This window comes from Thermobia domestica, chromosome 9, assembly GCF_964235325.1.
Source record: "Thermobia domestica chromosome 9, izTheDome1.hap1.1, whole genome shotgun sequence".
Classification (NCBI taxonomy): Eukaryota; Metazoa; Arthropoda; class Insecta; order Zygentoma; family Lepismatidae; genus Thermobia; species Thermobia domestica.
The window spans coordinates 18,019,577-18,091,665 of NC_137462.1; the positions used below are offsets into that span (position 1 = coordinate 18,019,577).

At 37.0% G+C, this 72,089-nt stretch overlaps 1 long non-coding RNA gene and 1 pseudogene across 2 annotated transcripts in view; one reads left to right on the plus strand and one right to left on the minus strand.

Annotated features, from left to right (window-relative positions):
- Positions 1-20,096: 20,096 nt before the first annotated feature.
- LOC145693921 (cyclin-dependent kinase 9 pseudogene) lies at positions 20,097-32,969 on the minus strand (annotated as a pseudogene). The gene is made up of 2 exons (XR_014132853.1): positions 31,887-32,969; positions 20,097-20,514 (listed from the first exon to the last, which is right to left on the minus strand). The product of XR_014132853.1 is annotated as a cyclin-dependent kinase 9 pseudogene (transcript).
- A 30,375-nt stretch (positions 32,970-63,344) lies between these two features.
- The window catches only part of LOC145693922 (uncharacterized), a 17,767-nt gene continuing 9,022 nt past the window's right edge, over positions 63,345-72,089 (plus strand). The window contains exon 1 of the long non-coding RNA XR_014132854.1: positions 63,345-63,700. This is a non-coding gene — a long non-coding RNA (uncharacterized LOC145693922). The remainder of the gene's footprint in view (positions 63,701-72,089) is intronic.

The window sequence follows — 72,089 nt, forward strand, 5'->3', positions numbered from 1 at the left end:
CGTTTGACCCGACCCCTGTTTGAACTCGTAGAGCATACACGCCCTTATAACGCTCTGTGGAGGTCGGCTGAACTGCCACAATCAGGGAGTATGTTGAATATATTAGCACCAACAACTGACCTTCGCCTTATCTCCATTCGCACTCAACTCACGGTGTGAGGGCCACTTGAACACAGACCTCCAGAAAAAGGGACAAAATTTTCTTGGTTACCTTGATAATAACTTCGAAATTTCAATTTTTCTTTCCGCTTAACATCCCACAATTATGTCCATTAGACTAACAAAGACGAACAATTAAAGCAAGAGAATGACGCTGGAATAATTGATGGAATGATAAAATGGGAGAAAACGGAACTACCCCGAGAAAACCGACGAACACGATATTGTGCAGCACAAACTTACTTGGCCAGAGGTCGAACAAGAGAGTCCATGGATCTAGAGGAGGATCGCAATTCAAATATACGGTGCAAATAATCCAAGATATAGGGAAGAAAAGCAACAAAGAAATGAAAAGTCTGGCCCGGGATTGGGAAGAATGGAAAGCTGTCTGAAACAATAATACAAGATGTAGGAAAGAGAAAGTACATGGAAATGAAAAGTTTGGCTCAGGATACGGAAAAATGGAAAACTGTGTCAAACAATAATACAACATGTATGGGAGAAAAAGTACGTGGGTATGAAAAGTCTGGCCCAGGATGCGGAAAAATGGAAAGCTGTGTCAAACAATAATACAAGATGTATGGGAGAAAAAAGTACGTGGGTATGAAAAGTCTGGCCCAGGATGCGGAAAAATGGAAAACTGTGTCAAACAATAATACAAGATGTATGGGAGAAAAGTACGTGGGTATGAAAAGTCTGGCCCAGGATACGGAAAAATGGAAAGCTGTGTCAAACAATAATACAAGATATATGGGAGAAAAAAGTACGTGGGTATGAAAAGTCTGGCCCAGGATACGGAAAAATGGAAAACTGTGTCAAACAATAATACAAGATATATGGGAGAAAAAAGTACGTGGGTATGAAAAGTCTGGCCCAGGATACGGAAAAATGGAAAACTGTGTCAAACAATAATACACGATGTAGGGAAGAAAAAAGTACGTGGGTATGAAAAGTCTGGCCCAGGATACGGAAAAATGGAAAACTGTGTCAAACAATAATACACGATGTAGGGAAGAAAAAAGTACGTGGGTATGAAAAGTCTGGCCCAGGATACGGAAAAATGGAAAACTGTGTCAAACAATAATACAAGATGTATGGGAGAAAAGTACGTGGGTATGAAAAGTCTGGCCCAGGATACGGAAAAATGGAAAGCTGTGTCAAACAATAATACAAGATGTAAGGAAGAAAAAAAGTACGTGGGTATGAAAAGTCTGGCCCAGGATGCGGAAAAATGGAAAGCTGTGTCAAACAATAATACAAGATGTATAGGAGAAAAAAGTACGTGGGTATGAAAAGTCTGGCCCAGGATACGGAAAAATGGAAAACTGTGTCAAACAATAATACAAGACGTAGGGAAGAAAAAAGTACGTGGGTATGAAAAGTCTGGCCCAGGATACGGAAAAATGGAAAACTGTGTTAAACAATAATACAAGATGTAAGGAAGAAAAAAGCACGTGGGTATGAAAAGTCTGACCCAGGATACGGAAAAATGTAAAACTGTGCCAAACAATAATACAGGATGTAAGGAAGAAAAAAGTACGTAGGTATGAAAAGTCTGGCCCAGGATACGTTAAAATGGAAAACTGTGTCAAAGAATAATACAAGATGTAGGGAAGAGTAAGTACATGGAAATGAAAAGTCTGACTCAGGATAGGGAAAAATGAAAAGATGTGTCAAACAATAATACAAGATGTAGGGAAGATAAAGTGGAAAGCTGCTTGAGAATCAAAAGTCTGGCTCATAAGGAAGCATGGAAAGTTGCCTCAAACCAATCGAGAGGTTGCTCATCTGAGATAATGATGAATTAAGAAATAAATAAATAAATAAATAAATGGTTTGTTGCCCCCTCAGTATTAATTTTTCTCTCCCCCAAGAAACTGGGCTGGCTACGAACCTGTTTCAAATTAATATATTAAATGAGGTTATGGAAATTGTAGTCCAAACCATAACAGATTATCCTCACAGGAAATCTCAGATTACTTGCTGTTGGATTCAAGGACATCCGTCTCAAGTAGCACAGGAAACCAGACTCATCTCGAGAAACTTGAGATCTTCTTAACGCAGCAGAAAACCAATGTTCATTTTCCTTTTGCTTTTGCTGTTTCAAGTGTCCATTCTGTATTATTTCAGTCAATGTTCAAATAGTTGTACACGAGTCACAAACGTAGAAACCGGTTTATATTTCATATCTTAGTTCGACAGGCTATCTTAATAGGTTCCAAGATTTGTATATTTTCATTGTAAAATTTAGTGTACTTTAAAAATGGTTTCCACTAAGCTTTAACAATTTTCACATATACAATACGTGCAGAATATTTTGCGACAAAATCATCAAATTTCACACGTATTACCGTATCAGCTCTAAAGTTTATTTCGCTCTTAGGCGCATAATGATACAGAACCTGTTTCTTATTCATAAATAGAATATGTCAATGTTCTAACATCAACATACGAATTCGACAATTAATTTGAACTTCAGTGTTCGGGCTGTATATTGCAATCCGTTAAGAGTCTATGATCAGCAAACCATTATGTGACTATCTATTTTAAATAAAAAGTGTATTAAAAACCCAGTGTATTAATATGTTAAGAACGAACCAATAAATTATATCTCTACCAGTGAATCAAGGAAAGCCAGTCTATGTTCAGTTATAAGGAGTTACATACACATTAACAATATTGTACGCATATATTAAAAGTTATGTTAATTACAAGTGTATCCACCTGATGGGAGCTCATGTGGTCGGGTTTCCTAGATTCAGGTCTCATATAGCCTCATTGCTGAAAGGGACGCTAAAATCAAATCAAACAAGTGCATCTTGGGGGCGGGGGGGGGGCTTACGTATTCATCAGTGCAGTTCATATGAAGAAAAGTGTGAAAAGTGTGTTCTACTTCTTAAAAGTTGGTGCTGAGGTTATGTGAAGTGTGTGTGTTTGTGTTTGTGTGTTTTAAGTGATTTCTCTACAGAATGAAATTATCAAATTCATTTCAGCCATTCATTTAAAATCTTTCCTTCGGGACAAACCTGATGTTTTACATTGTTCCAGAATTGGTAAGTACCAGATTTATAGTCTAATTTCATTCTAAATGAATATTGCTAATTTCGTGACTTTTGGATATTTGCATAAACTTCGTGATATTTGGATATTATTTCGTGATATATCGCTTATTTCGTGATATTTGGATAAACTTCGTAAAGCAACGACGTTAGTATGGGTTGTCGACTTTAAATTTTCTCCCTTTGTTTTTGATTGGCTGCTTGATTGATGTTTATTGTCCCTTTCGAGCATGAATGATATACGAGACGTGACCTGCTTCGTTGCTTAACCCTGGAACTCCAGACAAATTTTTATATCTTTGTGTACCAGTCGGGTCCAATGGACCCACAGTAATATATTGAGACCCTCTAGCCATATAATTAAATTTTTGGGAGAAAATGAACAACGAAATACTATACAATATCATTTTTGCAATGTATTTATGACGAATTAATAAAATACACATCGTAGTTATCGTAGTTATACCGTACACTAGAAATATGGTAACTTACCAGTATTACTATTTCTTTATATGAGCTCAAATAGAAGTTCTAATTATTAGGCATAATGAAATAGTCATCCTTTTACATACACGTAATAACAACATTAGATTACAAGTAGCAAATATTTGCTTTCCAAAAACTGAAAATTATGATCCCTTTGCCTTTTCTTTTGCATTTGTTAAAGCTAGTGTACGAGACATTTTTCACAAACAACTCTGCTGTGCCCAGAACACACAATTGTCTTGCATTTGGTGTAGAAGGCTCTTGTCTTGCGATCCCATTTTGATGGGCAGATCCCGCATCGAGCTTTCTTTTTGGATGACTCTCTTTCCGTGAGCTGATCAGTTTCTATGTGGATTCTCTTCTGTGGAAAGTCTTTTCCAATATGGGCCAATTGTTTGCAGAGAGAAATCAGGAAGTTACAGTGTTTCAATCTGTGCCTCTTGTCTTTCTTCTGTAGTGGCAAGAATATAATATAAGCGTTGAGTGCGCTTATATCAATCATGTTGAAGAATATTACCAGAAGCAATATTCTTGTCATTCGCTTTGTGCTGTAATAGCGGGTCATCTGGTTTATAGTGTCCACGCCAGACTTTGTTTTGTTATAGTAGAAAATTACTTCTGGCTTTTTCTCTGCTGTAGAAGTGTCAACTTCTGGGGGGTTATGCACTGTACTCCGAAGAGTAACTGTTTTGTACTTCTCTGGACAATACGAAACTATCATGGCATCCTGTTGGAATCCAAACAAGCTGCTTCCTACAGCCCTACTTTTATCCGCTTTGGTAGATGAAGTTGGGAGTTCTGGCTTACTCTTCCGTACAGTTTCGACGTAGGTGAGTTTTGTTCCTTCAATTTACGTGCAAGAGAAAGACTTGTAAATAAGTTATTCCCAGTAATATTTCTACCACTTCCAGCAAATTCTTCTGTCAGTTGAATAACGACTCTTTCCCCTTGATTGACTTCTCTTCCCTGTTCTGGACTTTTTCCGCTATATATTTGCATCTTCCACACATATCTTGTGGTGCTATCACAAATAACCCAGAGCTTTATTCCATATTTACCCGGTTCACTTGGTATGTATTGCCGAAAGGGACAACGTCCACGAAAAGTCACAAGCTGTTCGTCCACCGTCATGTTATCTCTGGGAATATAAGTATCCTGTAGAGTTTTAACGCAGTCTTCAAACACTACAGGAATTGGAGATAGTTTATCATCAGGTCTTCTTCTGGCGCCTGAGCTCTGCGTCATCAAAACGTAGAGCGGAATTGATTTGTTGAAAACGATTACTGCTCATAATGGAATTGAAGATAAGTCGACCGTTTTAATTACTCCAGAGTTGCCAAGTTTCTTCATTCTTTGATTTGTATACCCCAATAAGTATTAGCACGCCGATGTATTTCTGAAGTTTCTCAACACTAACAGGTTTTCACTCACGAGGAAATTTTATCCTACCTTCCTTGTTAGTCCACTTGCGAATTGTTTCCAGAATGTTCCTACGAAAAATAGACAAAAAGCAGATTTCTCATCATCAACTTCCCTGTTAGCATACCGAGTAGGACCACGGTCCTTTCTAGTTACATTGGCAGCACCAACACGCCCGTGACTGGTAGTGAAGGGTACTAAATTGCAATGTTCTAGGCCACTTCTAGAGCGGAAAATTGCTTCATCTTGCACGTCGCTGTCACTAACATCAGAAAAATCACTCTCACTTGCAGATAACTCTAATAATTCACAGTTCACTTCTCCATCATCTGTCGAATCTCCAAAAAAGTTCTCCTCTTCTGCCAACAGACATTGGCGTATGTCATTATCGGAAAGTCGGCCACGCGCCATTATCCTCAGACACTAAATCCAATGACTAAAAGAAATGTGCACTGGCTGGTTTAGAATATATTATAGGTAGAATTTTATAATATACCCCTGAAAAATAGTGTCAGGGAGAAACACCATAAACCAGTAGACATTACGTACAAAAAGAATAATTAGTTAGGAAAACTTAGTAAAACTGCATTAAATTACTTTATAATTAAAACATTTTTAACCATAATACTGATAACAAAGAATAAAGAACACGCTGACGTTAATTCTGTCATCTATGATCCACAATGTAAATCAAAACCAAAGTTGAACCAGTATTCCTACTTAAAGTATACAGTGGGTCCACTAGACCCACCTGGTACACAATGCTATAATTTTTATATATACTACCTGACTTAAAGTAACAAAGTATTTCTGAAATAATATGGGGGAGGAGCACCATAAAGAAAAAGTCACGGGATATTAGCGACCACTCACGAAAACTTTCTCTGTAATTAATAAACGAAAAGTCACATGGGTCCAATGGACCCGTTTGGGATTCCCAGGGTTAAGTACTTAAGATGCGAACCCTTGGTCAGGCCTGTCTTCTTTAGACTCGGAGCATAATCGTGGGACGTTAAACAATAATTTCATATCATTTTTAATTTCACTACTTGAGTATATATATATATATATATATCCGAGGCATGCTTCCTTCCCAGGAATCGAACCAGGATCCACACATATGAGAAGGACACTTGGTCATGAAGGAGTACTGTGTTTTCTTTATGCTGCATCAATAGCTCTACAAGCGTGGATAAAAATCTAAGGGTTTCATTGGTTAAATTGACTGACTGGCTTGTATCTATGTCATTTGAAATGAAAATAACTTAAGAGTCTTCATCCCGGCGAAATTAAAATACCGCTAATTTTACAGTAATTGTGTGATATCTTCAAATAGATAAAAGATAATTGAAATATGGAACAAGAGCGCCCTAAACAATATTATTTTGCGTGAGGTACTGTTATCACAAGTCACCTAGTGGCTTTCCGTTTTCAGTTGTTTAGAAACGCAAAAATAAATGCCGATTTTCAAAATGGCTCGAAATCGAAAGCAGATAAGTGAGTCGTGATAACGGTTTCTCATGTAAAATAATATTGTCTAGGGCGCTCTTGTTCCACATTTCGATTATCTTTTATCTATTTGAAGATAACACATAATTACTGTAAAATTAGCGGTATTTTAATTTCGCCGGGATGAAGACTCTTAAAACGAAATTTTTCAGTTTAACGTCTCATAACTATGTCCTTTAGGCTAAGGGAGACGGATGATTAAGGCAAGGAAATGATTGATGGAAGAATTGGTGGAATGCTACTGTGTGAGGAAACGGGAGTACCCCAAGGAAACCCACAGACACAATGTTGTTCTTGGCTATATATACAGAACGAGAACAACGGTTTGAAGTGGCATCTAAACCAGTATTGTCCTCTCGATGCTCTCCCATCGGGAATTGAACCCAGGACCTCGTGCATCAAAGATCAGCTCCTAGAGGAGAGATGAGGACTTCAATAGCTGGAGAGCTATCAAATACTTATTACATTTCGAAACAGATGACTAAATATGTAAAAAATAAAACTCGTAGTTCTGTCTTCTTTAGCTTAGCGGGCATACTCGGTAAAAAAAATGTAATGAATTCTTTCAGTTTAACGTCACGCGATTATGCCCTTTCGGCTAAGGGAGACTAATGATTGAGGCAAGTGAATGATGATGGTAGAATTGGTGAAATGAAAATGTGGGGGGAAAACGGGAGAACCCCGAGAAAACCCGACACGATGACCACACTTGTTCGGGGATCGAACCAGGGAGTCCACGTACCAGAGATAAGCGAGCACTCTACCACTGAGCCACCGTGCCCATACCCGAGGGACGTTAAACTAAAGAAAAAATACAACTCGTAGTTGTTCTGAAAGAAATATATTTCCCCCCTCTATTATCATCAACGTGGGGCCGCGGTGGCTCAGTGGTAGAGCGTTCACCTCTGGTGCTTGGCGTCCCTGGTTCGATCCCAACCCCCTCCAAGTGAACTTTGTGGTGGACAAACACCGTGTGCGTGGGTTTTCTCGGGGTTCTCCCACTTTCTTCATTCCACCATTTCATTCATTACTCATCATCACCGTCTCCTTTAGCCTAACCGGCATAAGCGTGGGACGTAAAACTCAAAGATTTCATTTCATTTTTCTATTATCATCAAATGCTTAGTACTCTCAGAACTCTCAGAACAAAGAAAGTAATATATGACCGTCGGTTCATACTGTACATAATCTTCGTTGTTTTTCAACTACTGCTCACTGGAAAATTTAGAGTAATTGGTACTATTACATGCGGCAACGTAAACAAGATAAACTAATGTTTACTATATTTCGCACTTTAATGAACAATACGTGAAGCTTGTACGTAAAGCATTACTTCTGAAGATATCTCCATTTAAACAAAGATTCTTTATCCAAATGAGTACAACAGGTTTTCATTTTTGTCTCTTTCAACATCACAAGTATCAAGCTTTGCAATTATAATTTAGACAGTGGCTACGTGAACGGTATTTGTTCCTGCTTTCCGCAACCGATAAGGAAATATGACGTAATTGCTTATCTTTTACTACGTCAGTCATTAGTCTAATGACGTCCATACAATACATTTTACCTGTAACCGAATGCGTGAACGGTAGCCGGTATCGTGCAGATTACTAATTTCCCAATCATCATGTTATGGTTACGAATGCAGAGCATTCTGGAACAAACATCCTAATGGTTTCAAAGCTTATATTCAGTAATTACGTTTACAGTTTATCCACCATTACTGCATACTTTGACAATAGATCTGTATAATGCTATATATTACGGCTACAAATATAGCGGCTGCTCAGCAATAATATGAAATCAAGGAACTGGTAGGAAACTGACAGCAGAATTTTTTTGTGGGTTAATTTTGATTTAATTTTAATTTTCAGCGAGGCTATATGAAAGTGGACGTTCAGCTTAATGTAGGATCCGAATCACATGAGTTCCCGTTGGCAATCGAACTCAGGCCTCCCGATCCGACCCGACCCGTGACCCGAATTGACTGACCCGACCCGACCCGACCCGAGTGACCCGACCCGTGATCCGATCCATTTGACCTGACCCGACAACCCGACCCGAGCTGACCTGATTGACCCAATCCGAATAACCGGACCCGACAATCCGACCCGAGCTGACCCGACTGACCCGGCCCGAGCTGACCCGAAGACCCAACCCGAGTATCTTGACCCGACAACCCGACCCGACAACACGACCCAAGTTGACCCGAGTTGACCCGACCCGTAACCCGACTCGAGTTGACCCGACCCGTAACCCGACTCGAGTTAACCCGATCCGTTTGAGAGCACTAGCCACAAGGGAGCTCTATACTGAATTAATGATATCCATTACTCGGACTTGAATATTTATTTGTTTTATTCTCAATCAAGGTACCATCACTGGACTATTTCAAATAAAATTTCATACTTATTCACCCTCCCATAGAAAAATAATGCGGTAATTTAGAACACAGACTATACAAAAAAAAATGATTTAACTCACTACTGTTTGCTCTCACTGACACTGGCGTTGTAGTTATCTTTCAGTGCAATGTTTCTTCAGACAGACGTACACAAGAGAGAGAGAGAGACAGTCGTGCTTATATGAATTATATTGGTAGCTTGATTTATGAATCGTGTATGTGTTTGTTTCGTCGTCTCTGGCTCTGTTTGGGCCACTCCTAGATCACCGGACCTGACTGCTTCCAGACCATGTGAGTCACGAAGGACCTGATCTGTTCCATAACTATAGAAATTTCGAGTATTGTGAGCATCATTAGGTCACCTAAGTCTTAGATCTCAGAAAGCTCCCTTATGGCTGTGTGGGTAGCGCAAGAGTCATAGGAATAGGAGAACCGGGTTCGATTCCTGTTCAGTGGTTCGGAGCTTATATTAACTTGTAGATCTATAATAATACAATCCATGGCTTTGGATTGGATATTGAAACAAAACAAATACTGGGCAAAGCTTCAACGCCCACTGTATATTAAACTATAATGTGTTGCAGTTTCGGATATCTACCATATCCTTCCCCCATCAGGAAGTCACGGTCGGAAAGAAGGATTGCCGCCCTCGACGGTGGCGGGCCGCCGGAGGCAACCGGCACCCGTCCGCGGCGGCACGACGACCTACTTGTTCAAATTAGCCGACCTTTTGCCGAGGCGGCAAACGGTCGAAAATCGTAAAATAAAATGCCCTTTGCCGACTCTTTGCCGACTGTTACCGACTATCAGAGTCGGCAAAACACTCGGAAAGGCCTCTTTCCGACCCTCTGCCGACTCCTTATGCCGGCCTCTTTTCGACGGCGGCGCTGACGCATTTAATGCTTATTTCCGGCTGTTTGCCGACTACTCGGCAAGGCAACTGTTCGTCGCGGTCGAAAATTGCGCGGAAAGGCGCCGGTGTCCGGCGCCAGCAATCCGACTGCGGCATCTGGCCGGCATGGACAAATTGTCCGACTGTAGGCGGCAGGATCCTGATGGGGTCATCAGACACTATAAAGATACTATAGAACATAATTGAAAATACAGACATATTTATAGTAATTCTAATGAAAAATCTCTAAATTCTGTTGGGTGAAGCCTTCAACTAATCTCGTAGGTCCTCGTATCCAATTTCCAACCAATCACGTGCCACCATTTTTGGTCCTTATAAGGACCTTTATCAATTTCATCTTCCTGTCTATGTTATCCAAAATTCTCTGCCATAATTCATTAATAGGTAAGCCCCCTGTCCAGTTCATAAGCTTATCTCTTTCCACCTTCTTTATCCGATCTCCTTCTATGCACTTTCTTATTAACATTTTCTTCCCATCTCCAATACTTCCGTCTTATCCCAATTAATTCCGTGATTAGTCTCCTTAACATGTTTGTATATGGCATTGGTATCTTTGCTCCTCCTCACATCATCTTTATGTTGTTCTATCCTTTCTTTCATTCTTTTCCCAGTCTTTTCTACATATCGCAATCCCCATACCATACCCTGTAGATTACTCCATGTTTCTCTTCGTTAATCTTCTAGGTGTCTTTTCTATTTTTCTTCTTTATTGATTTCAATAAGTTTTCTCGACTCCTTCTATAAGCCCTGATCCCTCATTTCTTAAGTAACTTCTTCAGTTTCTCCGTTCCTTCTCCCATACTTTCTTCCCCCACTCTCATCCTCTTGCTTCTTCTTTCTCCCCCTCTTCCTCCTCCTGCGTTCTTCTTCCCTCTCTAACTTCTTCCAACCGTTCATCTCTAACTGTCTGTAGAATTTCTCTATGCTCTCCTTCTTTCCTCCAGCATTTCTATTAGATCCGTACGATTTCAGCCGAACTCATACGATCTTTCCCGAAGTTCGTACGGTGATAGACCTTGACCTGCTTTTTTAAGTGTATGAAATATATTGTGTAGGCCTATGGCTCCTGAGTTACGGACGGTCGAATTCTGTGTTGTATTTTCGAAAGCAAAAATTCATACAACGAACTCATCTGTTTAAGATCAAATTTGGCATGGTTTTAGACCTTCACCTGCTTTATAAGAGTATTAAATATGATGCAGTGAGAGTGAGGTTTAAAAAAAATGATTCAATGTTTCAAGAATAGGATTCATCGGTGACGATTTCAGGTAATGGACCGGCGAGAGGTAATTTACCCCTCTCCGGAGTTACGAAATCCCCTGGGGCCATACTTTCTACCGTGCCCAAACTAAATTCACAGTATTCTTGCAGTACTATATTTCACTCCTAGTGTATTGAAATAAACCCTGGGGGAAACTTTCTGAAATCATCATTGCGTTTCATCTTCGCCTTTACAAATTATTGAAACCGGAAGTGGGGGTCGCGGTGGCTCAGTGATACAGCGTTCATCTCCGGTGCTTGGGGTCCCTGGTTCGATCCCAGCTCGCGCCGTGTGGACTTTGTGGTGGACAAACATCGTGCTCGTGGGTTTTCTAGGAGTTCTCCCGTTTCCTCCCACTTTCTTCATTCCACCATTTCACTCATCTCTCATCATCACCGTCTCCTTTAGCCTAACTGGTATAACCGTGGGACGTAAAACTTAAAGATTTCATTTCATTTCAAACCGGAAGTGGTAGCTATATCTATTCAGTGGTGTACGCAGAGTTCCAATAACGTTCATCCAATCAAACTTACTTTCTTTCAGGATAAGCGTGGTTTACACATTATGTATGAATCTATAGACAGACAAAAGCCATTGTGATTGGAACAAAGCGGTCGGTGTCAACTATAGAAGTAGGAGGGGAGAAAATAGAACAGATGACTAGTTTTCAATATCTGAGTAGTATTATTAGTGATGATATGAAGTGTGAAAGTGAAATAAAAGCTAGGATATTAATGGCGAAAGAAGCCTTTAGGAGGAAGAAAAGTCTTTTTTTGTGTGACCTTCAATAAAGAGTGGAGAAAAAGACTTATAAAATTCTTCGTGTGGAGTGTTGTACGGTATGGGCCAGAAATATGACCATTACACAAAAATGATGTAAAACGATTGGAAGCCTTCGAAATGTGGTTATGGAGAAGAATGGAAAGAATTAGTTGGGTCGAACGGAAAACGAATGAGAGGGTGTTAGAAATGGTGGGGGAGAAAAGAACACTTTTAGATATTATTAAGAAGAGGAAGAGAAACTGGTTGGGACATTTGCTAAGAAGGAATTGTATCATGAGGGATATGCTAGAGAATATAGTGGCAGGAAAAAGAAGAAGGGGCTACAATCAATTTCATGCTATCAAAACAGAAAAATCGTACGTTAAGGCGAATAGGTTAGCGGAAGATCATGGAACATAAAAGCTTCTCAGTTGCGGCAAGTGACATGATGTTATGAATGTTTATTTTTTCATAATTATCTTGAACAAGGCGGTTAAACCTCAACCCCCTCCCCTTTGTGTACGCCACTGCATCCATCACTCCCGTTTTAATATAAGACTGATACAGGTTTGATGTCTACTGTAGTATTATAATATTGTGAAATGTAACTTATTAGTTTCTTTTTCAATTCCTTTTCCTCCCCCAATGAACCAAACGAAGTTCACTCCTTGACTACTAGATGGCAGCACTTCTAATGTAAAAGTATAATTTAAAGCTTTTATCTCACTATATTTATGCAACGCATTTTCTCCCGATAATTATGTTGCTGCTGAGTTGTTTGAGCTGTTACATTCCATTACAAATATTTCTGCTTAAATCAGTCATTTTTTTTTATTCTATAGAAATCAGTGCTTAAGAATTTCATGTTGTATCTTGGAAACAGCTTCAGTTGTTTTCGACATCATGCGTTGTGATTTTTTTTATTTATTTATTTATTTATTTATTTATTTATTTATTATTATTATTATTATTTATTTATTTATTTTTTTTATTTTTTTTGTTAATTTGGATTACGCTGTGAGCGACAACTCTTAAAAACTGAAAATAAATTAGAAATGTTTGTATTCCTATTTCACTTTGTTCTAGACGAAATTCAAAATGTTAAACATGAAATTTGCCCTCACAGTTATCCTAGTAGCTAGCGGTTGTACACTCATGTCCAAAATTATTGTCGCATGTCTATAAATATGTTGTTGTAGAAATATAATTTGATAACGAATTCGCCCGGTATTTCTTAAACTCTTAGTATCTGTATAATCGACAAAGACAAGTATATGATGAATTTCTTGTCAAAAGAGCAGTAAATAAGAAGAATCAAACGAAAATAAAACTTTCTTGTCCATTTAGCAACACTTTGTTTTACTCATTCTAATTTTCGTATTTATAATTCTTTTCCAGTGAAATTTACCACAAATATACATTTCCCGATTATACACATAGTATCAGTATTAAAAGTAACCTGCAAAATCATTATCAAATTATATTCTTACAAGAAGACAGTTATAGATATGCGATAATCATTTTGGACATGAGTGTACCTCTGGTGGGACCCAGGTTTGATTCCCAGTGAGAGAGCATTGATGTTTGAACGTATTTTAATGATTCGAATTCCACATTAAAGTGTAGTTCCATGTCTCATATAGCCACGATACTGAAAAGAGGCACTAAATTCCAATCAACCAACTGTAAGTAATCTTTGCGTCCATACAGTGTTGCCAATAGGTGCCTTGGGAAATTAGCAAAACGACGTACATATTTTGATTTAAAATGGCTAAACTTTGGCTAAAAATTTACCTAAGGGAATTTAACAATAAAAAAAAGGAAATATGTTTCCTAACTCTTATATGTACTCACTTAAAACTCACTGTAACATTTTCCTTAACATTCCGAAACTAAGTATTTAGTAACCAAGTAGAACTTCAAAAACAATGAAAGATATGTTTTACTTCCCACGATTATGCATAGTGAAGGAGACGGGTGTTTATTAAAAGTGATTGTTTGTAAAATTAAATTTTTGTGCTCTTTCTCCGGGAATCGAGTTGAGTTGAGTTGATTTTGAGTTTAACGTCCCGTTTCAGCAGCAAGGCTATATGAGACGTGGACCTACTGATTAACGTGGAATCCGAACCACATGAGCTCCCGCCGGGAATCGAACCCGGGTCTCCCGCGCCAAATCTCCGGGAATCGAACCGGAACCACTCTAGCCATTGGATTAACGGGAAGAGCTTGGAAAAGACAATAGATCCCCATCAGGATGCTGCCGCCTACAGTCGGACAATTTGTCCATGCCGACCAGATGCCGCGGTCAGATTGCCGGCGCCGGATACCGACCTCGAGCAGTCGGCAAACAGCCGGAAATGAGCATTAAATGCGCCGACGCCGCCGTCGGAAAGTTGCCTTGCCGAGCAGTCGGCAAACTGTCGTAAAGGCGCAGTAAATGCGCCATCCCCGCCGTGAAAAACAGGCCGGCATAAGAAGTCGGCAGAGGGTTGGAAAGAGGCCGTTCCGACTGTCTTGCTGACGGTGACGATCGGCAACAGTCGGCAAAGGACATTTTATTTTACAATTTTCGACCGCTTGCCGCCTCGGCAAAAAGTCGGCAACTTTGAACAAGTAGATTGTCGTGCCGCCGGGGACGGGTGCCGGCTGCCTCCTGCAGCCCGCCACGGTCGACGGCGGCAATCCCTCTTTCCGACCGCGACTTCCTGATGGTGATCACAATGCTAATTTTAGACCCTTCTAACTCCCTTTGATATAGCGCTCAGATTTTTTTATTTTTACTAATCTCGGTTAGTATTTTACGAATATATAAGATATACCATGTCTAAATCCCCTATTGTTGGGTGAGAACGTTTACTTCTGAGGCTTGTATTATTTCATACACAGAAATTACCATGCTCCTTAAACATTTTTTTCGACAGATTGCAGCATCTGTTTGAATATTTATAACAAATAAATATCCCTAAAAGATATAATGGTAAATTTCCAATTTTCATTCATGAGATACGTATACGAGAACACGATTCATCAAGTAGCATTCTTTGTGAGTAAACAGTTAATTTTGTGGCTTCATAACCGAGAGATTCCTAGTTCGAAAAATTGGCTGCTTTAAAATTTATCGTATATTTTCAGTATTAAGTTTGTATTGAACGTGGACCTAAGGCTTAGACCACCAGCCGCACATTGAGAAAAAGGACAACCAAGTTGAGACAGAGGGACGCAGGAGAGGATGCGGAGAGGACTTTGTCTAGCACATGCTAGACTCAATACGCGGTACGGTGCTTTGCTGCATTACGCACGGTACTGTACCTCGGCTACGCAGTTCTGTTTGCTGATCAATGTATGACCAACCTTCACATGGAATCCGAACAATCTCCTCCTAACTGAGTGACTTACTTGCCAGTTAGTCCTGGGTTTGACTTCTTGTTGGATTGATTCAGATGCAAATTCAAGTTCCCCTTCTTTAAAGAGTAGGTTGGGGTTCCACTTTAAGCAGTAGAAGTCATCTTATAGAGCCTCGGTGCTGAACTCGTTAATCTCAAATCAATGCAATCCAACCGAACCACATGAGCTACCATCTGGAATCGAGCACGGGTCACCTGTGAGGAATCTCTGTATTTGTATCTCTGGTAAATATGTTTAAGTGTTTAGTGCATATTTTAATATCTTACACACGGTCTATATTCATAAACAGAAACAGGTCCTTTTTATTTATAAGCAAAGGACAAAAGTCCTCATTATCATGAGGCCATATCACAAAAGAAAGACACTAGCGCCATCTCTGTTTAAAAGAAAAAGTGTATAAGGGTTGTTAAGGGGTCCAACATCAGTCTCGGCTAGTCAAATCTCCTCTCTTAGCTTGCATAGAGTTCTGAAAGAAATCTAACCTAACCCAAGATTCTTTAGCTTGCTAGCGATCTGAAGTTTCCTGCCCACTTAGCTTGCCTAGAGCTCTGTGGGAAGTCAAATCCTCTTTTAGCTTCCTTAAAGCTGTAAAGTTATGGCTATACAAGGATGCGTTTCTGATGCGTTACCACCCTCAGCGACCGCGATCTAGGTGGCTACTCGGTAATTTTACTTTCACCAGAGTTATAAATCATACTGTGAGCCAGTTAGGATTTCCAGGTCATACTGCCATACCCTTATTCTCATTCATGCGAATCAGGAGAAATAACCCTATTGTGTTACATAGATTTTTCGGTGATTAGCTAATTTTTCGGAATTTCCTTGTATTTTTGTGAATTTTCTTTTCTTATAGGTGCACGTACTTCTTAATAGCAGAGTTCCAATACTCTACACAACGCATCCTCCAAGCAGTTGTTTCTTGCTTTAAAAAAATCACCATGCTTGGAACAAGTCTTTCCTTTTTTTCCCCCTTCCTTTAGACATCTTTTACTGATTCCGAAACAGCAGATGGTCTATTGTTACGAAACGCACCAAATACGCTCGAGCCGACGTATTCTGCACGTTTTTTATTGCTTTCGCGTTTCTAGCGCATTGTGATTAGTCATCCACACTTAAATACATGGTCAGCGTTTCCCAAGCGTACGCATGAGGCATAAAAACGCATTGCGAACGCATTGAGTAGCCGTGCACTAAAATATTCTAACCCTAACCACTTAACTTGCCTAGAGCTCTGTGGTTTTCTTGCCCACTTAGCTTGCCTAAAAGCTCTGCAAAACATCAACCTTTGCTTGCCTAAAGCACTAAAATTATCTAAAACACTTCCACTTAACAGTTAGCTTGACTGGAGCTTTGAGAAATATTTCATTAGCTACTTGGACCTTGGGACATCTATTTACATAAATGACATTTAAAAAACTTTGCATTGGTCCTTGGACCACAATTAAAGTCATTTTATGATATAATTGTATATAACAAGATTTTTATAATAAAAGGGTTAATGAAGAAACAGCAAATCCCATACTTATTAGGGATGGCCACAAAGTTTCGGTTCCGGGGAACCGGTTCCACGAGGAACCCGTTCTCGGAGATACGGTTTTCAGTACCGGATCTGGAACCGGTTCCGGACTTGGATCCGAAAACTCGGTTCCAGAACCGGATCTTAGGAACCGGTTCCAGACCTGGATCCGAAACCCCGGTTCCAGAACCGGATCTTGGGAACCGGTTCCAGACCTGGATCCGAAGAACCGGTTCCAAACCTGGATCCGAAAAACCGGTTCTGGAACCGGATCTTCTAGAACCGGATTCGTTCAGACCCGAAAGCCGGTTCCACCAGGAACCGGTTCTGGTCATCTCTAATACTTATTACTTTATTAAGGTAATTTTACAATATGATTCGGTTCCTGTGTCACATTGTAGATCACATCTTTATCTAACTCGATACTGAAACGGGTTCTTAAAACTACCCGCTAGTCTAGTGGCTAGTGTGTGCGCCTTCCATACACGGAATCCCGGGTTCGATTTCCGCTGGTTTGAAAACTACCTCACACTGCAGGACGACGTCTCATATAGCTTCATTGCTAAAATGGGATGCTAGAATACAAAATAAGAACTACAACAATATATAGCCTCTATAGCGAGAAGTGGCGTCAAACTTTCAATACCTATCATTATTGTTAAAATTTGTCTGCCTAAACTATAATGAAAAATATGTGTGCTGAACATATTTCTGAAAGGAGGGCTATAACGTTCATAGGATATATATATATATATTGTAAATTAACGACCAGGTTATCAGTGGCAGATCTAGAAGGTAAAAACCGGGGGGGGGGGGCGCCAGGATCCAGACTATGATAGATACATCATGCGTTTAATATAAACTTTCAAATATATGTAAATAATAGCTTCAATTATTTTTATCACTCAAAAAACTGCCAGCCCTGGGCTAGATCCGCCACTGCAGGTTATAGAGTCTGGCCAATATACAGGGTGTCCATAAAATACTGTCATACTTTTGAGTGGTATTATGTCGCTTTGGATAATCGTATTTAAATGAAATTGGTCACATTTGAAAGAAAAACTCATTTTTTTTTACTATACCTCATAGACATTGAATGTGGGCCCCACGAGTAGTGATGCAGACATCAAGACGATATTTACATTCACGCCACACACTCTCCAACGTATCTGATGAAATGGACTGGATGACAGCACTGATACGAACTTGCATTTCTTGTAGGTTTTGACGCAATGGGGTACAGACACAATCCTCTACGTAACCCCATAAAAAGAAGTCAGCGACTGACAGGTCAGGCAACTTAGGCGGTCACTTGCAGAAGATATTATCATAATTCCTTGTGGGGTCGCCATAACTTCTTAAAACGTATTCTTTAATAAGAGCATGTAACGTATATAGGAACCATCATCTAAAATGTAACTTATTATTCTTATATTTTACATTTAGCTCACAGTTCGTATAATTTTAAAATATATCAACACGATCAAATTACATGAAGTCAAACACGTCACCTTGCAACAACATTACCTTTTTATTATTCTTTTCACAACTCCGTTAATAATAATAATTTCTCCTTATGGTTGTCATAGCAACCTTAAGATAAACAACTATCTGCTGTTATGGTAACTAGTAGTACAGTTTATACATATAAAATCAACATAGATTTTCAGGTGCTACGATTGAATCTTATTTCCTTTTATTTTGAATCAGTAATATGTTCTCTTTTCTCCTCCTTCTTCTACTCAATAGATTGTGTACTTTTACGCACCGTTGTCCAAAATCAAGATACGAAGATGGAAGTAATTTATCGCATATATATACAATATCGTTGTAAGCAAAACGAAAGGAAATAAATTTACGTTAGCACACAGGGTGTCTATCGGTCACAAAAGTCACGAATGTCACGAAAAAGTCACGAAATCAGAAAACGGTCATGAAAGTCACAAAAAAGTCACGAAATTTAGCTTTTGGGTCACGATTTTTTTTTAAATTGTACAAATGTAATAACAGATTGGAAAATTTCGTTCTATAAAACGTCGAAATTCACCACCAAAAATGTCAGTAGTCGGCTTTAGACGCTACCAAATCGCAAGCAAAGAACGTTTCCATCGCATGGATGAAAATTCGGCCTAATTCGCACCCAAATTTGCTCTTGATAATGTTAGAAAATTTTATGATTTGGTGAAGAAAAGGTCACGAAATTTCATTTTGGAATTTTAGTAGACACCCTGGCACATTACGGCATAACAGTACAGAAACATAAAAAGCTTCCCAATTGACCAACAGAAGCAGCAACTGCCTGCTAAATATCCAACAATGAACCCATATCAACTAATCACAAAGTAAACGTAAGTGAATATACTTTTTCTGTGTTTATCCCATCAATTATTGACATTATTGTCCGTTGTTGTCATACACAACAATTTTTGAGTTTTTCTTTCAAGTGAGACTAATTTAATTTAAATACGGTTATCCAAAGCAACCACTTTAAAGTATCATAGTATTTTTATGGACATACTGTATTGTACGCATATTAGGCAATAAAAGAGAATAAATAAGCAGATTAGGAAAGAAATAGCATGTATCAACCAAGGGCGCCGATCCTGGGAGGGACAAGGACCCCCCAAAGCTCATGTGGGCCCCCCTATTGTATTTGTGAATATATAATATTTGGCATAATTTGAGTGCAATTTGTCTTAAAATCTTCATATATATATATATATACATTCTGCATCTGAATCTCTCCCCCCCTAAAAATTTACAAAGAAATCGGCGCCCTTGTATCAACCAATAATACTTGATTGGCGTTTTAAGAAAGATGTTACCCCGATACTAATTAGTAATTACATTACGAAAAATCATCTAATCTTATTTATTTCAGCATATAATTTAGCTTAACAATGCTTTCTCAACAATGAAATAGAAGCAAAGAAAGAAATTAAGAAAGATAAAATTGTTCTTTTCTAGATTTTACACAACAATGGCGAAATTATAATAATTCGTTCAAAATTGATACATTGAAAAAAATATTTCAAATTAAAATAATATCTGTTTTATTTTCAATATTAAATTTTATACAAATAGTAATAGAACGAGTGCGTAAGAGAATTTTTTTGATATATTTGTTTTCTACTATAAACATTCATGAAATTTCGATTATCTAAAAATTTTATTTAAAAAATATTAGAAAACGATAGCTTACATTTTAAATGATAGTGTTTAGCATATCAATTGGTATAAACAGATTGTTATATCCTTTACATTAAAACAATCCAAGCAACACAGAATGTTTGATATTACAAGAAATATAGGTTTGCTATTGAATAGAATACATTTCTAAAATACCTATATATTTGATTGTTAAATGTCACTTTTCACTTGACTGTGGACACGCAGAATATTTTTTTTTTCTTTTAAAGAAACGCAAACTACAACAGAATGTCAATAAGCCTATAAATACAAAATAATATAATGATATTTCAAAATATCATTCCCCATAAATAATGTTTTTTATACATTGCTTCAAAAATTGTGAAAGGGACCATTCTTCTCCCTTACTCCTCCTTCAGAATGACCATGAATACAGCAATAGTTTATCAGCAAATCCAAATTCGGTGTAAACTGTGGGGAAAAAAAAGATAGAAAATCAAATTTCATAAACAACCAGTTAAGAATACCGATACTCCAAAAGCATTGCCAGAACGTACTTAAAAAGAAATATTTTTTCTTATTAACTTCTACAGGTTTTATACCAATTGTTCTATGTACTTTATTATTATACTCATTAAAGAATTCTTGTAATATATCTATCCATTTATAGTACAAAAGCCAGTTGAGAATGCTTTAAGAGCATTGACAGAACGAACTTAAAAAGAATTAATTTTTCTTATTAGCTTCCACAGGTTTTATACCAATTGTTCTATGTACTTTATTATTATACTCATTTAAACAATTCTTGTAATATATCTATCCATTTATAGTATAAAAGCCAGTTGAGAATGCTCCAAGAGCATTGAAAGAAGGAACTTAAAAAGAATTAATTTTTCATATTAACTTCTACAGGCTTTATACCAATTGTTCTATGTACTTTATTATTATTATTATACTCATTAAACAATTCTTGTAATATATCTATCCATTTATAGTATAAAAGCCAGTTGAGAATACTCCAAGAGCATTGCCAGAACGAACTTCAAAAGAATTAATTTTTCTTATTAACTTCTACTGGCTTTATACCAATTGTTCTATATGCTTTATTATTATACACATTAAACAATTCTTGTAGTATATCTATCCATCTTATTATTTCATTGAGTACGTAATTTTTTCCACATGTTTTGTTTAAGGATTCTGCTAAAACGTTCTACGATATGTTGTTTTACGAAGACATGCTCTAAATGGAGGGCTCAAAATTAAAAAAAAAAAAAAATGCAAAATATAATGTCTCTATGACTTACGATTCCGGAGATATGCCTCCTTAAATCTCCCGAAATCGACACTTTTTTGGCCGATATCTCGGGAGTGGTGGCCACCGGTTACTATGTAGTACCGAAATGTTCACCATTCTCTTAGGTATTGATCAACACCAATATCATCCCTCTATGACTTACGGTTCCTGAAATATGGCTCCTTAAATCTCCCGAAATCGGAGCTTTTTTTTTTTTTTTTTTTTTGGCCAATATCGCGGGAACGGTAAGAGTGACGCGAAAAATTCCATCACTTCTTTCAAATAGTTTTTGATGCCCTACCGAATGGAGGGCTCAAAATTGAAAAATTGTAAAATAACACACACACACACACACACACACACAGGGAGAGAGAGAGAGAGAGAGACAGACAGACAGACAGACATAGAGAATTCAATAACGAACTTTTTAAGTTCGTTGAAATGTAAATACAAAATTACATATTAGAAATGGAGTATATAATTTTTTTTAAAAAGTTATGTTTTATTCCTAGGATTCCATTATATGTTTATGTAATACCATGCACAAGTTACCCATTTCATGTGCTTTAGTGGGCACAGTGGCTCAGAGGTAAAGCACTTACCTGTGATGCGTGGTTTCCCTCGTTTTATCCCTCGTCAAGTATGTGGTGGAACAACATCGTGTTCGTGGGTTTTCTCGGGATACTTCCGTTCCCTCCCAGACTCTCATTCCACCGGTCCTTCCATCATCATTCACCTGCCCTAATCACTCGTCTCCCTTAGCCTAAAAGGTATAATCATGGGACGTTAAACTGACAGATTTCATTTTCATGTCCCGTTTTATGGACATCCCTTCGTTGTCTACCATTCGCATACGTATGGATCACTAGGAAAGATTGTTCATTGAACGCATAGTCAACGACAAAAAAGTTCTTTCCGTTCGGTAAAATTTATTTTGGGAATAGCTGTGGTATGGCTGGTATTTTGGCAATAATTGTGGTGGTAACATACAGAGAAATTACATTCTTTTTAACTTACTGAAAACTGTACTGAAATTGTCTTTCCGTTCTAAAATTATTGACGAAATCAATTTCATCTAACGAAAAAGAAAACTTTTGTTGCTGACTGTACAAACCATGCATTTTTAATACGCGTTTTGAAGATAGAAAGACAAGTGATTAGAAAAATGGATGTTTCATTAAATAGTGTTTCGTAGCTAACGTAAATGTTCAAAGAGCTAACTTCCTTGACCCGGAAAAAGCTCTTAAACTGATTTTTTTTTTTTTTTTTTTTTTTTTACGATGCAAATATCTACAGGTGGAAATCGCTTGACGTACTCTAAACTGCCAGCAGATATAACAGTGTTGTCCATTCAACAAAAAAAGTTGTAGTCTATATGTTTTCAAATAGCACTGCGTCAAGTTACGACGTATTTCAAATCTATATGTTTAAACGAAAACTTACAGTACTACATTAATTATTCAGTATTAAGAGTCTTCATCTCGGCGAAATTAAAATACCGCTAATTTTACAGTAATTATGTGATATCTTCGAATAGATAAAAGATAATCGAAATGTGGAACAAGAGCGCCCTAGACAATATTATTTTACATGAGAAACCGTTCATCACGACTCACTTATCTGCTTTCGATTTCGAACCATTTTGAAAATCGGCATTTATTTTCGCGTTTCTAAACAGCTGAAAACGGAAAACCACTAGGTGACTTGTGATAACGGTACCTCACGCAAAATAATATTGTCTAGGGCGCTCTTGTTCCATATTTCAATTATCTTTTATCTATTTGAAGATATCACATAATTACTGTAAAATTAGCGGTATTTTAATTTGGCCGGGGTGAAGACTCTTAACAAACTATGGACACTAATGTACAGGATCTGAGACTACGGTTACAAGGCCTATATTTATGGAGTTTCGTCTGTTATAGAGGAATGAGGTGTATGCGGTAATTTTAACAAGTAGAGTTGGCAACTGTGAAGAGTTTCGGCCACTCGCCACCTGCGGCGCTAGTAGTAAGTAAATTGAAATGGCGACTCGTTTGGAAAACTGGTCTCCCGAAGAAGTCTGCTTAGTTATTCGATTTCTGTGGGTGAAACATATAACTTGGGCTGAAATTCACCAGCAGCCGGTAGCGGTTTACGAAGAAACTGTAATAGTCTCGTCATCATGTCGCAGAATGGTGTCGAAAGTTTGCGCACGACAACGCGCGCCCACATACAGCTCAGAAGACACCACACTGTTGAAGTAGTTTCGCTGGGGCATGATCGATCACTCTCTCTACAGCCCGTAACTCGCTCTAAGCGACTGTTACCTGTTCCCGCACTTGAAGGAACACCTAGGAAGCCGTTGCTTTGCTTCAGACGAGGAGATGAAACACTTCGTTATAACGTGGCTGAGCACGCGAGGGCAAGATTTTTACAAGGATGAAATCTTCAAATTCATACCACGATGCGACAAGTGCCTCAACCGACATGGAGACTAGGTCGAAATATAACCTAATAATATATGTATCATATGTTGGCCGTATTGGTTGTATGAAATACTATATACACGTTTCACTGCAGGCTTTGTGACCTTACTTTTTGATCATCCCTCGTATTATAAACATTCAAATTTTGGAGGCCCCTACAACAGTAATATTGCAAATAGGATGAGGGGTCAAGGTAGGCCCACATATGGAAATTCGTGTTGGAGGGTGTCCAATACCAATGTCTATATAGTATAGAGCTGATGTTATTCTACTATACGAGAAAAGGATAAGCAATTTTCAGGCCAAAGTTCTCCAAGAAAAATTGATAAAATTAAACTTTTTTTTTTAATGATACAAGAAAAGAAACAGTACAGATGAAATGTAGGATCGAGCTCTTTCGTGGCTAAGGGGTTAGTGTATGAACCTTTGGCGTAGAAGACCCAGATTCGTTTCCCGGCGGGAGCTCATGAAATGAAAACTTTAGTTTTACGTCCCATGGTTATGCCGGTTAGGCTAAAGGAGACGGTGATGATGAGAAATGAATGAAATGGTGGAATGAAGAAAGTGGGATGAAACGGGAGAACCCACGAGAAAACCCCACGAGCACGGTGTTTGTCCACCATAAAGTCCACACGGCGCGAGCTGGGATCGAACCAGGGACCCAAAACACCGGAGGTGAACACTCTACCACTGAGCCACCGCGATCCCGGCGGGAGCTCATGTGGTTTGGATTTCACGTTAATCATTAGATCCCGTCTCATATAGCCTCGCTGCTGAAAGGGACGTTAAAATCAACTCAAATGTAAGATCAACTCTTTACGCCACATCAATCATTTATCTGTTAAACCAAATATAGTTTTATTAAGAAAGTATACAAATGTCTACCCAATTATATATATATATTAAATTGTGCTTTATGCTTTATTTTCTGAACTTACCCTTTATTATGCTTTTAAAATTAGTTTCTTCTGGAACCTTAGACAAGCATAACCATGTTCATGGTACCAACCATATGTGTAAATTGCTATTATGCTTTTTATGCTTTTGGGTTGCTCTAATTATGAATTTCAAGAATTTATAATCAGGATTAGAAAAACATGTAGTAATGTTATATAAGCAAAGTGAAACAACAATCACTTTTTCAAATTTGTTACAAATACGTCATTTTAAGTAGTATTGCAATCCCTTCCCGTTTTCCGTATCTCCGGAATGGTTTGAAATATGATCTCTTCCGTTATATGAAAGGCATCTACATAATTGAATGTGAAACTTATATATATATATTTTTAAAAATAAAGTCTTTCGATAAAAAGAAAATTCTTCATTTCTTTGGATTTTGTTCCTATCTAATCAAAATACATCATATTATTATCATAGTGCCTTGGAGACACATTACCCCATGCATCTCACTTGCATTATTAGTGCTTTATAATAGTGGTCACCAAACTTATAATTAGAGCAACCCACATTGTGATTTATTTTTTGTTTAATTATGCTTTATTTTTTTCAAATTATGCTTTATTATGCTTTATTGTTAATAATCATGTATAATGTATAATATTTACTGTATATTAAATATTCTAAATATCTTGATCTATTTATTAATATTTTATGCAAGCAATTTCTATCATATTTAATGAACTTTCTATTTAATGCACTGTAGAGATATGCTTTACTCGAGTCAGTTTTTTCTAACACTTGTGTGCACCTTAAAGGTGCATATATACAGAGACGGAAAGTAAAAAATGCCACCAAAAAGTACGAGAAAGTGCTGAAGTTCAAGAGGTACACATAACAAAACAGTGTGGAGTTCTTGTGTACTATTCATTGTTGGCGGAAAATTCTTTTTTTTTTCTTTTTTCTTTTCTCTACATCAAAGGATTACACTGAAAAATTTACAGAAATAAAAATAAGCTTTTCATTGTTGCATTGTTATGTTACCAATGATTTTTCGTTGTAAATATTGGTTTAAAAAATATTAATACAGCATGTTAATCTTGCAGTTAAACAGAATTTAACCAAGAATTATGCTATATATTTTAAATTATGCTTTATGCTTTATTTTCTAAAATTATGCTTTTAAAATTAGTTTCTTCTGGACCCTTAGGTAACCACGACCATGTTCAAGGTACCATCCATATGTCTGAATTGCTATTATGCTTTTCATGCTTTTGGGTTGCCCTACTTATGATTATAACGTTTTTGAACTACCATATCGTTTTTAAATCCTATTGTGAGCTACTAACCAAAAGAACTACCAACTTAGAAAACAATAATCTTACATTTATTTATTGCCTATAAACTTACATTCCTAATAAATAGGAAATAAAATTATCCAAGTTAGTAAATGTCTAATATACACACGAAAAACATAACGTTTAGCAAATGTCTAATATACACACGAAAAACATAACGTTTAGCAAATGTCTAATATACACACGAAAAACAACGTTTAGCAAATGTCTAATATACGCACGAAAAACATAACGTTTAGCAAATATCTAATATACACACGAAAAACAACGTTTAGCAAATGTTTAATATACGCACGAAAAACATAACGTTTAGCAAATGTCTAATATACACACGAAAAACATAACGCTTAGCAAATATCTAATATACACACGAAAAACATAACGTTTAGCAAATGTCTAATATACACACGAAAGACATAACGTTTAGCAAATGTCTAATATACACACGAAAAACAACGTTTAGCAAATTTCTAATATACGCACGAAAAACATAACGTTTAGCAAATGTCTAATATACACACGAAAAACATAACGCTTAGCAAATGTCTAATATACACACGAAAAACATAACGTTTAGCAAATGTCTAATATACGCACGAAAAACATAACGTTCTCAACCCTATGCCTATATAATCAATTGTGAGATGTTGCCGACAATACCAGTTGCGCGGAAGAAATAAGCAGTTGTCGTAAAGCGTTAGAATGTCGTTAGAATGAGCTCAGTGGAGGAATCAAGCTTAACCAACCGGAGCGTTAACGCGAGCTACGGAAAATGTCCCCGCGAGCTACTAGTAGCTCGCGATTGACAGTTTGGCGATCATTGCTATAGAAACTTTTAAAAAAAACTTGAATGTTTTTGACACTCTACCGTTCTTATTTTGTAATATTGGATTATTAGTTTGGTACTGTAAGTTTTCTTTTAACAAGTAGGCTCGAAAATGTAATAATCTGGCGTAGTGCTACTTTATGAATAAAAAAGTTCGTGGCGTATCAATGTTGTAAGTATGGTGATATCCCAGAGTACGTCAAGTATTGTGCCCCTGCTTTTTTTTTTTTTTTTTTTGCAACGCACAAAATTTCAGCTCTTTTTCCCCTTTAATTTATCAGTTTAAAGTTACAAGGGCTGTTGCAGAAAAATGAGCCACCTGTACATAAACTGTAGACAAAAAAAAAAAAAAAAACCAGTTTCACATTGCACGAGGTGTGTACCAATGCTAAGGAAAAGCTTTCCGTTCAACATCCCATTATGCTCGTTAGACTAAGGGAGATGAATGATTAAAGCAATTGAATGATCATGGAGAAACCAATGGAATGAGAATGTAAGAGGAAACGAGGAGTACGCCGAAAAATCCCAAGGATGCGATGTTGTCCACCACAAGCTTACTTGGGCGGGAATCGCACCAGAGATAAGCATGGGGATGACCACAAAGTTCTGGTCCCGGCGGAACCGGTTCCCCGAGGTACCGGTTTTAGGAGCCGGTTTTTGGAGATCCGGATTTCAGAACCGGTTCCAGAGACGTGGATCCGAAAAACCGGTTCCGGAAACGGATCTTTTAGGACCGGATCCGTTCAGAGCCGAAAGCCGGTTCCACCAGGAACCGGTTCTGGCCATCCGTACATTCTCCCAGCCCCCTTACCCGAGGCTAAGAAAGACATTGATGATAATGACTGAAATGCTGCAATGAAGAAACTGAGAGAAAACAGGAGAATCACAAGAAATAGCCGTCCCCCCAACACACACACACACACACTGTGTGTGCATCACAAAGCTCATTTGGCGCGAGCAAGAATCACTCGCTTCGTTACAGATTTTAAAAGGGAGCGCAAGGCATCAGTTTCACATTTTTCATTATACTCCGCTTCATCCGAATTGACGTAAGGCATCAGCACTGCGAGCTTATTGGCTGATGCCTCACGCCAATTCGGTGACGCGGGGTATAGTATTTTACTAAACAATTTATTTTTTAAAAAAGAAAACTTGTCTCTCAAACTCGGGGAGGGGTAATTCTTCCCCTCGGCCTCCCTAAATGACACTCCTTGATGGAATCGAATCAGGAATGCCACGTACCGGAACATAAGCGCTCTGCCATTGATTCACCGCGGCTCCTTTGAACATTTTCAAAATGAAATCAAATCAAATAAAAAATTTCAGTTTTAGGTGACACCATTATGCCGATCAGGCTAAAGGAGACAGTGATGATGAGAAATAAATGCAGTGGTGGAATGAAGAAAGTGGGAGGAAACGGGAGAACCCAGAGAAAACCCACGAACACGATGTTTGTCCATCACAAAGCCCACCTGGCACAAGTTGGGATCGAGCCAGAGATCCTACGCACCAGAGATGAACGCTCTACCACTGAGCTACCGCGGTCCCTTGAATATTTTCAAGTCATAAATGATGTCACACACTTACAGATTTACATTATGTATACAGGGCATTCCATCTAACGTTGCGACCTCAAACTTTTTCGAACCTATCAATTAAGGAAAAACTGTCATATTTTCTAGATTTGCTTGTTGTACTTTCATACTACGAGGTTTTGAGATGGATACTTCTCCGAGAGAGCTTTTCCGTAATTTGCTAAGTTTCGAAAATATTTGAGGTCGTTATATGCATATTACAAGATGAAATACGGCACAATCTTATATATTATTATTGCTTTAGGTCTATATATTATTATTATTGCTTTAGGTCTTTTGAGCTAATAAAATGTTACCACCCCAAATAGCATTGTAGACTTGTAATAGCCTTATTCAAACCTGCAAGGCTAAGTCTGTAGCTTTGCACAAGTTTGGATTTACATGGCTGCTGAATTAACCAAGGCTAAAAAGCAAACTTGCTAGTTCCTCTATTGCAAGCTTGTTGCAGACTTAATAATACTACATAACATAAGACTAGCCTTAAAGTTCCTTTAAATTGACATACCTGTCAAGCATGACTTAAAATTCACATCTGGCAAAGCCATACACAGAGAGAGAATTTCTAAGGCTGAGCCGAACACGCAAGCATTCTATTTTGCGCTAAGAACGCAGCCTTCGTTCTTACATCTAGTCTAGGCATCAATGATCTTATAAATAGAGGATTTGCGCTAAGAATAAAATATTGAAGCCATACGTCACAGTTTCGCCACCCCTACTCTGCCCACTCCGCCCAATAGGATCGCAATGTTTTGAGCCAACAAACATGGTGGAAACGAAAGTAGCCAATTAGACTATGTCGGAAACGAGAGTAGCCAATCAGACGTGCCGATGGTTTTTTTTTTTTTTTTGGCTTCATCGATTTAATAGGATGAAGATACATATGGGCAGATCCTCTATTTACAACATCTTCGCTAGGCATACACAGGTTTGTACCTCAAAGCGATCTTAAGCATGACTTGAAATTTAGCATGACAATGTACCGCAAAGCATGACTTGAAATTTAGCATGACAATGTACCGCAAAGCATGACTTGAAATTTAGCATGACAATGTACCGCAAAGCATGACTTGAAATTTAGCATGACAATGTACCGCAAAGCATGACTTGAAATTTAGCATGACAATGTACCGCAAAGCATTGACTTGAAATTTAGACCTGACCAAGCCATGCACGGAGAAGATGTCTAGCATTAAATCTATCAAGGCAATTTATGGGCAAACTTAGACTTACTGTAGACTTGCTTGTTTACTGGGCAGGGATGTCACCAGGGCAACTTAAAAATAATCAATAGCAAAGAGAGTCGGGTAATACATAGGCCTAAATTGAAAGATTTTTGTAAGACTAACACTTTTGCCCTTCTGTGACTTAAATTCAAAATGATGGGTAAGGAGAAATCAAAAATTGACCTACAGTTTCACTTTTTTGGGGGAAATACCAGATAGAAAAGTAGTAGTCACATCAAGATAGGCCCATTTGTCTTGAAAATGCTTTTCAAAGATACTCGGTCCCCTTTGCCAGTTAAAATTTTAGGATTCCTCTTCCCCTTTGGTTAGGGTTGCCACTCAATTTTCAGTTTCTATATTCGTCTTCCGCTTAATCATCTGTTAATCACTAAAAACCACCGCTTTTTTTTTTTTTTTTTTTTTTGATTGGAGAAAAGTCTAAGACGACTTTGTTGATAAAGTATTGTTATATTCAACGTAAACCGCCACATCTATGTGTCAATTTCAATTTCAATTTTGGACTCGCGCTCAGGCTGTGAGCTATTGGCCTAGTGTGCTGCGTGCGCAGAGTCGTTTTGCTAATAAGAGATTTGCCTCAACGCACATTGGTTTTCTTTGTGTAGTTCATGTGTTTTTAATGTAATATACTATAGGTTCTATACGAATGAATATTCGTTTGTGGATGTTGTGACAAACATACTAGAATTATTCATGCCATCATAAGCTACAAGAATGTCGAAGGACAATTTCAAGTGTAAGAGATGGACCAAAACTCCTAAATATGTTTACTTTTCTTATGATAAAAATTTAGAATTTATTTTGTGTTTCTTAGAGAGAATACCATATAAATAATATCTGCCATATATCGCTTTTTTTTTTTTTTTTTTTTTTTTTTTTTGCAAAACGCCTTACAAATATCCTTACAGATATCTTACTGTAGTACTTACTCAATACTTACTTTACAATTCGATACTCACAGTTGTTGAACTTAATAAAACATTAAAGGCAAAACTAAATTTGTTTTACTTTAGTTTCGTTGGAAAAGTACTTTGGAACTGGCACTTAACAAAGAAATCACTAAAGAAAGTCCGAAGAATCCCAGGTTTGTAATACACAAGTTCACATCAGTACTTACGGTTTAGAATCCCCCGCTTTTCTAATTTTAAAATATGGCAACCCTATCTTTGGTGACGCCCTTGATAAAATTGTCTCAAAATTTCAATCACGAGAATTAATGGATCATGAATTTCAACATTAGCACAAATATCAATTATTTCTGTGATTAGAGAGTGAATCCTGATCACAAAGAAAATCAATTATCATATGAATATTATTATGCCCCATTATTGTAAGTGAAAAAGTTACATACGCACTTGTTTGGTATTATGTAAATAAAATTAAAAGATCGTATTATAATGGAAATATCATTACAGCCAAATGTAATGTTCTGTTCCATGTATTGAAAAAAAAAGGCCTATTAATGGTAATAATTGCAATACAAAAAGAGTATTAATTTCTTGATTTGCAACAATGGAACACTATATAAGTATTGATATAATTTATTTCAATATTTGAATTGCAGAAAGCTGATGGCTAGAAGTAAAAACCTAGGTACACTCATATCCAAAATGATTGTCGCATATCTATAAGTCTGGTTGTGACAATATACAGTAATTGAATAATTATATCGCAGGGTACTTTTAAGACTGTTACTATGTGTATAATCGGGAAATGTATATTTGTGGTAAATTTCATAGAAAAAATTATAAATACAAAAATTAGAATGAGTATAGGAAAATGTTGCTAAATGGACAAGAAAAGTATTTTTCGTTATATTGTTATTATTTACAGCTCTTTTGACATGAAACTTATCACATATATATCTCTGCCGATTATTCACATAGTAGGAGTGTTAAAAGTACAATGCGATATCATGATCCAATTATATTCGCACAACAAAACTGTTATAGATATGCGACAATCATTTTGGACATGAGTGTACATATACAAAAACAAATATAAAATTCTAAAAAAAAAAAAAAAATCAGTGTTTATGCACAAATTGTGTTGACTACTTGAGAATATCTACTTTAAACAACTACTCTTATGTTCTGAAACATTTAACAATCTGCAAAATTAGAATGTTAATATATATCTTGTTAACTAACAGTCCTCTTACCTGTGTTTAGCCGTCGTGTTGACGCAATACCCCGACCATCCTTGGGGGAGCGAAATACTCGAATAAGTATTGGTTGTGCTCTGATAGCATAGGAGAAAGGTCCCTAGGCAAAGGTTCGCTTCCAAACAACAAATGTTTCAGTGCTGTATCACTGTTAATTCTTTTTCTTGGGTCCAGAATCAACAGTTTATCCAGTAAATCCAAGGCTAAATCATCTTTCACAAATGGACCCAACTTAACTCTTAATTTGCGCTCTCGGCGCTGTGGAAGATCAAATTGTTTATAGAGCTCAAGTTTCTCCACAGCTGGCCACACAGATTTATTGATCGAACCGCACAACATTGATATTAGAGCCAATTGTTGTTGATCAGTGTAGCCTTGCATTATGGGACTACGCATCCAGAGTTCCGCCATGATGCACCCGGCACCCCACATGTCAATAGCAGGTCCGTATTGTTTTTCACCCAACAATAATTCCGGTGCTCGGTACCATAAGGACACTACCTGGTTGGTGTATTCGTTGGTGGTTTTCCTAACATCAAAACTCGTTGCAAGTCCAAAATCTGTGATTTTAATCACTCCGTTCTTTGAAATAAGAATATTTGCACTTTTCACATCGCGATGCATTACTTTGTTCTTGTGAACGTATTGTAAACCTGTTAACAACTGTTGTATTATATTCTTAATATGTCCCAAGGTGAACTTCACCTCAACGTTAGAAACTAGTCCAACTAAATCAAATTCACAGAACTCAAACACTAAGTACAAAGATGGCGAGAATTTACCTGTCTCCCTACAGATTTCTTTAAGTTTCACAATATTTTTGTGGTGTAACTTTTGTAAAACGGTAACTTCCATCGGAGGAACGACGAAAGGTCCATCTTTGGTCACTTTCTTCAAAGCTACTAGTTTCTTTGTCTTCTTATCCTGTGCTTTGAACACTTGTCCAAAAGCCCCTTGGCCAATTTTTGTCCAATTTTCGTACTTAGAGACTAGATTTCCGGTGTACAACTTGAACGGATTCACATTCACACCATCTTGTTTTCTTTTGCTAGACATGTTTTCGGCGTTTACACGTATACAATTGAATTGTTGCACTTGATATAAATTGATGCATCATGCCTCAATTTCTACTAACTGCCTTTTTTACTATTTAACAGGAAACAAAGAATTGTTCTGATTATTTTGAACACGTTTCGAGAACTTAGAGCATTAAATATAGTTCTAGCACGATTTGAAAATTACAGATAAAGAATTTTAACCAATTTAATAAGGGAAAAACAAATGTTAGAAAATGATTACAAATAAATTTCGCAAAAGCTTCCCATCTGGTGAGCATAGATACCTTTCCTTTCAATAACTATTGTATGTACAGTATGTCAAATAATATTGCAAATAAACAGTATAGCAATCTGCACAAATTACAATGTACTTGATTGCATAATACCGTAAAGCGCATATAATCTTGTAAAAATGAAATGAAATCTTTCGGTTTAACGTCCTACGCTTATGCCTTTTAGGCTAAGGGAGTCGGATGATTAAGGCAAGTGAATGATGATGGAAGAATTGGTGGAATGATTAAGTGGAAGGCAGGGGCGGATCCAAGACGGACTTCTGGGGGGGGCGGTGGGTTGTAATACAAAAGAGCTCCAAACTCTGGGATGGGTTTTATTTATATATAAAATTTAAAAAATCCTCTTCTGGGGGGACAATCGGCCCCCTGGATCCACCACTTGTGGAAGGAAACGGGAGTACCTCGAGAAAACCCAAGGACACAATGTTCTCCACCACAAACTTACTTCGCCAGGGATCGAACCAGGGACCCCAAGCACCAGAGGTATGAGCTTTACCAGTGAGTCACTGTGCCCCCGGCATTAAATGTAGTGTCCAAGTAGTTTGTAACAAGTATGAATGTCACGTGTACACCACGTGAGAGAGTTTGGTTTATATATCGTGATGTTTTAAATTACAATTGAAACCGGAAGTGGTAGTAAATTTCCGGCTTTGGTAAAGATATTAAAGTGAAGATGAAACATATTCTTCGGTAGGGATGAGCACGAGTCGAGTCGAGTCGAGATTTAAGCTTGTCTCGACTCGCCTCGAGAAAATGTTCTTTCGACTCGTGTCTCGACTCAAAAATATGTTTCTGTCTCGACTCGACTCGAATTCGAGACGAGACGTCTCGAAACCCTAACAGCACAATTACATAGCAGACATATGTCTATCATGTTCCCTCAGGTACACGGGAATATGTCCATTATGTGATTTATGTACTTCTGAGAGTGAAATCACATGGATAACAAATCATAGTCACATTCTATGTCCGCCCCTAGGTGCAAGTCTTACATGTACCTGGGGAACGTGCCTAGTATGTTCTAGGTATGTTCCTAATGCCGTAAGCGTCAATAAACCACAAAATTACTCACCCAAAATATGTTAAATCTCCTATATGCGTAATGTGTTTACATTGAGGTGAGTCTAAACAACACTTTAAACAAGTAGAAAAATGTACACCAGGGTTGGCGCGAACCACCAACTTTTGGATTACTAGCCGCGTGCTCTTCTGACTTGGCCACGGAAGCGATGAAGACAATGTCGCTTGTAGAGGGATAAATTGTTGAGGTCTTTTTAATTTGTCTAATCAGAGTGCTCCTTTAACCGTGTATATCCGACGATAACCGTTTGGGATAAGATCAAATCTGCTCGCCATGTAATTTTATACAATTTTATAAATGACGAATGTCTTTTTACTTTATTTCATGGTTCTTTCATATTCACTTTCAAATGATCGGCGACAGCTGCCATCTAATAAAGTTGATGCGTTGATGCGTCTAGTACACAATCGTTTAGAAAAAGAAGCAACAAATGCATCAAATGTGGGAGATAAAATTAGAACACCTAAATGGCGCATGTCTAGCACATCTTGTGCTGTTAGAGTATTTAAAACAGTATGTACCTAAAGAGCGTATCTAGAACATGACAGATATATGTCTCAAGTGACGACATAAAAACAAATGAGTTTTAGAGTGCGAAACTGAGCCAGGTATATAAATGCTATATATGTAGTACATACTTGCAAATACCAATTAAGTGTAACAAGTACCTAAAACTGTAGGTAGCTGAAGTACATACTTAGAACATGAATATCATATATGCCAAATAGCTGGGACACCTAAATGGCATATGCCTAGCACATCTTGTGCTGTTAGGGAATTCGAGTCGAGACAAAACATACAAGTTAAAATATAAGCAAACATCAGCCAGAACATTATGACTACCTATGTAATTGTCAGTATGCACACCTTTGGCACGGATAACAAAGGCGTCTTGGCATAAACGCAATGATCCTTGGTAGGTCGCTAGAGGGAGTTGGCACCACATGTACACACACAGGTCATCTAATTCACGTAAATTCCAGGGAGGGGGCGATGTGCTCTGACGTCACGTTCAATCACATCCCAGATGTGTTCGATTGAGTTCAGATTCGGCGAGTTGGGGGCGAACACATCACTGGAAACTCGCCCCTGTGTTCCTCGAAGCACTCCATCACAATCCTGGCCTTGTGACATGGTGCATTATCTTGTCGAAAAATGTCACTACTGTTGGAAAACATGGTCGTCATGAAGGGGTATACGTAGTTTGCAAGCAGTGTGCGATACGCCTCAGCCGTCATGGTGCTTTGCCCGAGCTTCACTAGACACATGGATGCTCACGTGAATGTTCTCCAGAGCATAATTAAGCCGCCGCCAGCTTGTCTCCGTCCCGCAGAACAGGTGTCAAGGAGATGTTCCCTTGAAACACGACGGATTCGCACCCTCCCATCGTCATGATGAAGAAGGTATCAGGATTCATCAGATAATGCAACGCTCTACAACTGCGCCAAGGTCCAGGGGCGATGGTCAGGTGTTCATTTCAGTCGTTCTTTCCGATGTCATGATGGGTGATCATCGGCTGCGGAGACCCATCGTTAGGAGTGTTCGGTGCATTGTGTGTTCAGACACACGTGTACTTGGCCCAGCATTAAAGTCTGATGTTAGATCCGCCACAGTTCGCTGGCTGTCCTGTTTTACCATTCTGCTCAGCCTACGAGGTCCGACATCTGTAATGAGGAGTGGGGCGCCCAACCCCTCCACGTTTGGACGTCGTTTTCCCTTAGTTTCGCCACTTGTTGAAGATACTCAGCGTAGCACTCCTTGAACACGCGACAAGTGCCGAGTTCCGAAATTCTCGTGCTGAGTATTTCTGAGTGAATATTTTCTTCAAAATAATATTAAAAGTTATAGAAAGATTTTCGAGACATTCGACTCGAGTCGAAATTTTTACGAGCAGTCTGGAAATTCGAGTTGAGAAATACGCATCAGTATTCTTCGGACGCTTCACTGACTTCAGAAAATCGCTTTTCGCTATCTATTACGTTTTACACTATAGCGATCAACTTTAAAACCGGAAATGGCTGATTTCTTCCACTTCCGTTTTGAACAGTGAATCAGAGGAGAAGATTATACCTATTCCTAGAACGTCCCTTTGCTATGGCCCCACGTAGCGTAGCCGCTAACGCCCTCGCCTTTGGTGTGAATGGTCCTGTGTTCGATTATCAATGGGTATAGTCTGTCGGAAAGGCATAGCAGGTTTTTCAGGCCATCCATTCTGATTGAGGTTTTCTTTAGGTAATCTTTATTCACACCAGAAAAATGCCGGGATGGTCTCTGACATAATGGTCCCAGGAGGCTTCCTTCCTTCCGCATTCCTTTCTGCCTCCCCAATTCCCCCGTTCAGTGTGATCACCGAAGAATATCATCCCTCGTACTTGACGGGCTAACATGGCCATAGATGCCGAAAGCCCAGAAATCTAATTCCTAATCCTAATCCTAGTGACGGGCTAACATGGCCATAGATGCCGAAAGCCCAGAAATCTAATTCCTAATCCTAATCTTTGTGACGGGCTAACATGACCATAGATGCCGAAGGCCCAGAAATCTAATTCCTAATCCTAATCTTTGTGACGGGCTAACATGGCCATAGATGCCGAAAGCCCAGAAATCTAATTCCTAATCCTAATCCTAGTGACGGGCTAACATGGCCATATATGCCGAAAGCCCAGAAATATAATTCCTAATCCTAGTGACGGGCTAACATGGCCATAGATGCCGAAAGCCCAGAAATCTAATTCCTAACCCTAATCCTAGTGACGGGCAAACATTGCCATAGATGCCGAAAGCCCAGAAATCTAATTCCTAATCCTAGTGACGGGCTAATATGGCCATAGATGCCGAAAGCCCAGAAATATAATTCCTAATCCTAGTGACGGGCTAACATGGCCATAGATGCCGAAAGCCTGGAAATCTAATTCCTAATCTCCTTATCGCTTTTATTCTATGTAGACCAATATTGAAACCGGAAGTTCTAGTGGATTTCTATGACTTCCGGTCTTGGTAGAGAATTAAGGATGAAAATAAAATGTTCTTGTGACGTAACCGACTGCAGTAAGTTATAACTGTTAAGTAGGAGGAAACGGGCCTCTCAACTGTATTTGACTCCTCTACTGTAAATTAAAAAATATTCAAAAGCATTTTCGTGTTGGTTTGTGCTTTTTCGGCCATTTTGTGGACTATCTGTGGAAGTCGGTTATCAAGAGTTTACGCACCATCCAATTCGGCGGATAAATCGGCATATTATATTGGCAGCTACACTTTTCCTTTTACACACAGGGATAAAAGCGATTCTGAAAAGATAGGAGGACACGTGACAATCACCCGTGCCTATGTTTGCCCATTATATATTTTTCTTTAGAAAGTGGGGGACGCCAGATATTTTCTAGAAGTAGGGGGACCAAATACTCGAGAAAAAGTGGGAATACAATACCCCGGTACATCAACTATTTATTGATTTTAGAAAGGCGTACGACTCGGTTAGGAGAGAAACATTATACAACGTTCTTACAGAATTTGGAATACCGAGAAAGCTAATTAGATTAATTAAGATATGTTTAAATGAATCCCAAAGTAAAGTCCGGGTAGGAAAATTTTTGTCCACGAACTTTCACCTCGAAAATGGCCTGAAACAGGGAGATGCGTTGTCGCCATTATTATTTAACTTTGTGCTGGAATACGCCATAAGGAAAATCAAATATAGCAAACAGGGCCTAGAGTTGAACGGTATTCACCAGGTTATGGCATATGCTGATGATGTAAATTTAATAGGGGTTGATAGGAGAACAATAGAAAGAAATGCAGAGATCTTATTAAACGCTTGCAGGGACATGGGTTTAGAAGTAAATGCAGAGAAAACTAAATACATGGAAGTGCGTCGGGACCGTAATACGGCAAATTGTGGATGCGTTGAAATATTAAGTAATACTTTTGATAAAGTGGATATTTTCAAATATTTAGGATCGATATTAACAGACGAAAATCATATTCACGAAGAAATTAAAAGTAGGAAATTCGTGTTACTATTCGGTTCAAAATCTCTTGTCGTCGCGAATTCTGTCGAAGAATTTGAAGCTTAAAATATATAAAACGATAATCATGCCTTTTGTTCTCTATGTTTGCGAAACATGGTCACTTACTCTGAGGGAAGAACATAAACTGAAAGTATTTGAATACAAGATCCTGAGTTGAATATTCGGACCCAAGAGGAACGGGAATGGGGAATGGCGAAAACTTCATAACGAGGAACTACATAATTTATACGGTTTACCCAACATTGTTAGGGTCGTCAAGTCTAGGAGGCTTAGGTGGGCAGGTCATGTAGCTAGAATGGAAGAAAATAGAAACGCTTTCAAAGTTTTGACTGGAAGACTCATCGGAAAACGACCATTAGGAAGACCTAGGCGCAGATGGGAGGACAATATTAAGATGGATCTCGCAGAGATAGGAATACAAAGTAGAAAGTGGATCCAATTAGCTAAGGATAGAAGTCAGTGGAAAGCTTTTGTGAACGCGGAATTGAACCTCCGGGTTCCATAGGTCATGGAGAGAGAGGGGGGGACAGCGTGCCCCCGAGTTCCCCCTCACTTTTATCTTTGGTTACACATAATGTTTAAAAAAAGAGGGGGAAGGAAGAAATAATACATTTTCATCTCTGCCCTGATTTAGAGAACTGATGGTTAAACTGCTACCACTGATTCAGAGTATTATGCAATGCCGTATTTAGGATTTTGTTTCGGAGATGCTATGCACAACAGGGGGAAGCAAGGTGACATTTGCCCAGCTGAGTTTGAGAATTAAATATACTTTAATCTATTGTTTATTAGTAAGTATTATAGTAGAAAAAAACGTGAAACTCATATGTTGATGGAAGATTTAACCCCCCAACCGCAGGCAAATCTGAAATGACGCTCCTTCAAACACATGTTGAAGATTTGTAATCTCATTTCAATTTAACTGAATTCAGTTTAGAACAAAAAAAAAAAAAAAAAAGATATATTCAGTTTTATGTGCGTACGTTTTAACCCGAAACAAAGTTTGAGACAAGTTCAAGCTGAAATATACTGTTTGCAGTTTTAATGGCAGGAGTTACAGACTGGTGAATCTTATGTGATATGATACACACTAAAGTTTAGCAGTGAGTCTAACCTTTTATTCTATTCGTAGAAGAGAAAGGAAGCATCGTTTTGGCCTGCCTAATTTCCCGGTCTACATATTCCCCCCTCCCCCGCCTCTTAGTTTTCTTTAATTCAAACATTTACCTTTTCTTTATAACTGAATGATGTAAATATTTCTTTGCTATAATAACTAAAGTTCCGTTATGTTGATATCCGTGGAAGTTACTATGGAACACCAATTTCTCTTATCAGCTCCTCTTGCTTTTGCTGTGACTGACAACGGTCGAAAGTATGATAGGAGAAACGAAAGAAAGTAACAACTAAGAAAAATAAACAGAAGAGTAGAATGGACGAAAGAAAGGGAAAAAAAAGAACGCAGATCTTACATGGAATGAAATTTGACAAATAAAGTATTACTTCTGAACAAAGAACATAAGAAAATGGAAAGTCAATGAAATTCTTAGAAATGGTAAGAAGGATTACTGTTGTACGTGGACACTAGCGGATCCAGAAGGATCGTTTGGGGGGGGGGGGGGGGGCGGTTCGCTTCCTGGAAGATGAGCGTAGCCTCAAGGTGACCAGAATTTTACTTTGAAAAAATCGGACACATATGAATGCGGGACTTGAGGGGGGTATCTAAACCTGATTTAGCTAAATCTGATTCCCAGATTCCATTTTGATACCCGAATTTGTATTTTTTTTTTAAATGAAAGTATTCTGAAGATTTAAATTAAATGCGCGCTTTCATTTCGGAGACATGGCGGTGTCATAATTTACTAGTCACCGCAATATATCAGATGCGCTGTCTTGCACAGTACTGGCACAAAAGAAAATACTGTATTGACTATGGCATTCATTTTAGCTGAAAAGTGTACAATTGCTCTAATCATTTATATTTTGAATAACAATTGCGGAACAGCAGTTGAAAAACAAAACGACAGATTCGGTGTACGCAAAAATCAATATCAAATGTATACATGCATAAAGAATAATACAAAATGTCAACAAATAATAAAATACATTATGATATTTCTGTATACGTTTCTTGGTAGCTTAAAAAATACGGTATATTAATTATAAAGTGATGTTTAATAGTATGTGACACACAGTGTTCAAAGAGGCCAAAATATAGGGGAGCAATCTTTACATATTGCTTTCATTACTGTTTATATCAGATATAATTCAGCAAATCGAAAATTGAAAAGAAAGAAATATAATATTCAAACTGAACTCCAACGATGTTTAGTGGCTCCGTGATTATTCCTCGTGGTAGTGATTGTCCGAACTTGAATTTCGTGGCTTTCCCGCCGAAATAAGGATGTTATGGTTTTTGCCTTAAAAGAACTATGGCCTGCGCTTTCAAGGGCACAGATCAAGTACAGGAGAATGAAATGGATATACTTTCTAATACATAATACTAATCATAGCTGCATTTAAGCATTGTACTGTACTACTAACAGGAATCCAGAGCGACGATTTGAAGTTAACCTACAGTATTAACATACAAAGAAATGAATCGTGAAGATAAATCTTACATTAATATAATATATTGCAGTACTCCTTAACAATATAAATCATTACGAAGATAAACGCACAATTTATTCAGTAAAATACTGCAAATAATGTAATAACAAACATATCAATATTAAACTTTCTCTTACACAAACTCAACACAAATTTTGTCGGATCTAGCACGAAATGTGTATAAATTTTACACGAATTAAAATTATATAAAATAACAATATAAGCTATTATAATGTATAACTAGTAAAAAAAAAAAAAAAAAACTCTGAAAGATTAGCAAAGTCTACAACAAAATGAACGAAAGAAGATCAGAAATGTAAAACCAAAGTGATGTTTCCGTTCATTACAGCACACAAACTATATTTCCTAAAACATACCGACTGGCGATATTATTTGACAATATCAGATATTTTTTAATGCAAATTAAAATTTAATTTTGAAAAAAATTATCACCTTTAAACGAAATTACCAATAGAGAATAAAGTACGTATCACTTGTTTTTCTTTCATCTCAGATATAATAGGGACCCCGTTTAGTCTAATGGCTGACACGCTTGCCTTTTGTGCGCGTGATCCCGGATTCGATTCTCGGTAGGGGTACAGTTGAACGAAAAAGTGGTTCGGATTCCGCTATAATCAGTAGGTCCACGTCTCCATTAGCCATTCTGGCACACACGTGGGACATTAAGAAAACAAATATCATATGTATAATATATAATTGTTTATTAGAAATATAATATAGCCTATATACCGGTACACATCTTTTACGATTGTGGTTGTGCCCTTTTGTTTCAGTTAAATACTTTTAAAAAGCAATTTCAGAAACTTTTTCGAGTTCGTTCATCTTTCTTGATTTTGTTTGCGATTCAGATACATCCAAGGAGTTCAACTTATACTCAGGCTCATGACTTTTGTGGAGTACCCACGAGTTGAAAATAATTACGAGCAAATACCACGACGGGCGAAAACCAAACAACAGCCTTAGTCACCTTGCAGTCCATCTCTGTGAAAGTTACAGCACAAATTCAAATCTACGCCCTATCTTGTTCCTGGCAAATCTGTCGATGACACGAGCGTAATCTACGTTTGTCTTGGTGCGTATATAGTAGTGCCAGGTCGCTAAGTCGATCTGCACCCATCCAGGACCGTAGCCATGTCTTCAACCTCTTTAGTGTTAAAATGTTCTTTCGGCTGATGCTTTGTATAGGGTATTTTGTACGAATACACTCCCTCTTTCGCAGTGGTATAATTGAGCACGTAAAGAAAATAAAAGCATTATACCAGACTAGGAAAACGGGGTTGGAAATTGGCTCTATTAGGTAATTTCTTAAATGTAGTTGTTAGAAACATAATATAATTATAGCTATGCTTACACCAATAAAATTATATTATACTAGCCTTCGCCTTAGGGCTTCGCCCCCAGACCCCAATTTGCTATGCATACGGCCTCACACAGTATAGCAAATGCTCCTACGTTTTACCGTGGCACAATTTTCGCGTTCTTCCTTCTACGTATCTCTTTCATATAGCATTGGATTGAGTTAAAACTCTGTCACGAAATTCAAACACCTCGTAAGGCATTTTAGTGAACCACCCCCACCTCTTTTCCCTCTCTTCTACGTTAAGTGGCAAAAACCGCTCAAATATGTTTAATTATTTTAAATGAAAAATAAAACTACCAACTTTCATGCCTCTAACCGTAAAGGATCCCGATTTATGAGCATCTTATGATAATAATAATAATCGTCCCTTTTCTTTCTTTCTAGGTAAAATATCAAAAAGGCTGAAATACATATTGAATTATTTTGAGTGAGAAGTCCATACACCAAATTTCATGTTTCTAACCTTCGAAGATTCTTAGATATTGATATCTTATTTTTATAATTGCAAACCCCGCCCCCTTTAATTCCCCTTCCTTTTTCCACATTTTACTAAAGTATCAAAAAACGTTGAAACGCGTGTCAAATTATTTAAAATGAGAAATCCAAATACCAAATTTCAAGTCTTCATCCTTAAAGGGATTCGGAGAGATGGCCTCTCCTTCCCTTCGAATTTCCAAGAAATCCTTCCTTAGTGATACCCTGCGCCAGAAATCTTATCTACAGTCCGAATTCCAAGTTTCTAGCTTGAGCGGTTTGGCCTGTGCGATCAGTTACTCATTCAGGACTTCGTCTTTTATATAACAGCTTGTGTTATTTCCCAAGAAAAGATGAAATGACATTAAAAGTCACAATAAATCCCTGATCCCTTCCTAATGTTTCCGTGTTTGAACCCCAAAAGTCACAGCTCTCTTCGTTGATCTAATAGCTAGCGAACGTATCTTTGATCTTTGATACATGACGTTCTGTGATTTGATCCCCGGTAAATGAGCATAGAAGGCACTATAGTGGTTCAGATCCAACTTTAAACTCTAGTTCTCGTTCTGTAAAGCATCCCTTTTGACAAACGAAGTAAATACATATCAATCAATCAACCAACCGAAAAGTCTCAGATTCAGACAGCTTTTAGGTAAGATTCTATATTTCTCTTTATTCAAGGTACAGGTACTTGAAGTTTCGGGATACGAATTCCATTTCCATATCCTTTTTCTAGGACACAATTTTAAAATATATCTTTTTAGTTCAAAGAGTGAGGAGTCTTACCCTCCTTCCTACAGCTGTTCGTCCAACGAATGAATCATATTCTCACTCCTTTGGGGTTTATGGTGTCCGCCTCAAGGAACTAGGGACATATGTATTCACACTTCAAATTTGTCTGTATTAAATAGTACTAAGTACCACACATTTTGATTAGAATTTGCTAGGCTTGTCACACAGATTGAATCGGTGGGGGAAAGACCATATTTGTATTTTTCAACGATAAATGCTGGAAGTAAAATCCAGGCCTTTGGGGGGGGGGCGGTTGCCCCCTTCGCCCCCCTTGGATCCGCCAGTGTACGTGGAGTGCGGAAAACAAATAAATTTATTTCGGGGCGGCCTTGAGCCCCGATAACCTCCCGAAATACGCCACTGATATTACGTATTGAAAACTTTACAAACAAATAACGCTATGAATTGCTAGGTTTGCCAACTCTGAAAAAGAAAACGGCACCTCTCAAAAATCCATATGATGTATTTATGTGTGAAGTAACTCTGTTCGGACCAGGGGAGGCAGGAGGGGGCAATTGCCCCCCTCCGAGGAGTTTGAGAAATACGTATACTTTAATCGATTGTCTACTAATATACTAGTACAAAACGTGAAAATCTTTTGTCGGTGGTGCACTTGCCCCCTTTCAAGCGAAGTCTGAAATGACGCCCGTGGTTCGTACCCATCCATGAGAAAGGAAATGTACTATCGTGGACAAAAGTGCATTAGCACCTGTATTTTGCATAATCCTTTGTACATTCACTAATAATCTTAATAGATACATTGTGCTATAAAAGAGAAACTGAAATCGGCATTGATCAATAACTGCCACTTCTTCACAAGAAACAGATGAACAAAAGTATATTAAGCTTTACGTGACAAAGGGGGTCTCGGGTTCAAACCCTGCTCCTGCCAAGTGAGCTTTGTGGTGGACAAACACCGTTTGCGTGGGTTTTCTCGGGGCTCTCCCGTTTCCTCCCACTTTCTTCATTCCACCATTTCATTCATTTCTCATAATCACCGTCTCCTTTAGCCTAACCGACATAACCGTGGGACGTAAAACTCACAGATTTCATTTTTTCAGTTTTTCAATTTTGGACTTGGAAAATGAAATGTATTCTTTAAACTTATACTTCAATGACAGAAAATTCCTTTGAGAAGTCATTTTTTACACTCAATAAATGTATAAAATTCCTTACACGTCAATTTCAAATTTCCCCTGATACAGACTTTAAAACTGTCTAAACAGATGAACAAAGTATGTTAATCTTTGATAGATGGGGAAAGGGGAGAGTTTGGATTTATAGAATGAAAGTTATTTTTTTTTTTATCTATACTTCGAACTAGATACATATTTGAAAAACCGGTCGTAAAGGGGTTTGTAAGATGTTTGACACCGGTCACCGGCTTTAATCAAAATAACAGCAATATATCCGGTGAAGAACCGGCCAGTTGGCAACCCTACGAATTGCCTAAGTCTATATACGCAACACTGAGGGAGTAACGTATTGCTTTATTATTGAAGGTTATTGTACAAGAAAAATGTTGACTTTGAAAAAGTAAAAAAAAATAATAATAATAAATAAATAAATAAATAAATAAAAAAAATAAAAAAGTTCCAGGTGATGTTAGTGTAAGGAAAGTATACACAAATAAATGCAAAGATCAACGTCTGGAGACCAAAGTCCATTAGTCATGGAGATAACACACGTGGAAACCAAAAAGCCTTTCGTATACTTGAGTCATCGGTTTAAAATGTTCCTGTAAGATTCATGGAATTTCATTCACGTTTTTGTCATTAATAAATATGCATTACATGAAGTTATTTCTTACGTTAAGAAAAAACAAAGAAACACATGTTTCTGCCGGTTTCACCATCCTATTCTTGATGACAATACGGAATTACATATAAGCCATGTTGTTTGTTTGTTTTTAATTATAATTTCACAAGCCAAATCTTTCTGCCCTGATAGATTATAAACCAGGAAAACATATATCAAATTTCGACCAAACAATCATTACATAATGGGTCTAATGACATTGTAATATTTTTCTCTTCTCTTCTGGTTGTATCGAAGGCAACAACAAAAGTTATTTTCAAAACATATTCGGAATGAAGAAAGAAAGAAAGAAAAAAACTTTTAAAATCGAGAAGAACCTAAACTAATTTTGTCTTTTACTTCGCCACGATATGTCCACTGTTCCTATTTCAAAGAAATTTCCCTAATCAAGGGAAATTTCGTAGGTAAATTTAGTAAAATAATAATAATAATAATAATAATAATAATAATAATAATAATAATAATAATAATAATAAAGAGAGAGAAACAAGAATTTTAGGAATGATCGTAAAAATGGATCAAAATTTGCAATCTTGGCAAACAATTACTTTTTGGATCAGGGGCTATAAAATTTTTGAACGGCCCCTAAATCGAGTTTTCATATTTTCTACGGAATAAGCACATCATACTGAGGTAAGTGATAGTTTGGGTTTGGCTACGTTATACGTAGTTCTCCAGATATAAGGCGTACAAGAAAGTTTTTTATTGAAATATATTGGATCTTTTGATCCAAAAAAAAAAAAAAAAAATCGATAAAACGTTAAAATCCATAGAAATTCTGGCGTTGACTGGTTGACCAATAAAAATGCTTAAATTTTGCTTTGTTTTTTAGAAATAAATCAATACAATAGGAATAGTGTGTGTGTGTGTATTCAAAGTAGCATAATTTCCAGCTATTGTTTTCTGGAATTATTTGTAACGTTATATTTATGTTACATTCCAGCCCACAGTTCGCGTGATTTTTAGCTATATCAACACGATCCAATTGCATTAAATAAGACGCACCATCTTGTATCACAATTACCTTTTATTATTATCAAAACATCATTAATAATACTTTTTCTTTTCGGTGGATGTTATAGCAACATTTAAATAAATGACTATCTGCTGTGCGGTAACTAAGATCATCGATTATACCAAGGATGTTATAAAATAGAGGATCTGCCCATATGTGCCTTCATTCTATTAAATCAATGAAGTCAAAAAAACAACCAAGCATCGGCACGTCTGATTGGCCATTCTCGTTTCCGCCATCGTCTGATTGGCTACTTTCGTTTCCGCCATGATTGTTGGCTCAAAACATTGTGATCCTATTGGGCGAAGTGAGCAGAGTAGGGCGAAACTGTGACGTATGGCTTCAAGATTTTGTTGAAAGGGCAGATCCTCTATTTTTTTAAGATCCTTGGATTATACAGAGCTACTAAGATTAAATCTTATTTCTTTCTATATAGAATTAACAACATATATATTATTTTCTTCTTCTTCTTCTTCTTCTACCCAACAGATTGTGTAGTTTTATGCGCCGTTGTCCAAAACCAAAATATAAAAATAGAAGAAATTCACAAAATAAATATATAATATCGTTGTATATTTGTGTAATTTTTGTTAAAAAAAAAAGTGAAGTGGAAAAATAGAGTTGAGTTTAGTTGATTTTAGTTTAGCGTATCTTTCAGCAGTGAGGCTATATGAGACGTGGACTTACTGATTAACGTGGAAAATTAGAAGCGAAAACCAAATGAACAAAACAAATGTGGTTTTCACTTCCTTTAATATAGCTAACTTAATCTTATCACGTAACTACCGTCATAAGAATTGGACACTCAACAATCTAGGGAAAATTTGATAGAAAAAGGGAATATCTTGTGTCAGTCTAGGGAAATTTTCTTACGGAAACCGACGGACACTTCATATGCTTATGAGACACTTCATGAAAATGTTCTCTAAGTTCAGTAGCGTAGCTAGGATTATCTTTAGGGTGGCAGTGTGGAGGCCACCAAAATTTTGACGGGAGGGGGGGGGGGCATTCATGTCTAATACATTTAGCGATTTTTTTTAAATGTCGTGAACACACAAACTATATATGTATAAAGATCTTAGCAAAATTGCCTTTTCAGGACAAGATGCGATATTGTCTCATCTAGAAAAGGTGACGCTCAACCTATGTGCCGCACAACGCACGAAAAATATTCAAAGGTGTAAAAATATTTATTTTTCAGATATGTTCAAGAATGGAGAATAGCTACTAATGAGAATCTGCCGTAGTAGCTAACACGTACGTTAATGTACCGCGGGTACACTCAACAAAGAAGACTGTGCCAGGATCCCCCTGGTCAGAAAACAGGAAGATAGGTGAAAAAAAAAAAAAAGATCGGGAACCACTAATCTAGAATATGACTGTAGTCTGTGTGCTGTCTTTATTGTATTTCATTCATTAGCTCCTGGTGAAACATATGGGACTTATAGTTTCACTTCAGGTGTATGTATGTGGTAGTTTATATTTCGGAAACTATTGGCCAGATCGGAGCCAAATTTGGTGTTCAAATAGCTCAATATTCCAATACTCAAACGAATAAAAAAAAATTGCTATTTTTGGTGGTTAGGCTGGGTCAGGGAAAGGCTCATCTCGGTTTGACTAGCCCTGTATGTAGTATTATAATGTACCCAAAATTCAAAGATGTATTGAGCCCCAAATATGATGGGCAAATAGCCCATGGTGAAAGAATAAAAATTGCTATATTTGGGCCAGTCTGGGCCACAGACAGACTCGGCTCGCCTTTAATTTGGTGCTTTATTTCTCTGTAACTACTGGCTGGATCTGAACTAAATTTGGTGGGCAAATAGCCCATGCCCAAGGAAATAAAAATTGTCTTATTAGGTGGTCCTGGTCAGGCTCGGCTAGGTACGTATGTGCTACATTATTTCTCGGTAAATAGTGACTGAATCTGAATCAAATTTGATGGTCGTATGGCCCATGGTCAGAGGTATAACATTTGCTACATTTGGTCGGGCCGGGCTCGACTAAGGACAGGCTTGACTCGACAACAGAGGTTGTGTCCCAAAGCTTTGGCCGCCGGGTGTTTCTGAATTCGGTTCACCTCGTCTTGTTCTTCACGGGTTCTCACATGTGTATCTCACATTAATATACATAATTTCACCCTACGAGTTACGTTAGTTTGTCCTTGCCTGATTTTCTGGTGTACTAGAGACATTACACATTGTCATTGATCACCGGTAAACAATCCTCCAAGTTAAAAATGACTTAAAAGAGGACTGGGGACTGGCTATCAAAATCAGCACATGCGAAGGTATTTAAGCAGATAGCAGTGACTTTCAGAATTAGTCAAAGCAAAATTTATGAAAATGAGCAAGACAAAAGCGCTCATTCTGTAACGGTTTGCGTCAACGTAACGCAAAACTGTATTTCAAAATGAAATGAAAGCTTCCAGTTTAACGTCACATTACTGTGTCCTTTTAGGCTAAAGAAGATGATGATTAAAGCAAATAAATGATGATAGAAGAATGGGTGGAATGAGAAAGTGGGAGGACCCTGAGAAAACCCATACATACGATGTTGTCCACTATAAAGTTCTTGGCCGGGATCGAACGAGGGACCAAAACAGACGAGTAGTAGCGGCTAATGAAGACACCAGGTCTGTTGTAATGGCAGGGAGACTGGAGCGGTAGATTAGGTTGGTTCTTCTTCATGGAAAACCTTCTCGAAATGCACAGATATGGGTTCGATTTCCAGTGGGATCCCCACCTTTTTTTTTTTAATCCAAATCCGAATTTTGATCCGGATTCCATTTCAAAGTACTTGGTTTTCTTACACATAGCCTAAGTGATGAAAAGCAGTATGTTATACTTCAATCAACCGACCAGTCAAAAATCTTTCACCAAAACTGTCGTCAAAAATTGTTCTAGTTGTCAATATGCACAAGTTTCTATGTTGTTAGAGGCTATAACAATTTTTATTCCTTTATTCGTGAGTGGTTTCAACCTAAAGCAATAAGTCTAAAAGAAAAGTAAAAGAAAATTCTGAAATTTTTTATTGAAAAGAAATTTTAAAAAATCGTGGAACAGACTGAAAAATACACACAAAAAGACACAGAGATACGTGTATTCTACTACTACTACTACTACTACTACTACTACTAATAATAATAATAATAAAAATAATAATAATAATAATAATAATAATAATAATAATAATAATAATAATAATAACTGCTAAAAATAAAGAGAAACAAGCGAAGTTTAAATTTCTACTGGTAGATGTCACTGCTGGTGAAGATCTTTGCTATCATCTAACAACGCGATACGTAACTTCTAGCATTCAACAATTATTAACCTCAGTATCGACTGTCGAATATGGAATATGGATATCCACCGTTAAAGTCGCCCGTAAATATATTAACGGATTGATTTCATTAACATCATCACCATCATTATAGGTATTCTGCCATTATTGGTAAGTCTCTTTCCGCAGCTGAAAAGCTTCCATGCTGCATGATCTTCTGCTAACCTCTTCGTCTTCACGTACGATTTTTCTTTTTTGGTATCATCCATTTATTGTAGTCCTCTTCGTCCCTTCAATCTCTTTCCTTTCACCATATCCTCTAAAACAGTGGTTCTCAAAGTGGGGTCCGCGACGAAGGCTAGGGGGTCCGCGACGCCTAAAAATTGAAATGCGTTATAATAAAATGGAACTCACAGTTGTTATGCAAGAAGTATTTTTAAGATTAAGAAACTGCAAGCTGTTGGCAGTACGAGTGCAAAACAATAACTATTCATCATTTCCTGTGCGCAAGGATTTCATTGACTCTTCAGGTGAAAAATTCTCTGCTGAAATACACAAAACACTACTAGGACACTTGAAAGCGTTAGCTGCCAGTTTTTGAGAATATTTCCCTGTCCCACAACCTGGTAATTGGTTGAATTGAAAATCCTTTCACGCATGTAGAAATCCATGACATACAAGGTATCAATCTCTCTAACGTTGAACAAGAACAGCTGTTGAAACTATCCTGCAAATCTTCCCAAAAAACGTTTTCGAAGAAAATGAACTTTGTAGCTTTTGGCTGCGTGTGCGCTGTGAGTATGAAGAGTTGTCTAAAAAGGCATTGCAACATTTGATGCCTTTCCCTAACACTTACTTATATGAGCAGACCTTTTCTGCTCTTTGTAGCATTAAAACTTTAAAGCGAAATCGTCTTAATGTGGAATCGGACCTAACATTGATGGTGACAAAACTTATTTCAATTTCAGTGTAATTACGGAAGAACACAAAGAATTTCATTCCTCACATTAGTGACCCAACATTTGAGAATATTATTTATCAATTGGATTTCCTTAAATTTAAAAAAAAAAAAAAAAGATTTTCAGTCTTGAAAGTTACTGCATTTTCAATTGAAATTTCGTCGTCTAGGAAACAATCATGTATCTTTAGAATTAATTACTTATTGCATTACTTTTTTATATCTTTTTCTTGTCAGTGGTAATTCTAATTAATATATTTTTAATACCATGTGAAATTTTAGATAGCATTGCAAGGGAGCCCACAAATTACTTTCCGAATGGATAGGGGTCCGCGTTATCGGAAAGTTTAAGAACCACTGCTCTAAAACATCCCTTATGATACAGTTCCTTCGTGCCCAATGTCCCATCCTCTTTCTCTTCCTCTTGTCAATAATATCTAAAATAGTTATTTTCTACTCGCTTTCATTCAAGTGTTATCCGGTAAAGTAACGGACGAACGTAGCTGAACGTTAACTGTGAAAGGTAATAGATTTACTTCATTAACGAGCGCGCTGGAGATTATCACACTTGCTATCTATTGCCAAAAAAAAAAAAAAAAAAAAATCGCTGTTTTGTTCAAGAGTTTATAGTCTGAAGTAACGGATGGCCGTAAGTGACCGTTAACCCGTTAATATCGTACTTAACTCATTGGTCGCGAACGATCGTACTAACATCATCGTTCGTAACGGTCGCTAACAATCAATCGAATGCCTTAACGGATTGATTTCGTTAAGGAACTCGACAGAGACAATCACTAGTTATCTGTTGCAAAACATAGAATTCACAAATTCGCTTTTGTTCAACAGTTATGGTGTAAAGTAACGGACAGACGGACATCAGTACAAAAATACAGTCTTATAAGGCCTATTTGCGTCATCGTAATAATAATAATAATAATAATAATAATAATAATAATAATAATAATAATAATAATAATAATAATAATAATAATAATAATAATAATAATAATTATAGTGAGTATCATTTCACGAAACCGGAAGTAGGGAATCTATAAGTTCTGGTTCCAATCTGTGAATACAGATAATGTGATAGGAGTATCTCTCATGATATCTTTCATTAAAAGAAAGTATTTTAGTAGAATGTAGTAGGTATTGTCTTTAAAACATTCCAATTATTATTTTTATTCTTTGGGTTGAAAAAATTTTTTAAATTTAACTTTTCAGGATTATGCTCCGAGACTGGGGAGACGATGATGGTGCTAATGAATGAAATGAAGAAAAGTGGAAGAAAACGGGTGAACATAAAAAACAAAACAACAACAACGCACCCTTATTTGTCCACCACAAAGCTTACTTGATGCGAGCTGGGAGTGAACTAGGGACCTCACGCACTAGAAGCTAGCGCTCTACCACTAAGCCACCACGATTCCCTGATCTTCCTTGTCAGAGGTCACGTGGCCTGTTCCATAACTGATTTCACGTGGTTCTGATATCGATTCCTGTGGCGTGAAAAAGTTAGGGAGCAACTTGAACTTTGTCTAGCAATTAAAGAATGCTTACCAACGCATAACTCAAATCAACTTACATCTTCTAGTCGGCCATAGCCCTCTGTGAACTTAATACCAAGCAGTTTAGTTTTAATTTACAGCAAGTCTTTTAGTTCACGTAGTTTATAGTTAAAAGAGCCACAAGGTATGTACGAATGAAATAGAAAAGAAAAGAAAAAAAAACAAGAAAAGGAAACAGAACGCTGGTGCAGAAATACTTCACGAGCTTCACATTCATATCCAAGCATACACTTGAAGCAAAACCTTAACCTATTTCCCGTTCAATGACTTTATTCTCGTGGAATTGTACTAATGCTATGGACTCCTTGCTTGCAAGTGCCAAAGCGCGCCGTTCCATGTTCGATTTCCGTTCGAGTATTTTTCACGAATGTGATTAATGGTTCATATCGTTGTTTTAAGCAGTAGATTCCAATTTATATAGGCTTGGAGCTGAAAAAGTACGTTCATCGTTAATGAATTATCAAATCATTCCAGATGGTAATCTATTCTTCATCATTCACATTTATGGCAAGTCACCTACCGCAAACTTAGGAGCTTTTATACACCACAATCTTCAGATAATCCACCAAGCTTTTATGCACCACAGTCTTCAGATAATCTGTAAACTTAGGAGCTTTTATGCACCACAGTCTTAAGGTAATTCGCAAACTTAGGAGCTTTTATGCACCATAGTCTTAAGATAATTCGCAAACTTAGGAGCTTTTATGCACCACAGTCTTAAGATAATTCGCAAACTTAGGAGCTTTTATGCAACACAGTCTTAAGATAATCTGCAAACTTGAGAGCTTTTATACACCACAGTCTTAAGATAATTCGCAAACTTAGAAGCTTTTATGCACCAGAGTCTTCAGATAATCCGCTAACTTAGGAGCTTTTATGCACCACAGTCTTTAGATAATCTCTTTCTTTTTACGTAGCAATTTGCTCTTTTAATATCAGCCATCAACTTTTGCCTCTTTCGCTCCCTCCCTCTTTTCCCTGCCACTATACTCACTAGCACATCCTTCACGATGCAGTTCCTTCTATGTCCCAACTAGTTTCTCCTCGTGGTTCCGCATGGTGTAGTCGCTAATACTCTCGCCTTTGGTGCGAGCGGTCCCGGGTTCGATTTCCGGCGGAGGCACTCGCTCGAAAAAGTGTAACAGCTTTCTCAGGCTAGCTATCTGAGTGAGGTTTTTCCTGGGTTTTCCCTAATTTACACCAGGCAAATGCTGGGATGGTACCTAACAATGGTCCTTGGCTGCTCCCTTCCTTCATTTTAATCAGATTGTGTGCTCGTTGAGGAACATAATTCCTGATGTACGTGAAGGGCTAAATGGTCTTAGATGTCGACAGCCCAGAAATCTAATTCCCATTCCTAATTTCGTCCTCCTTTGTTTTTTTAAAAAAAGTATTCCTAATATTGTTCTTTTCTCACCTACTCATGATACTTCTTCGTTCGTTTTCCTTCGATGCAGTCAATTTTTCACTTCAAGTCTTCTCCTTACTCACATTTTGAAAGCTTACAATCTTTTTCCATTGATTTTCATAGTATCGATTTTCCTCCACATATAGTACAATATCCAACGTGAAACATGTTATGAGTAATTTTCTTAACTCTTTATTCAAGGTCCCACAGAATAGGCTTTTCTTCAAGGCAATTGATTAAGCGTCTCAGAGTGGTAATAGATAAAGAGAAGTTGTTTCCTGCAATTGACTAAGCGTCCCAAAACGGTAATAGATAAAGAGAAACTGTCCCCTGCAACTGATTAAGCGTCCCAAAACGGTAATAGATAAAGAAAAACTGTTTCCTGAAATTGATTAAGCATCCCAAAACGGTAATAGATAAAGAGAAGCTGTTTCCTGCAATTGATTAAGCATCCCAAAACGGTAATAGATAAAGAAAAACTGTTTCCTGAAATTGATTAAGCATCCCAAAACGGTAATAGATAAAGATAAGCTGTTTCCAGCAATTGATTAAGTGTTCCAAAGCGGTAATAAATAAAGAGAAGCTGTTTCCTGCAATTAATTAAGCATCCCAAAACGGTAATAGATAAAGAGAAGCTGTTTCCTGCAATTGATTAAGCATCCCAAAACGGTAATAGATAAAGAGAAGCTGTTTTCTGCAATTGATTAAGCGTCCCAAAACGGTAATAGATAAAGAGAAGCTGTTTCCTGCAATTGATTAAGCATCCCAAAACGGTAATAGATAAAGAGAAGCTGTTTTCTGCAATTGATTAAGCGTCCCAAAACGGTAATAGATAAAGAGAAGCTATTTCCTGCAATTGATTAAGCGTCCCAAAACGGTAATAGATAAAGATAAGCTGTTTCCAGCAATTGATTAAGTGTTCCAAAGCGGTAATAGATAAAGAGAAGCTGTTTCCTGCAATTAATTAAGCATCCCAAAACGGTAATAGATAAAGAGAAGCTGTTTCCTGCAATTGATTAAGCATCCCAAAACGGTAATAGATAAAGAGAAGCTGTTTTCTGCAATTGATTAAGCGTCCCAAAACGGTAATAGATAAAGAGAAGCTGTTTCCTGCAATTGACTAAGCGTCCCAAGAATATATTTAATCTCCTTCCTTTAACTCTCTACAATCGGAAGTGAAAACATCCACTACAACTTCCGGTTTCAGATTTAAATAAAGCGAAAACGATCAGAGATAGTGATAAGGTGGTTTCTGATCGACTTAGCGTTATAAGAATAGGTACTACCTTCATCGTAATCCTCTATTCTAATCGGAAGTGGCAGGAATCAAACATATCCGGTTTTAACTTTGATCTCCATAGAGTAGAAACGGTAATAGAAATAAAGAAGTGGTTTTCTACAATGAATTAAGAGTGCCAAGAACATATTCCATCTCCACTCTAATCTCTTTACTAAAACCGGAAACGATAAAAATATACTACGCTTCCGGTTTCAATATTAATTAATAAAATATCACTCTATAAAAACCAAACTCCTTCACATGGCGTGATGCGTAGAAAAATTTGATCTTTAAAAAGTAGACAGACCAAACGAAATATGTTCATTACAGAATTAATGGGATGGTAGTCTTATATAGTACTTGAAATAATGAGAAATCAACAAGAAGATAAAAAGGTTCTAATTTTATGACACTGATATCACTTAATTTTACTGAGTACGATTTTTTATTGAATGATTTATATTTATGCGCTTTATAAGCAACAATACTATATACAGGGTGAGTCAATAAAACCTCTCAGATTTTAAAGGCTAATAAAACAAAAAGTATTACAGATAGAAGGTTGTTTATTCAAAAACATAAAATGGTATTGGAAACACTTTGCAATTGGGTTATGATCAGATCAACAGCGGAAATTTTTTTGTTTGTTTACACAACAACTTAAGGTTAGTGCAAAGGGACAAGTTCTGCCGATAGATGTCGCTACAGTCTTCGTATCTCTCCCATGTATTTTTTACCCTTCACGAAAATTTACAATTTCTCTTACAAATTTCAACCTAGAGACTTCAAATTTTTAGAGAAGGAACTTCATAACCTACTAAAGGGAATAATCCGTGCCGATTTTTTATTTAGAATTTTCTTCACAGTTGAAACAGTTCTATTGTTAAAGGTTTGGATATCCATTTCAACAATCAAGTCATTTCAACAATGAAGAAAATTCTAAATAAAAAATCGGCACGGATTGTTCCCTTTAATAGGCTATGAAGTTCCTTCTCTAAAAATTTGAAGTCTCTAGGTTGAAATTTGTAAGAGAAATTGTAAATTTTCGTGAAAGGTAAAAAATACATGGGAGAGATACGAAGACTGTAGCGACATCTATCGGCAGAACTTGTCCCTTTAAATCAACCTTAAGTGTAAATGTACTTGTTCACTATATAAAAGAGCAATATCTTCTGGAACATTTTGTATCATATGACTCTTGATGTTTTAAAAAAACCTATTGGTTTAAAGTTCTTAGACAATCATAATTTTATAAGGTTGAAAGTCCAGGTATTTTTGTAAAATTCCTCTAACACTCTTCCAAGAAAGCCAAAGAGCTGCAGGATGCTTCCTTACAATACATTTTGGGGACTGCAAAACAAACTGTCTCCCAGCCTCAATACTCTCAGGCTTACGAGCACTCTTCGGGCGGCCAAATGAGTTTTCTTTCTAGTGCTGAACCTATTGTCCGGAACAGAGTAACATATATAAAAAAAATAATAAATATAAAATTGATTTATAACGGTGTAATGGGTAAAGTGTATTAGTATACCATAATACTAGAACGGGTAGTTGAAGCTCTGAAAAACGAAGTGAATCCGTAATGGTGGAAGCCAAATGAAATATCGTTAAATGATCGATTGATTCCGAATGAATGCTTGGTACATTTAACCTGTTTTTTTTAATACTCGTAAATGTTCTTGTTTGTCACAACTAATTGGCACTATATTTTTAAATTTTTAAAAGTCCAAATTATAGTTTTTTGATAAATATTATTGTTATGTATACAAATATAAATGTTATTTTTGTTTAGTTTTGGAAAATCCGTGTATTTGTCCAGCAAAACCTAACCATATCTTTTTTTTTTTTTTTTTTTTTTTTTGCAAACAATAGATCAAATCACAGAAGCACATATCAAGGTCAGCGAGGTGTTATGTTATAGCTTGTTGTGGGAAAGTTTATTTTCCAGTTCACACAAGCTTGGCCTTATGTTATTCTTATTTTTGGATGCTTTAACTATTCTCTCATCTTCCACGTACCAAATATTTGCACTGAAAAACATTATTTTAATTGTCCATTTTGTTTTATGTTAATAAAAAACTTTTATGCACTATTAAGTGATAATTCACTTATTATATAATACGAGGTGCCCGAACTCACTAGGTCGGCACTCATAAGTTCGGAACTCACATTCATTCGACCTCATATTCACGAGGTAAGCGTAAGATTGAGTGAGCGCGGGCTCCAAATCATGATCTGAGAGCGTGATGTTGGAATGATGTCGTGAGCATGAGTTTGAGTGAGGCTAGTCCAAAGAGGGCACCTTTGGTTCGGAAATTCTCGACCCACTACAAAATGGTTTTCCGATCAAGGACATTTTCATTACGTAGAATAGCAAAGTTTAAGCGTAAAGCGCTTTACACTGCAATCACAGAATTGCTGCTTTTGAAAAACATTTCGACCGCATACACGTGATGAGCTCCTGACCAAACCATAGTGACAAACAGGAGCGGATCCAGGACGGACTTCTGGGGGGCGCTGGGTTGTAATATTGCTACTTAGAGCTACTTTTAAGAGCTCCAAACTCTGGGATGGGTTTAATTTATATATAAAATAAAAAAAAAAAACTTTCCTCTTCTGGGGGAAGGGCAATCGCCCCGATCGCCCCCTGGATCCGCCACTGGTGACAACTGAAGATGATAGGAGAGTAGTGAGCGGAAACGACGTCCCAAAATCCTCTCGCTCTTCCACTGACAACGCTACAGCTGATCAAAATATGGTATTTTATTGGGCCGCTCTGTACAAAGAATTCTACAGTTTAAATTGAGATCTGGACCACTGTAATACATTAAGTGGTTGTCCACTGGGAATCTCATACACCAAAGACATTTTGTCTAGCCACTGAACTAGTATACTCGAATTTTCCGTTTAGACTTTCAAATACAACTTCTTTTCTAATAAGGCCATGATTATGTATTTATCTTTTTAAAAGTGTATATTTAAAATAAAGGATCGTTACAAAGAATTAACGTTTCTAGGTTATACTTGAATGTTTCGTGCTACCCCGACCGCTCAGTGGTAGAAGCTGACCTCTGGTGAGCGAAATCATTGGTTCACTCCCAACTCCCTCCAAGTAGCCTTTGTAGTGCACACGTGTACGTCGGTTTACTCGGGGTGCTTCTGTTTCCTCTCACTTTTGGCTTTCCACCATTATCATCCATCTTATCATCATCACCTTCCTTAGCCTTGGTCCATAAACGCGAGACGTTAAACTAAATATAAAAATCAGTGTTTCCTTATATTAACGTTTTACTTGGTAACACTTACTGGGTAGCACTGTGGCTCAGGGGTACAATGCTTACCTCTGGTGTGTAGGATCCTTGGTTCGATTCCCGATCAAGTAAGTTTGTGGTGGACAATATCATGTCCGTGGGTTTTCTCGGGGTGCTCCCGTTTCCTCCCACTTTCTCGTTCCATCATTTCTTCCATTATCATTCACTTGCCTTAATCATAATCTCCTTTAGCCTAACGGCCATAATAATGGAAAGTTAAACTGGAAGTTTCACCTCATTCTCATTTCTAATACTCACTGAGGGATATGCTTTAGGTAACACTTCAGTCTCGCAGGGGCAGATTAAGGCTTTTAGGGCCCTGAAGTCGACTATTTCAAGGGGACCCCATGTTACGAATAATTCCAGCGCATAAATTTTCTTTGCTGCCTTCTACAGACTTTATCGAAACACCGAAAACTATCCTGTAATATTTTAATTTGCTTCAAGTTTACAACAATTATTTTAATTACATTCATTATTAACAGTTAAATGCTCATATACCGCAGTGTAACACACAAATGTCAAATACAAGCCAAATGATCAAGAGTCCCTGCAAAAACGCTAATAGAGTACCGTAAAAGAAGAAAAATCATATATAAATAGGTAAAGCTGTACAAAGCAAGATTGTTAAGAGAAGTTTTCTTTCTACATTTTTGCTCTGTAAAGGATTCTATTATGTCATTAAACGACATTGAAATGAGAGATATTTCAAAGGAATCGTCACCACAAGTTGGTTTGTAATAGGGCTCCAAAATTGCTCACTCCCTCACAAAATAAGTATCGTGAAGACACTGGTGGAAGAGAGATATCGCGAGCGAAGCGAGTGGGAAAAAAACAAACAAACAAACAAAAAAAAAAAAACATGAGTCTGAAGCCTATGACATAAGTTTATTGCTTTATTTTAGTATTAAAGAGAGGGATTTTTTGGGGGCCCCTAAGCCTGGGGGCACCGGAGCCTGGGCTCCATTGACTCCTCCCTTAATCCGCTCCTGTAGTATCAACCCGAGTTTAACTTCCATTGAGTTTACAATCGTCATAACACCTCTCTCTGGAATATTAAATCAAACACAACGAACTGTTAAGCAGACAATTAATACGTGAAAGGTTAACTACATGAATCTTGTTCAAAGCCAGACAAGTACAATTTTAATAAAATACAAAACTATCTATTAAGGAAGTTCTTTTCTTTTCTTTCTTTCTTTCTTTCTTTCTTTCTTTCTTTTTTTCTTTTTTTTTAAGTTCGTAAGTAGTTACTGCAAGCATCAACTTACAAAGTACGGTATTGACTCCAGAATCTGAACGCCCCAGTATACTTGACGAAAATGAAATACGAACAAAAAATTCAAGCAAAATTTGTCCTGCCATACAAACGCTCAGCACATTTTGGTGCATATTTGTGGGTTTGTTTCCCAAGCACTCGGGTTCCATACGTTTTGTACATTGTCAGAGTTTGTGCATCTCGTGTGATTTTCTTTGCTAATTTTAACTGTTTATACCTGTTTTATGTTATTGCCTAATATGTAACAACTACTTCGTGTATCCGCCACGGTTCCTAAAACGTTCATTTTTATTCAATTATTAACTAAGTAAGTAGCTCTGTGGTCTATGGAACCCAGAGGTTCAATACCGCCTTCACAAGAACTGTTCATTGACTTCTGTCCTTAGTAAATTTTGTCCAGCTTCTACTGTGTATTCCTATTTTTACGTGATCCATCTTAATATTGTCCTCCTATCTACGTTTAGGTCTTCCTAATGGTCGTTTTCAGAGAGAACTTCCAGTTAAAACTTTGAAAGCGTTCCTACTTTCTTCCATTCTGGTTACATGACTTACCCACCTGAGCCTCCTAGACAGGGGCGAATCCAGGTGGGCGATCGCCCCCCAGAAGAGGAAACTTTCTTATTTTATATATATAAATAAAACCCATCCCAAAGTTTGGAGCCCTTAAAAGTAGCAGTATGACAGCCCACCGCCCCCTCAGAAGTCGGTCCTGGATCCGCTCCTAGATTTGATGACCCTAACAAAGTTTGGTAAATAGTATATATAGTATAAACTATGGAGTTTCTCAATATGAAGTTCCCGTCATTCCCCATACCCGTTCCTCTTTGGTCCGAATATTCGTCTCACTATTTTAGACCCAAATATTTGAAGTCTGCGTTATTCCCTCAAAGTAAGCGACCATGTTTGGCAACTATACAGAACAACAGGCATGATTATCTTTTTATATATTTTAATCTTCAAATTCCTCGACAGAATTCGCGACGACAAAATATTTTGAACTGAATAATGACAGAATTTCCGGCGTTCAGTTGACATTTAATTTCTTCGTGGATATGGTTTTTGGTATGTAAATACATTGATCCTAGGAAATTATCCTAAGAAAACTAGATCCTATTTTTGAAAACTTATTTAACTTTCTCTTACACTTCTGAATTTCCACGGAAATCGACAGGGAAAAAGAACACGAAAACATTGAGTAAAGTTAAAAAATAGCCATGAAACTCGAACTCATGATCAATTTTGCCTTGCGATCATCAACCTAACGCCTCAGACTTTTTTAAAATTATTTTTTAGTCGGTTATCTGATAAATCCAATATTTCTCAGTTAGTTTATTTTCCTAATTTCTCTCTTTTATCATGTTCTTAACTCAACACGGCAGGGACATGAACATAAAAATACTGAGGACATCTAATTCTATATAAGCTTTCCCACTGGGATTATATGTACACCAAAGGCAGACACGCTAGCTACTGCACCAGCGTGGAGGCCCTACACCGTTTTCCATAGATCCATCGTTAGAACTAAGATTAGAAATTAGATTTCCGTGCTTTCGGCATCTATGACCATATTAGGATTAGGATTAGAAATTATTTCTGAGCTTTCGGCAACTATGGCCGTGTTAGGATTAGGATTAGAAATTAGATTTCTGAGCTTTCGGCATCTATGACCATATTAGGATTAGGATTAGAAATTAGATTTATGGGCTTTCGGCAACTATGGCCATGTTAGGATTAGGATTAGAAATTAGATTTCTGAGCTTTCGGCATCTATGGCCATGTTAGGATTAGGTTTAGAAATGAGATTTCTGAGCTTTCGGCATCTATGGCCATGTTTGGATTAGGATTAGAAATGAGATTTCTGAGATTTCGGCATCTATGGCCATGTTAGGATTAGGTTTAGAAACTAGATTTCTGAGCTTTCGGCATCTACGGCCATGTTAGGATTAGGTTTAGAAATTAGATTTCTGAGCTTTCGGCATCTATGGTCATGTTAGGATTAGGTTTAGAAATTAGATTTCTGAGCTTTCGGCATCTATGGCCATGCTAGAATTAGGACGAGAAATTAGATTTCTGAGCTTTCGGCATCTATGGCCATATTAGAATTAGGATTAGAAATTAGATTTCTGAGCTTTCGGCATCTATGACCATGTTAGGATTAAAATTAGAAATTAGATTTCCGTGCTTTCGGCATCTATGGCCATGTTAGAATTAGGATTAGAAATTAGATTTCCGTGCTTTCGGCATCTATGGTCATGTTAGCCCGTCACGTAAGGGATGACGTCCCTCGGCGATCACACTATCCAAGGAAAGGGAAGGAAGGAAGCGGCCTGGGACCTATATGTTAGGTACCATCCCGGTATTATCCTGGTGTGAATGAGGAAAACACAGGAAAACCACACTCAGAATGGCTAATTTGAAAAAGCATTTACATTTTCCCGACCAAATGTCCCAACCGGGAATCGAACCGGGGACCGCCCACATGAAAGACGAGAGCGTTAGCAGCTACACCATTGATTCACCGTACCTGCTTCAATTCGAATTATCCGATCCCTCCTCCATTTAATACTTTGAAAAGTGTTATGTATTGTTTAAAGATGTTTTGAGTTCAATTTATACATAAGGAGTTTCGTGCTAATATATGTATTTTACTTCTGTCAGGGGTTAAAATGTACTACATGTTAGCTTTTGATAAATGTACTAAAAGATATATTTTATTTTTAGTTATTAATCATTTGCCCGATTACAGCCATATTTACGTTATATTAAACCGAAATTGCGATAGTTAATCTTACAGAAAATAATAAATTTCATTATTATTTTTTTTGCAACATATGTTTTCATTTATTGACACTTTGTACGCTTTATAATCCAACAAGGAACATTCTTACGTAAAACCGTATTTACACTTTTATCATATGGTGATGTACGCTATTAAAATGTGATGACGAATGCTCTTCTTGAAGTAAACTCTAAAAGCAAAGAGGAGAAGGGGGAAGTGAATTTGAGGAAAGCAACATCAGGAATATTGGGAGTGGAAAGTCTCATGTTGTAATACTGCTGTGTTTAGTGTTTTTTAAAAAGTAATTCCTTTAAAAGCTTGGTTTCTTTTATACCTTGAGTACTCTGGAGTGGACATTCATTCATAAGAGTTCCTTCCGCGCGCATAGTTACAAGGGAAACCGAGTTTTATTTGCGTTGGAGCTTTCGCTTGTTTTGTTCTAACAAGATGAAAGCTATCGGGTTCTTATCTTGCCTGGCTCTTGTGCTAGGAACTGCCTTTTCTGCACCCGTTGAAGATAACTTAGAACCGTTGCAGCAGTTGGAACCTGAGGCAGAAGTCAGTAATGTGGTCGAACGGGACGCCGATGGCAATCTTCTGGAACAGAACTCGGAGGGACTTGTCGGATCAGCTTTGGAGGAAGAAGACGCTGATGAGTTAGACAGGGTACGGAAGTCCTATTGCGCTCCACCTAAAAACTATTATCCTAAACCAAAACCATATAAACCATATTACCCGAAACCTCAGTACTACCATGCCAAACCTTACCATGGATACTATGGATATCATTACCAAGAACATTACCATTACCCACAATACCATGAATACCACGAATACCATCAACCAAAACCATATTACCATAAGGCATACTATTCATACCCTTCATACCATCATTACTCATACCAACCCCATAAGTACACAGAACACTATTCTTACCATCCCTACAAGCATTACTCTCATTACTCATACGGTTACAAGCCGGCCATCAGTCTTACATGTTTAGTTCACCAGGACCATTATCCTCATTATTACAAGGCTGCCGAGGAACATGAAATGGGTCACGAGGGACAACAGGACGATATGCCCATGTCTATTCACATGGGTATGCCCATGGAAGAACACATGCCTCCTGAGCATATGTCCCCCGAGCATATGCCCCCTATGCATATGCCACCCATGCATATGCCTCCAATGCATGGCAAAGCGGAAGAGGAAGACGAAGTTAAGAAGTAAGGCGACAACACAACGCGATGAAAACCGGAAAAACGAGTTTACGATTATCAAAGCAAGTTTCGACAATGTAAACATTGGTGACCTCTTCGAATAGGAGACTCAAGAATGAAGTTCATTGGACAGATTCGAGGACAACGAGGAAACAGCGTTAGAAGCTGATATCAAAGGTAAGTCTTATAATATCTATATATTAGCCTTAAATTCGTTATATTATAATTTCTGAAACTAATTAAAACAGTTTACTCACTAAATGTTCAATAATAACAGTCAAGATAAATATATTTAAACTGATGTATTTTCCATAGATTTTCTGCATTTATCTTTTTTGTTCACAAAATTCCTTTTTTTATAATTGAGAATACATCCACTATCATATTTGAACTGTGTAGAAAAGCATGTTTATTCATGTCTGGCCACAATACTTAAGTTAAATGTTCAGGTCTGGCCATAAAGAAAAATAATATCATACGATACGGACTGTTGTCCATATCAACATATACATATTTATAAAGGTTATCGTTATAGTATCTTTCTTCTATTATTTTTTTATTTAACGGTGTTGAATTTCTACAGCACTTTTGTTTGTTTTTTTTAGTCCATTTATCTATTTGAGGTACCATTTTGTGTGTGTGTGTTTTTTAAATATACTAACATAAAGTTTGAGGCATTTCATTCCAAATTATTTGTTGTCATTTATTTTTTTGGAAAAGGAATTTCATGACGAACTTAATAAGCAGAAAAACTAACTTTCACTACTTAACACAAAAATTCTAATTAAATTACTGTATATCAAGGGCGCCGATTTCTTTCTAAATTTGGGGGGCGGCTATTCAGATGCAGAAAGCATATATGAGGATTTTAAGTCAAGTTGCATTCAAATTATACCAAGTGTTGTATATTTTTAAATAAAATAAGGGGGCTCATATCAGCTTTGGGAGACCTGGGCCCCGCTCGACCCCCAGGATCGGCGCCCTTGCCGTATATTACATATTTTTTTTATATTGATTTAAAGAACACATTATAAGCACTTCAAAAACGAAATATAATAAAATAACATTGTTTATGGCCCTAAAAATGGACCTTATCTAACGTTCTTTATTCTTTCAATATTATATTTTATTTATTCAATTATTTATTGAAGAATTTACAACTCTGTTAGATTAAGAATAAACCTTTGAGAAACTCTTAACTTCTTATGATTAAGGGTGTTGTCTACATGCGCCATCTTTATATTTCCCTTTTAGCCAATTGATTTACACGGGGATTTATTAAAAAAAAATTCTTTCAAATGAATTAGAAGTTTTTCATGAATGTGATTTTTCTGGATTCTTCTTGAAAATTCATTTAAATGTTCTTTAGTTAACGAAAATTAATTTTTTGTTAGAGTATATAATTTTTAGTATTTTATAATCAAATTTTATTAAAGTGACCTTAAATTTATATATAGAGTCCAAATTCATTTTTCTTTTTATGAAAGCAAGGGATATTTCACTAGATTCGAAGAAGAAAGTAAACTCATTTAAATTAAAAATTCCAATTCATTTCACAGAAAACAAAAAGGTAATTTCTTGTATAAATTAATGGGCCAAAAAACAAAGAAATAATGAAGACAATTCTTAACACATGATAAGGACGATTTTTAAAGAAAATCCGTGCCATAATCAATCTCTTATATCATTTCATTTTATTAATTTTTGAGAATGCTTTTGTTGCCTTTTCTATTATTATTGAATCTAAGATAAGTAGTTTATGATTGTTAAACTAATATATTTGTGTGAAGCAGTGCAACTTATTTTTTTGCTGCTTTTGTCCTGAAAATGCTTTTCCAAAGAGTAAATAACAAATAGATCGGAATGAAATGTCTTATTTTTATGTTAAATTGCTGACGAACGTCAATTAGCATGGACTTATACGTACTTACACACATACATTTTACTAAAGATTTTCTTATAGTAGGTATCTTTTAAAATATTTTTGGGAAGGATTTTGGAGGAAGCTCTGAAACTTATTCCAAATGAACTTTCCCACATGTTTCCAAACAAATAAATTAATTATAGCTTATATTAGATAGGATATTTAGGTGCGTGTAAAGAAGCACTATTGCCTAATAGATGGCACCACGTTTTCTAAAACTTTTCAATGTATTTTCTATGAAGTAGTAATTTTCAAAATAATTTAATCAAAATCAAGTTATCAGTATTCAAAGTTTGTCCCCAAAACAAAATTAAATAATTAATTAGGAAATAATCCGTGCAGCTTTTAAAAGTATTTTTTCTCTTCTTTGTTGATAAAGTTTCATTATTGGAAATAATGAGTTTCTGAAGAGTGAAAAAAAAAGGTTCTCTCAGCAACGAATAAAACAACAAAAGTTCAATTTTAGGCGGTAGATCATGTGGTTCGGATTCTACGTTAATCAGTAGGTCCACGTCTCATATAGCCTAGCTGCTGAATGGGACATTAAACTTAAAATCAACTCAATTCAAAACATTTTTTTAAAAAAAATACTGCACGATTCAATTTCCTGATGAATGATTCAATTTCTTTCTGAGGGAGGGGAGGGGGCAAAGTTTGAATATTGATATCTTGAATTTGATTGAATTACTTTTTTTAAAGAATATTTTGTGTCTCCATACGAAATGCCGGTACATTTTAAAGATAGAGAAAATGTGGTGCCATCTATTGGTGATAGTCTAACTTTTACAGACACCTTGATGGTAGTGACTTTACTACGTACCCCTACTTCAGCTATTTTTTTCCTTTTTTACTCCATTAATTTGTATGTTAAATTATTTTTGTTATCTTTGCAATTAACTGGAATTTTTAATTACGTCATTTTACTGATTTTTTTCTTTAAATCTAATTAAATATTTTCAAGAATGAACTTGCATTATATATCATAAAACGTATTTTTTTTTTTAATGGACTAGATATTTAAATAGATTTGAAGGAGAAATCAATGACATTATATCACTAAAATTTTTCAGTACATTTCAAAGAAAACAGAAATATAAACTCCATGCAATTCAGTGGGTTAAATGGACAATAGCGCTGGTTAAAGGGAGTTACCGTAGCCCCGTATTTTAAAACTTTTTTGTTTTTAAAGTGTAAATTTCTATGAGCTGTGTCCAATGATACCACTTTTGATTTCTGGAACCGACTGCTTCAAGGTCAAATTAGGGGTCAAAAATAAAAAGTGTGATCATTTGGGCAATTCACACCAGTGACCGAATGGGACGAAATGGGTGTTATTCGATTTGTATTCACACTACATGAATAACTGATATTACATTTTCCCGAAAATTCTATTTTGATCCAGAAAATTAACGAAATTGTGGAATTTTGGATCTTTTATTTTCGTTAATTTTCCGGATCAAAATTGAATTTTTGAAAAAAAAATGGCATATCAATTATTCAAGAACGTGTGAATAAGAATCGAATGATACCCATTTCGTCCTATTCGGTCACTGGTGCGAATTGCCCAAATGGTTCCACTTTTCATTTTTGACCCCTAATTTGACTTTGAATTTGTGGTTCCAGAAGACAAAAGTGGTACCATTGGACACAGCTCATCGAAATTTACATTTTAAATTCCCCAAAACTGAAAATATGTAGCCACGGTAACCCCGTTTTTAACCAATACCATCAAGACTATTATTAGAAAAGTTGACTCATTGCGCCTTAAGGAAGTAAAAAAAACTTGGTTAGATTTTGCAGGAAAGAAGTTTCATATGATGTTTTGTAATGTTAGGCATATTTGTGCCAATTTAAGAATAAATACAAAAAATAATGAAAAATAATGATGTTATTATTAGACAATGCTTTATAAACTACTAGGAAAGATCTTTAATGTTTACTAGTCAAGTCGTTCCAAATTATTAATTAAAGTTCATTTAGTCAACAAAAATAAATATTAAATATTAGATATGATTCCACTCATTTAATCTTTCATTTTAGTCCATAATTAAAGATGTTGATTGCTATGCATTTCCCCTTTGACCCATTGATTTATATCATCATCATCATCGTCATAAGTATTTTGCCATTAATTGGCAGGTCACTTGCCACAACTGAGAAGCTTCCATGTTCCATGATCTTCCACTAACCTCTTCGCCTTAACGTACGATTTTTCTGTTTTGATATCGTGAATCGATTGTAGCCCCCTCCCTCTTTTTCCTGCCGCCATACTCTCTAGCATGTCCGTCATGATACAATTCCTTCTTAGCAAATGTCCCAACCAGTTTCTCTTTCTTTTCTTAATAATATCTTTAAAAATGTTCTTTTCTCCCTTGCCATTTCTAACACTCTTTCATTCGTTTTCCCCTCGAGCCAGCTAATTCTGTTTATTCTTCTCCATACCCACATTTTGAAAGCTTTCAATCCTTTTTCATCATTTTTTTGCGTAATGTCAATGTTTCTGACCCATTTTTTGTTTTCTTTGGCATTTCTATTTTCTTTGAAAGAAATTGGAATTTGAAATGAAATCTTTGAGTTTTACGTCCCACGCTTATGCCGGTTAGGCTAAAGGAGACGGTGATGATTAGAAATGAGTGAAATGGTGAAATGGTGGAAGTGGGAGGAAACGGGAGAACCCCGAGGAAATCCACGCACACGGTGTTTGTCCACCACAAAGTTCACTTGGCGCAAGCTGGGATCCAACTAGGAACCCCAAGCACTGGAGGTGAACGCTCTACTGCTGAGCCACCGCGGCCCCCCAAATTGGAATTTGAATGACGTTTTTTTTCTACTTTTTTAGATGTAGATGAATTTCCGTTGTTATTATCAAAATAACGGAATTATTACCTCTTATTTCATAAACACAATTAATATTTAAATCATAATTGATTATTCAATGTTAAAATTATGTAATGTAACAAAATATATTTTTGTACAGGTTAAAAGACATATAAAATAAGTGTAAAAAAAGATATCAGTAAAAAAATCGTATAAGTAAAAATCAAGTTCTCTTCAAAGAAAACGAAAGTCTAATTTTCCATGTAAATTAATGGACTCAAGCAAGGGCGTCGATTTCTCTGTAACTTTGGGGGGGCCCATTCATAAAAAATACATATAACAATACATATAACAAGAAAAATTAATATAAATCACATATTCATAAAAATACTTAGGGCCCCACATGAGCTTTGGGGGGTTCCAGGCCCCCACGGTCCCCTAGTATCGGCGTCTTTGGACTCAATGTACATAACTTAATGTCAATAGATAAAATGAGATTAACTGATTAATATTTATGTTCCTTTGTCAGCAGTAAGGCTATCTGGAATGAGACCTACAGTTTAAACGGAGATCTAAACCACTGCAGAGGGCACAGTGGCTCCATAGTAGAGTGCTTCCCTCTGGTGCGTGCGGTCCTAGATTTGATTCCCGGCCAAAGTAAGTTTGTGGTGGACTACATTGTGTCCGAAGGTTTTCTCGGTATACTCCCATTTCCTTTTACATTCTCATTCTACTAATTCTTTCATCATCATCATTCTCTTGCCTTAATCAGCAGTTTCCCTTAGTCTGTACGGCATAATCGTGGGAACATGTCATCTTTGAACACCTGCAGTGTGTTCCAGGTTCTTCCACTGGGAATCAAACTAGGGACCTTGTGAACCAGTGGGGAAAAATGAAATGAGATCTTTGAGTTCAACGTTCCATGATTATGCCCTTTTGGCTAAGGGAGGCGGATGATGGACGAATTGGTGGAATGAGAATATGGGAGGAAAGGGGAGCATCCCGAGAAAACCCAGGAACATAATGTTGTCCACCAGAAACTTACTTAGCCGGGGTTCGAACATGGGACCTCAAGCACCAGAAGTAAGGCGCTTTATCATTAAGCCATTGTATCCTCTTGTAGAACTCTTGAGTAGAGAAGAGTTGTCAGATAGCATCTAACAAGACATCAATGAGAATTTTAATACAAATACCTTGCCCCAAGGAAATGTCAAGCTCTGCACCAACCCTAAAGTATCGGCGCCTATGACATGCATCAAAAGCACATACGCGCTAAATACTACGAAAAAGAGTGAAGACAGGCGAATGTTGGGACGGTACCTTTTTAATAGAGAACCAGGTTGGATGACCTCCTTCTACTTATTTTAGAATTATTGATCTTATAAGTATTAATTATTGTTATTTATTGATGATTATTCGGAACTAAATTCATCTAGAAAGTATATCTGAAAAGGATAGAGGTTAATGAGGTATACTTTGCATCAGGGGTGTGCAACTTGGAACAGTGGGCGGGCCAATCCAGAGCACTATATGGCGTCGCGTTCCTCACTGTAGGTATATCATTTTTACAATTGAATAGTATAGTATTAAATGATGGAACATGTTCATCGTAATTTACATCACAATAACACAAAACAAGTGCTATACTGGTAACCAGTGTTTCTTCCAGACATGTTTTTTTGGGGGGCACTGGCCCCCCGGAGCCCTGAGAGTGCCCCCGGAAAAACACCAAATCATATGTCTATGATATAATAATAAATAGAATAGTACCAGCAGTGCCCCTCCAGAATACTAAGGATGCCTCCCCGGAACATTTTTTCTGAAAGAACGACTGCTGGTAACCAAAATATTTACTCACTAAAGAAGAGCAGAATAATGTATTTAGAACTTTGTCGGTACATCTAGCAATCCTTATACCGAGAGAAATTTCTCCCCAGTACCTGCGCTTGCCAAGTGCTTGTCTTCAGGGCCTTACCACGTTTCGCACTGTGTGCTAGATGAAAAATTTCCAGTTCACTCTTAACAGGTTTTGTAATTAGTAGGTCGGCGTCTGATATAACCTCTCTGCTGAACAGAACGCTAAGCTCAAAATCAACTCAATATATAGATTACTGTATATTTATAGGGTCTATTTATTTTTCAATTTAGATCTCATCTTTGATTATACAGATCGATATCAGCCTTTTCGTATGCAACCAACTTTACTTTTGAGTAAAGCGGGATCATCTAGTAAAGGGCGCAAAATTTCCGGTCACCATTGGCGATCGCCAGGTCACCATTGGCGACTAGAAATTTAGAGCTGGCAAGCAGTGTTCAGTAGGAATGGTTTATGCCAATTCTCATAGGGCTACAGTTTCTGTATCGCACGAAAGTAACTGTCACTAAGTGAGAGAAAACCCCGAATGTGAAGTCTTCACAACGGACATGGAAAGTGAAGTCCGTGGAATATGAATTGTCAAATTCAAAATTGTTGATGTTGAATCTATTTGGTTTTAAAATGTTATGCCCTGATGTAATCTCTTTCTTTGTCAAACCAAGGGACGTGTATGTGTGTGTGGGAGGGGATGGGGACTTCTCATAATTTGTACGTGAGAGACTGGCGATCATAATTTTTGGATTGATGAGTGCGTCTGACTGAAATTTTGTGCCCTGATCTAGTAAACAGGGGTTAACATTCACACGTTGCAATAAAATTTCGGATTTTCACGCTTTTTCAAACCATATTTAAAAACAAAATAAAACTTTTCTTAAAAGTTAACAATCAAAATAGGATAAATCATAATCAAAAACTAAAATATAATTATGTTTTTTCAAGCAAATTACTTTCTGAAAAAAAAAATAGGTTTAAGCATACTAAAAAGAAAAAAATATATATGGGAAGTGCTTTCATATTACAACCATTTGGATTGCTTGAGTATAAACTGATGTAACTCCCGTCCCGGTGTAACTCCCCAAAATGGGGAATTTTCAGGAGAGAAATTTGAAATTCCAATATCTCATGGAAGGTTCATATAATTACATGTATATTTCTTTTATGGTTGGAACCAAAAAAAAAAATGTTAATTTCTATTTTTTAATGCTGGTGGTTAATTCAAAATTTTCTCCAGGAAATATTCAATTTTAGAGTTATACCAGTTGCCAACCAAGGATCCATTTGATGTCCATGAGAATTAGAGAATTTATAACTGGTTCTATATAAAAGCAGCCAATATTCAGAGGATATATTTAAAAAGTACACTGAGAAAAAAATTGTAGGTGGCGTAGTTAAAAAGATAGGTTACATGCGTAATTTCTGTAGTTTTTTGGACTTAACGTACAGCAGACGTATAACTGAAAACGCATGTTTTATAATACTTTCTGTATAAGTGTTCCATCTATACCTACTTTCCGTATGAAACAATATAGGCGGTCAGGATTTCACATACAAATGGACGTATATAACATATAGCTGACGAAGGTAACATAAGTATATGCATGTGATATAAGGAAAACTGTTAGATGTCAGACATCGTGCAACGGCATGATGTAACACCTAAGGGTAGTTCCTATGTAGCATACCGATAACGTATGCTCCATACTGATTTCTGTTGTAAGCAAGAGGATACCGTATATTTGTACAATATACCGCTATCCGGAGAACGGATTTTTCTCTGTGTAATTGCTTTGGAAAATAGAATTATTATTATTATTATTATTATTATTATTCTATTTTAGCTTGTTTTAGTTCGTTTATAAATTTTCTTAAAGGAAGCGTGTTTTATTATGTTTTGTAAGTTTAGTTTGTAGCCTGCTATATAATCAATGTATATATATTTCGAATACTTC